Source organism: Sus scrofa, chromosome 6, assembly GCF_000003025.6.
Source record: "Sus scrofa isolate TJ Tabasco breed Duroc chromosome 6, Sscrofa11.1, whole genome shotgun sequence".
NCBI classification, from domain to species: Eukaryota; Metazoa; Chordata; class Mammalia; order Artiodactyla; family Suidae; genus Sus; species Sus scrofa.
The window spans coordinates 62,983,180-63,051,255 of NC_010448.4; the positions used below are offsets into that span (position 1 = coordinate 62,983,180).

Consider the following 68,076-nt stretch of genomic DNA (forward strand, 5'->3'; position numbering starts at 1 on the left):
CGGCTCAGGGAGCCCGCGCGACCAGGTCCTTCTGACTAAAGGCAACTACAAACGGCATCAAAGGAACCACCGCCAGGGCCGCCGGGAGAAGCCCCGCCCAGCCTCCCGCCTAGAAACGCTCACGTCTTGGGCTCTCATTGGCCAGACCCTCATTGCGCGGTGTCTTCTGGGTAACGTAGTTCCCGGCGCAGGGAAGCTGGCGCGCTGGCGTCCTGCCGCGTCTTCGCTGGTGCCTGAGACTCGCGGTCCCGACTGTGGGACCGGCTGCCTCACACCCGGCCTCGGTCCTCCCGGGCCTTGTGGGCATTTTACACAGGAGGGCTTGAGGACTGAGGCCCAGACTGCCCCCGTCAGCCCGTGGCCACCCATCCCTCGGCGGAGATCGCTGCCTTTCAGGGTCCAGTTTTGGCCCGACGGCGGCGGTGATGTTGGGCCGGCGAAGGTGAGTAGAGGGTCCCCGGGGGCCTCCCTCCCTGCTCGGCCTCCATGTGGGGACGTTGGTGTCCGGAGACCCTTCCTTCTTGCCGTCGCATCTGGTCCGAACCCTGAATCGCAGTCGGGTTACGCAGAGGGTTCCCATCTCTCAGTCAAGGGGACATGACGTGGAAGGTGCTGCTGCCGAAACTCAGGGTTTGGGGTGAAGAAGAAACGACCAGTTTTATTGTTTGGTCGAGCAAGGGGGGAACCCGGTGGGCTGAGCCCTCAAAACTGTGTGTCCTGCCCAGGAGGATTTGGTGAGGAGTTTTACGGCAGTGGTTCAAGAGCGGGATTGTTGAGAAGGATTCGACTTTGTGCAGGGTCTGTATTCCTTTAATCTGGCCTCGGGGGGTCTCCTGAGGAGTTTCTGTGGTTCTCCAGGTTATCAAACTGTGAGCTTTTCTCTGCAAGAAAGAGTACTTCATACCTAACATCTTACTTCCTCTGGGGGGCTTGTTAGCGCTGCAGAAGAGTTCAAAGATACTGTTATGTGTTTTCCTCGAGGGGGAACCAGGACCCTGCCCCAAGTGTACATTATTGTTTCTTTTTTATTTTAATTTTTTTCCTTCTTTCCTTCCTTCCTTCCGTCCTTTCTTCTCTGCCACACCCGCGGCATGTGGAAGTTCTCGGGCCTGGGATGGAATCCACCCTGCATTTGCGACCTGCGCCACAGCTGCAGCAATGCCAGATCTTCTGTTCGTTGCGCCGCTTGGGAACCTCCTGTTCTCCCATTTCTTGACTGCTCCACCCTTTTCTCTTCACTCCCTCCCTTCCCATAATTAGCAACTATTCGAACCTGTCCTTTGAAATGCAGGGAAGGTCGTGGAGGCTGAAGCCCAGTCCTTACAAGCAAGAAACTGGAGACCCGAAAGGCTTCCTTGCCCAGGAGCCCCACAGGGTTCTGTTGGTTTTCAGTGTGCAAGTGCTTGGCCGTAAGGCTGAGCTGGGAGTGTTCCGGGAACGTAGGTCTCACTTATGTTTGGTGAGAACAGTGAGCAGGGAGCAGGAGTCAGGCCTGGAATGAATCCAGGCCCCTGTTCTGAGGATGCTGGGAGCCAAGGAGGGTTTCTGGCAGAGGTGGGAGGGGACATGACACCGGAGGGCGACTGCCTGCAGAAGGCCTGTGAGGAGGCTGCTGGTGATGGGTGGTTGCAGTGGGGGAGGCAGAGGTGCCTGGACTCTGGCTGTCTTCTTTCAGTAGGACAGGGCCAGTGTGCTGATGTGAGTCTGAGAGACAGTGAGCTCTCAAGGATGAGCCTGAGTGTTTGAACTCAGTCGCTTGGTGGGTGGAAGTTTCATCCTCTGAGATGAGGAAGTTGGTGGCTGAAGCAGGTTCTAGGGAGACGATCTAGGGTGTGGCTTTGGAGATTTTATGCCTGATATTTTCGGGTGCTCGTGAATGGACGCACTGGGTAGGCACCAGGCCACACGACTCTGGAATTTGGCAGGATCTCAGTTGGAGAGTGGGCTAGGATCAATGTGGGATGGAGGAAGGACGGTGGCCCTGACAGGCTGCAGGAGGCTGGGGCCTGAGGAGGACCAGATGTCCTGACCAGGCAGTTTGGAGGTGGTGGTAGGAGTTTCCTGGTGGCCTAGCAGTTAAGGACCTGCCTTTGTCACTGCTGTGGCACAGATTCCATTCCTGGCCTGGGAACTTGCACATGATACAGGCTCAACAAAAGAGAGAGAAGGTGGTGGTAGGTGTCACTAAGGCTGTCATGAAGACTCGGCCCACGTCAAGAGTAGATGTAGAGGGAATTCCTGTCGCGGCACAGCAGAAACGAAACGTGAGGCTGCTAGTTCGATCCCTGGCCTCACTCAGCTCCGTGGGTTAAGGATCTGAAGGTGCTGTGAGCTGTGGCGTAGGATCCTGCGTGGCTGTGGCTGTGATGTAGGCCAGTGGCTACAGCTATGTTTTGACCCTAGCCTGGGAACCTCCACATGCCGCGGGTGTGGCCCTAAAAAGCAACAACAGCAGCAAAAGGGCTAGCTGAAGAGGGGAGTGACAGGGGGCCAAGGGCCCTGAGGGGAGCGTGGCAGTGGTGGACACAGGGCTCAGTGGGCCTGGGGTTGGGCTGATCCCCCATCTGTGGTCCTGCCAGGTCTTTATATTTGCCCTCTCTGGGGCTGGGGGCTTTACATGCTGGGTTGCAGATTCAGTAGCAGACCTAGGAGACAGGTAGGGACTCAAGCCCAGGGGGCTGGGTTCTGAATGTGCCTCAGGAGGAGAGAGGAAGGTCGCGGCAGGGGAGGGGACAGCTCGTGCAAAGACAGAGTGAAGGAAGGCCGGGGTCTCAGAGATCCACTGCGGTTCGGGGTGGCTGAGTGCTGATGAGGAGCGGGGGCCAGGTGGGCGGGTCTGCAGTGCCGGGCGCCTGGTGTGGGGGCGGCTGACCCTGGCTGTGCGCTTGTGGAGGACTGGCAGGATCGAGCTGTGGTTGCTATGCCAGGCACTCTCTGGGCATCACATGCAGAGTGGCATGTGCAGAGGCCAAGGCATGGCGAAGGGCGTGAAGTGGTGAGCATGTGCTGGGGTGTGGAATTCTGAGCATGCCAGGCACAGAGAACTTTATGTGCCTGACGGGCAGGAGGGCAGACCAAAGGGCCCTGGGAGCAGATACTCGAGCCTAAGGGGCAGTGGTGTGTGAGGGTGAGTTGTGTCTGGGAGGGGCTGGTCCTCGGTGCCTGGACCGGAGGGGGGCACCATCTGGTCATCTGCCTGAGGTTGCTGTGGGCTGGACGCAGAGTCCAAAAATAACGTCTGAGAGAGGCAGCAGTGGCAGTGGGACTCGGCATCCCCCCCAAGGTGGGGATCTGGGGAAGAAGGTGTGTTGGGGGTGCCTGGGGCCTCAGGAGTCTGACATCGGTGGGAGATACGATGGGCCTTTCCAGGTCAAGGGCCTGGATGTGGCCATCTGTCCATGCTTTGGTTGGTTTTTCTGCCCACCCCAAGGATCCGCTGAGCCCATTATGGCAGGTGTGGTGACCTTTAAGGACGTGGCCATGTGCTTCTCCCAAGCGGAGGGGGAGGAATGTAACCAAGTGACGCCTGTACCGTCATGTGATGGTGGGAACTCAGCCCATCGGCTCACTAGTGAGTCCTTGATGCCCTCCCAGCAGCTTGCTGACCACCTCTCTCGTGGGAAGTTCCTTCTATCCCAAACCTGGGCCACAGAGGCTGCTTCAGGACATAGTAGGGTAGAGTTTGGGGGCCAGGTCTTTCACAGTGTGCCCAACTGATCCCACCAGTCTCATCTGGTGCCCAGCTCGATGGCCCTGCTGGTGTCAGGGCTCCTGTGCATTCTGTTTGATGTTGCATTGCTGGCTCTGTGGGTCAGACAGCGCCCATTCATGGTGGGACGCTCAGGCCACATGGTCACCCGGGATCCCATGGTTAGGCATTCAGTCTCTGCCGAAGGCCCTGTAGCAAGCTAAAGGCTGTCTCTCTGAAGCAGAATAGTTATCTGCAGAAGGCAATGTAGAATTGCTCCAAAATCCTGGAGGTCTGTGCTTGGGAGCCCCCTGTCGCTGCCCTCCCCACGGTGTCCTGATTTGGCACAGACGTTTCAAGACTCATGGAATCTGCTGGGTGATAAGGCCCAGGGGGTCAAGCCACCTGCCCTGCAGCCTGAACCTGCTGCAGAGTCTCCTCTCTTTCTGGGGCCCACCCACTTAAAACAGGAAGCCTTTAGATGGTTTGAAGGAGTAGATTCAGATGTGGGGTGGGTTGTCTCCAAAGTCTAAAAAGGCCTGCCGGCCCTTGTGGCTCTTTTCGTGGTGATGGGTAGGGTGAGAGGCAGCATCGGATGGCCTGTCTCCGCCTGCTCAGCCGGCCGCCCGTCTAAGAGCTTCGCTGAGGTCGTAGGCCCTGACCTTTGCAAGGTTTCGCTCTGCACCCTCTTGTTTGCATGGGTCCCGCTAAGGCCTCTAAAGCACTTGCACATTAGATTCCCTCAGCGTGAGCTCATGGCCAGTGCGCTGGTTCCGTGGTGTCAAGATGGGCGAGATCTCTGCAGCCCGTGTCATGGCAGAGGGCAGAATGCGAGGCGTCCTGAGCAACTGCTGGTTCCGTGTAAGCAGGTGAAAGCGAGTGTTTTCTAGTTTTCCTTGTGAACTAAATGGAGGAAAAAGCACCACCTCGTTCGGTAGCTTCAGGCCAAGTGTCAGGGATTCTGATAATTTGTTGCAGTAAAGATACCGTCTCTGGCCAGGATCAGGACCTTTTCTTTTTCCCCGTGGCAGCCCATGGCACCCCATGGCACGTGGAAGTTCCCAGGCTAGGGGTAGCACCCTCGCCACAGCTATAACCAGAGCCACGTCAGTGACAATGGTGAATCCTTAACTTGCTGAGCCACAAGGGAACTCCAAAGAGAAAAAACATTTTAAAAGTCTAGGTCCAGGAGGAGTTCCCACCGTGGCTCAGTGGTCAGCGAATCCAGGTAGGAACCATGAGGTCTCGAGTTCGATCCCTGGCCTTGCTCGGTGGGTTAAGGATCCGGCGTTGCCGTGAGCTGTGGTATAGGTCGCAGACACGGCTTGGATCCTGCATTGCTGTGGCGGTGGTGCAGGGTGCCGGCTACAGCTACAATTAGACCCCTAGCCTGGGAAACTCCATCTACTGTAACTGAGGCCCTAGAAAGGGCAAAAAGACCGAGGGGAAAAAAAAAAGTCTAGGTCCAGGAATTCCCGTTGTGGTGTAGCAGGTTAAGAACTTGACATAGTGTCCATGAGGATACGGGTTCAATCCCTGGCCTCGCTCAGTGGGTTGAGGATCCAGCATTGCCGTGAGCTGTGGTGAAGGTTGCAGATGAGGCTCGGATCCTGCATTGCTGTGGCTGTGAGGTAGGACAGCAGCTGCAGCTCCAATTCGACCCCTAGCCCAGGAGCTTCCATATGCCAGAGGTGTGGCCGAATAAAGAAAAAAAGTCCGGGTCCATTTTCACAGAGCAAGCAAACGGATGCATTGGCAGCTGAGGGACGTTGAAGTGACGAGCAGCACGGCGCCTGTGCAGAGCTGTCCAGCACTGACCTTGTCTACACGTGACATACCCTTCTGTGCCACACCTGCTACTCTGTGCAGCAGACCAGACACACGCCTCTTTGCGAGGCTGCTGTTAGCAGCCAAGGCCCTGCTGAAGCCCTTTGCAGAGGACTGAGTTGGGAACCCGGATTCTCCCTCCCTCTTCTTGTTTTTTTCCCTTTTTAGGCCCAAACCTGCAGCATTTGGAAGCTCCAAGGCTGGGAGGCAAATTGGAGCCGCAGCTGCTGGCCTACACCACAGCCACAGCAACATGGGGTCCGAGCCACATCTGTGACCTACACCACAGCTGAGGACAACACAGGATCCTTAACCCACTAAGCCAGGCCAGGGATCCATCCTGCAACCTCATGGTTCCTAGTCGGATTCGTTTCTGCCGCGCCGCAGTGGGAATCCCCTCCCTCCCCTTCTGCTCCCCATCTTTGTGGTCTCATCTCTGCTGTGGTCTCTCACATGCTGTCATCTGGCTGGGCCCTGGCCTGCATGGGCAGCTCTTCTGTCCAGACCCTTCCTCAGAACCTTCCATCCCTGAAGACCTTCCCGAGTGTTGACGTGCATGGACGACGAGGGTGCCTCCTCCTCGGACCCAGCTCTCCGTGGACAGCATTGCTATGCTTTAGGTGGCCTGTGTGGGGTGCACAGTGCGGAGGACTCTCTTGAGCAGGTCCCTCAGCAGAGCCCTTCGTGTGCAGGGAGGGTGGCGCTGATGTCCAGGCTAGCTCGGGCCTTGTTCAGCAAGGGCCCGTCCCGGACGGGCCCGCGACCGCGGAGCTCCGGGGAGACCTTCCCCCACAGCTCCAGTCTCAGGCAGCACGCAGGGGTCCCCATGGGACAGCACCTGCGGGAACTCTTTCCCAAAGAGCTCTGCCTCTTCAGCTGCCTGAGATCCCATAGGTATCCACCAGGTGGCAGTGCCTTCTGCAAGAAATCAACTCTCATTACTCAGAGAAAACTGCCCCCTGGAGAAACATCCCTCCAGTGTAAGGAGTGCGGGAATGGCTTCCGCCATCACCACATGGACCACGCAGCAGCAAGTACACCGTGGCTCAGGGGTTCACGAATCCCACCAGGAACCATGAGGCGGCAGCTTCGATCCCTGGCCTTGCTCCGTGGGTTGAGGATCCGGCGTTGCTGTGAGCTGGGGTGTAGGTCGCAGAGGCGGCTCGGATCCCGTGTTGCTGTGGCTGTGGTGTAGGCCAGCGGCTACAGCTCCGATTCGACCCTGTAGCCTGGGCACCTCCATAGGCCGTGAGGCCCTCAAAAGACAAAACACACACACAAAAAAGGAAAGAAAGTACACAGTGAAACAAAATGTTTCAAGTGCTTCCAATGCGAGAAAACATTTAGCCACAAATTCACACTTGCTCAGCACCAGAGAATTCATACTGGGGAAAGGCTTTCTGAGGGCAAAGAATGTGGTGCATTCTTTAGCCAAAACTGCAGCCTTACTTGGCACCAGCGAGCTCACACTGGAGTAAGGCCTTACGGATGCTCTGACTGTGGGACGGTCTATAGCAGAAACTCTTATCTCATTTGGCACCAGAAGGTTCATGTGGAAGGAAGGCCATAAGATTGCCACCAGTGTTGGAAAGTCTTTTTTCTTTTTAGGGGTGCCCTGTGGCATATGGAAGTTCTCTGGGTAGGGGTCGAATTGGAGCTGTAGCCGCCCGCCTAGGCCCCAGCCACAGCAATGCCAGATCTGAGCCATGTCTGCGACCTACACCACAGCTCATGCCAGTGCCAGATCCTTAACCCATTGAGCGAGGCCAGGGATTGAATCCACATTCTCATGGATACTAGTCGGGTTCGTAACCCACTGAACTACAACAGGAATTCCCTCTAGGTGACTTTTGAGTTTGGCATTGAGGCAACTTTTCTTTTTTTTTTCTTTTTCTTTTTTTGTCTTTTTGCCATTTCTTGGGCCACTCTCACGGCATATGGAGGTTCCCAGGCTAGGGGTCGAATCGCAGCTGTAGCCGCCCGCCTACGCCACAGTCATAGCAACGCCAGATCCGAGCCGCATCTGTGACCTACACCACAGCTCATGGCAATGCCAGATCCTTAACCCACTGAGCAAGGGCAGGGACCGAACCCGCAACCTCATGGTTCCTAGTCAGATTCGTTCACCACTGCGCCACGACAGGAACTCTGAGGCAACTTTTCGATACAACACAAAAAGCATGATCCATGAAGAAAGATGTACAGTTGGACTTCTCTAAATAGAAATTCTGCTCTGTGAAAGACAACAAGAAACAGTATGAAATGACAAGTCGTAGTCTAGGAGAAATTATCTGCAAAACGCAAGTCTCATAAAGGATTTTTGGAGCTCCTGTCGTGTCACAGTGGTTAACGAATCCAACTAGGAACCATGAGGTTGTGGGTTCAATCCCTGGCCTTGCTCAGTGGGTTAAGGATCCGGCGTTGCTGTGAGCTGTGGTGTAGGTCGCAGAGGCGGCTCGGGTCTGGTGTTGCTGTGGCTCTGGCACTGGCCGGCAGCTACAGCTCTGATTAGACCCTTAGCCTGGGAACCTCCATATTGCCGGGGGTGCGGCCCTAGAAAGACAAAAACAAACCCACAACTCTCCAGAAACAGCTCCAAGAAGGTACATAAAATGTACTTAGGAACCACACTGTTTTAAGGGGAAAGTGTCTAACAATAAATAGGGCACTATTGCAGATAATTAGGGTATTGCTGTGAAAAAAAGGCTGGCATTGAACACGGATTACATTTATCATCAGCAGATAGACACCTGATAAACAGAATGTATGCTTGTTAAATAGTGCACAGGTGCCAACTCAGGCTTGTGTCTTGGTGACTTGGAGGTTTCTGCTCTCTTCCCCACCCTGTCCCATCCTTGGCTTGTGGAAGGTCCCAGTACAACCTAGGTTCCCAGCGATCATAGCTGCTGCAGTGAAAATGCCTGACCTTTAACCTGGGAACTCCACCCCCCGCCCTTTTTTTTTTGCTCTTTAGGGTCGCACCCGTGGCATCAAAGTTCCCAGGCTAGGGGTCAAATTGGAGCTACAGCATACACCACAGCAACAGCGGCCACTGCAACCTGAGATCCTAGCAGAGTCTGCAGCCTACACTACAGCTCATGGCAAGGCCAGATCCCCAACCCATTGAGCAAGGCCAAAGATGGATCCTGCATCCTTATGGATACTAGTTGGCTTCGTAACCTGCTGAACCAGAACAGGAACTCCCATATTTCTTACTTTAAAAGTACATGTACTTACAATTGTACTGTTCAGCCAATAACAAATATACTTGCCAGTAACAGCACAATGGAGGTGGGTGGGATAAAGCTGTATTGGGCTAAGGAGATGACCCCAAAAAGTAACTCGAATCTAATAAATGCCATACATAATATTAATAAATGGCATAAATAATAAATATTTTTCCAACCTCATCGAATTTTGCACTTGAAATCAGTGAATGTCATTGCACCTTTCTACCTTTGGGGCCACGGCAGCTAAGGGAGACCAGACACTCGCCACGGTCCCCGCGCCTACAGGACGTGGCGGGACTCCCCAACTCCCAAGCCCTGCCCGCGCCGCTTTCCGCGAGCTCGGGGAGCCTCCCGGAGGCCACCCCTCACGTAGACGCTCTATTCCTCCGCCTGGTGTGAGGGCAGGGAGCCGTCGAAATTCGACACCGGAAGTTCCCGCCAAGCTGATGCGGGGCCCCTCCCCTGGGCTATCATTGGCTATGTCCGTTCCTCTGCGCTCATGGGAAGTGTAGTCTTTGAGCGCCCGCACGGGGTCAGAGGTGACGAGAGCTCTGCGTTGCGGGAGTCTAAGGGGCACCGCGGGTGGGACTTCCGGCGTTGCCCTGCGGTTCCGGTTTGGCCCCCGCTGGCTGTCGGTGCGAGCGTTTTGAGGGCAGCGTTGGCACCAGAGACCAACCCGGCGGAGGGAAGCGCAGCGACCCTCTCAGCACCTTTGCTCGCTCCCTGACCCGGGACATAAACCCCTCTTTCTGAGACTGGCTGTGCCACCCTGAGAACCTCTTGACTTAGCTCCTAGGCTTTGGGAGTGTTTTCCTTGTCGGCTTTGGGCTCCTGCTGGTACGGATCTCAGCTGCGTCTGCCGCCAGTTTCCGATGGCCGAGGAGGCGCAGGTGAGTGGGAGGTGCCCCCACCAAAATCTCTTCACCTGGCTCGGCACCCGGCGGGGGCAGACTCTGAACGAGCACTGGAGAGGTGAGGAAGGCTGTGACAGGTGAAGGGACAGTCTGTGCGAAGGGTTACCCACCAGGGTTCTTGGCTTACTTAGTCGGTAGAAATTGATAAGAGACTGGATAAGAAATTCAGACCAGGTTTTCTTGGCACTCACGTTGCAGCGTAAGGGAGCGAAAGCAATTAACAGGTTTCCTCGCTCACGCTTTGAGGGTGGGACCAAGTGGTTTCTTTAATGGGGTGAGGGGTGGGTCCAGGTGTTTAGCGCGACGGGTGGCTTAGGTGGTCGGCCCACCCCTTGGTGGTGTTGTGTGAAGGGCGTGTTTTCATAATTTGCACGTGTCGTGTGTGCGTGTGTGTCTTTTCAGGGCCATGCCTGTGACATATGGAAGTTCCGAGGCTAGGGGTCAAATCGGAGCTGCAGCTGCCAGCCTGCCCCATAGCCACAGCCACACCAGATCCGAGCCGCGTCTGCGACCTTCCTCACAGCTCACGGCAACGCCGGATTCTTAACCCACTGAGCGAGGCTTGGGATCCAACAATGTCTTCATGGATACTAGGCGTGTTGGTAACAGTTGAACCACTATGGGAACTCCCTGCAGGCAATTATTTTTAGTCCCTTTCAGTTTCTTTGCATTTTTTTTTTTTTTTTTTTTTTTTTTGCTGGGGGAGAGTTTGTCCAGAGGCAGGCAGTGCATCAAAAGTTCCCAAGTCCCAGCTTGTCTCAAAGGCAGAGAAGGAGGAGGGTTGGGGTCCTGGAGCTCCATGTGTGGTTCCTGGGCTTGTGTTGAAGGCTGAGCAGCCCTCTGTGCAGACCTGGGGGACCCCGTTGGCAGTGGGCCTTTGGAGGTGTGGGGAGGACATGGGACGGAGGGGATTGTGGTTGCTCTCTATGGATGCACTCTGGAGAAGTGCCACTGGAGAGGACTGGTGAGGTTGTGCTGCGGGCGTGGAGTTGTAGCATGCTGCAGTACGGCGTTATGTGTGTGGTGGGCCAGGAGGGCACACTGGAGGGCCCTGGGACCAGGTTCTCAGTACTGAAAGGGCAAGATGAGCCTAAGGTTTGTTACTTTGAATGGTGATCTCTGGGACACAGAGGGAATTGACTGGCCGGAAATAAGGTGGGTCTTGTGTGCTTGGTGGGGTATCTAGGTGGCATCTGTCTGGTCACCACCAGCCTGTTGTGGGCTGGATGCAGAATTTAATGGTACCATGAGGAGTTCCCCTTGTGGCTCGGCAGGTTAAGAACCCAACTAGGAGTTCCCGTCGTGGCGCAGTGGTTAACGAATCCGACTAGGGAACATGAGGTTGTGGGTTCGATCCCTGGCCTTGCTCAGTGGGTCGAGGATCCGGCGTTGCCGTGAGCTGTGGTGTAGGTTGCAAATGCAGCTCGGATCCTGCATGGCTGTGGCTCTAGTGTAGGCCAGCTGCTACGGCTCCGATTAGACCCCTAGTCTGGGAACCTCCATATGCTGCAGGAGTGGCCCTACAAAAGGCAAAAAGACCGGAAAAAAAAATCCATGAGGAATATCATGATAATATCCATGAGGAACTAATATCCATGAGGAAGCCGGTTAGATCCCTGGTCTTGCTCAGCGGCCTAAGGATCTGGCATTGCCAGGAGCTGCAGGTCGCAGATACAGCTCCGGTCTAGCATTGTTGTGGCTGTGGCCTAGGCTGGCAGACCCCTAGCCTGGGAACTTCCATGTGCCCCAGGTGCAGCCCTAAAAAGCAAATAAATAAAGGACAGTTCCATGAAAACAGAGGTGCACCAATGGTACTGGGGCCCTGAGAGTCCCCTGAGATGGGGTGTTAGGAGCAGGGAGGGGTGAGGGTAAGTGGGAGCCAAGGGCTGAAAGGGAGAGATGGCGTCAGTAAGAGAGGCGGCAGGACCCCGAGACGGGTCATGGGCACGGATGTGTTCCTCTCGCTGTCATCTGATTGACTTTCTGTCCATTATCCGCCCTGAGGGTCACTCGAATCCGTCATTACAGGGCCGAGTGACTTTTGACGACGTGGCAGTGTATTTCTCCCGGGAGGAGTGGGGGCTCCTTGATTCGACCCAGAGGGGCCTGTACCATGATGTGATGCTGGAGAACTTCACGCTCGTCGGCTCGCTGGGTAAGTCTCTCCCTCTCCCCCAGCGAATGCCCACCTCTGTCTCTTCTCCGTGGGAGTTCTCTCTGTCCTGAAGCCACAGAGGGGCGCCTCCCTGCCTCTCGCTGAGCTGCCCTATTGGCAGCCTCAGCACCTGTTGCCCCAGGGCTTGGGGTTCAGATTCTCACCGTTTGTCCACCAGGTTCCACCCAGCTCTGTTTCTCTCTGGCTGTGTGACTTCGATGGACCTGTGGCCCCTCTGTGCTCCAGGTTTTGCCTCCTTCCTCCACAGGAAACTGAATCGGCCCTCCCTGGACCAGGCATGAGCCGGGAGTTCCAGTCTGTGGATCAGTTTGGGCATTACTGTCATCTTAGTATCTTTTTTTTTCTTTTTGGCTGAACCCTCGGCACATGGAAATTCCCAGGCTAGGGACTGAATTTGAGCCAAAGCTGTGACCTACTGCCAGGGCGGGGATCAAACCTGTGCCTCAGCAGTGGCCTGAGCTGCTGCGGATACAGCGTTGCATCCTTAACCCACTGTGCCATAGTGTGAACTCCCTCCATATCTTCCAGTCCGCCAACATGATGTCTTTCTATTTATTTAGCTCTAATTTTTTTTTTTTTTTTTGTCTTTTTGCCATTTTTTTGGCCGCTCCCGCAGCATATGGAGGTTCCCAGGCTAGGGGTCCAGTCGGAGCTGTAGCCACCGGCCTACACCAGAGCTACAGCAACTCGGGATCCGAGCTGCGTCTGCAGCCTACACCACAGCTCACGGCAACGTGGGATCCTTAACCCACTGAGCAAGGGCAGGGCCCGAACCCGCAACCTCATGGTCCCTAGTCGGATTCGTTAACCACTGCGCCACGACGAGAACTCCAGCTCTCATTTTTTTTTTCTCACACTCCCAGCATGTGGAGTTTCATGGGATCACACCCATACCACAGCAGTGACCAGGGCTGCTGCAGTGATAACGAAAATCCTTAACCTGCTGTGCCACAGTGAGAACTCCTCTATGCTATTTTAAATGAAGTCATTTTTAAATTTAATTTTTAATTTTTAAAAATATTTTTTGCTTTTTGGGGCCACACCCATGACATATGGAGGTTCCCAGGCTAGGGGTCCAATCGGAGCTGCAGCTGCTGGCCTGTGCCAGAGCCACAGCAATGCCAGATCTGAGCCACATCTGCAGCCTACACCAGAGCTCATGGCAATGCCGGATCCTTAACCCACTGAGCAAGGCCAGGAGTCAAACCCACAACCTCACGGTTCCTGGTTGGCTTTATTTCCTCTGTGCCACAACAGGAACTCCTTAAATTTAATTAATTAATTAATTTTGTCTGTTTTTTTTTTGTTTTTTTAGGACTGTGCCCGAGGCATATGGAGATTCCCAGGCTAGGGGTCTAATGGGAGCTGTAGCCACTGGCCTGTGACACAGCAACATGGGATCCAAGCCGTGTCTGTAACCTACATCACAGGCCAAGGCAGTGCCAGCAAGGCCAGGGATCGAACGCTTGTCCTCATGGATGCCAGTCAGGTTCATTAACTGCTGAGCCATGAGGGGAACCCCTTGAATTTAATTTTAGATGATACATTGTTAGCATATAGAAATAAAATTGATTTTTGTATGTTGATCTTGTATCCTGCAACCTTTCTAAACTCGTTCATTCTAATTTTATTTAATGCGGTCTCTGGTATTTCCATGTATATAATGTCATGTCATCTGTGAGTAGAGATAGTTTCACTTACTCCCTGGCCTGACTTGGCTAGAACCTCCAGTACTTTATCGAATAGAAGTTGCGAGAGTAGAGGTCCTTGTCTTGCTTCCAGATCTTACAGAAAGAGTCTTTCACTCGTACGGATGACGTTAGCCACAGGGTTTCTTGCATATGCCCTTTTCAGGGTAGGAAATTCCCTTCTCTTATTTGTTGACTGGATTTATTGTGAAAAGTAGTGTAGTGCTTTTCTGCATCTTTTGAAATGACCATGTGATTTTTGTCCTCTGTTTTATTAACATGGTATATTACAGTAAATGCATTTCATATGTTCAGCTTTGAATTACTAGGATAAATTCCATTCTATCATAGCTTATAATTTTTTAAAATATATTTCTACATTTGGTTTGCTGGTATTTTGTTGAGGAGTTTTGTATCTCTATTCCTAAGAGCTATCAATGGTGTAGTTTTCTTGTTATTTCTTTTTTGTTTGTTTTTGTTTGTGCTTTTTATGGCCATGTGTGTGGCACAGGAAAGTTCCCAGGCTAGGAATCAAATCAGAACCACAGCTGCTGGCCTCTACCGAAGCCACAGCAATGCAGGATCCGAGCCATGTCTGTGAACTACACAGCAGCACTGGATCTTTAACCTACTGAGCAAGGCCAGGGATCGAACCCACATCCTCATGGATACTAGTCGAGTTAGTTACCGCTGAGCCACAATGGGAACTCCTCTTGTTCTGTCTTTGGATTGAGTAATAGGATAATTTTGGCTTCAATGGATGAATTGGGAAATATTCCTTTTTCTTCTATTTTCTGGAATAGAAATTTTGTGAAATATTGGTGTTAATTCTTTTTTTTTTAAATTTTATTGGAGTATAGTTGACTTAAAAAGTTGTGTTAGAGTTTTTGTTGTAGCTCAGAAGGTTAAGGACGCAACATTGTCTCTGTGAGAATGCGGGCGGGTTCAATCTCTGGCCCCTCTCAGGGGGCCGAGGATCCCACGTTGCCACAAGCTGTGGTGTAGGTCACAGATGCAACTTGGATCAGGTGTTGCCATGGCTTGTGGCATAAGCGTCAGCTGCAGTTCCCTTAGCCTGGGAACATCTGTGTGCCGCAGTTGCCACAGTAAAAAGAAAAAAAAGTTGCCCTAGTTTCAGGTGTACAGCAGGTAACTCTCTTGTTCATGTACATACATCCATTGCTTTTCAGATTCTTTTCTCATAAGGATGTTACACAGTATTGAAAAGATTTCCTTGTACTATATGGTGTTAATTGTTATTTCTGTGTAGATATTAGCCAGTGAAGGCATCTTGGCTTAGGATTTTTGTTTTTTGTTTGTTTTTTTGTTTTTTGTCTTTTCTGTGGCCGCACCCACGGCATATGGAGGTTCCCAGGCTAAGGGTCTAATTGGAGCTGTAGCCGCCAGAGCCACAGCCACACCAGATCCGAGCCTCGTCTGCAACCTACACCACAGCTCATGGCAACGTCGGATCCTTAATCCACTGAGCAAGGCCAGGGATCGGACCTGAAACCTCATGGTTCCTAGTCGGATTCATTAAACACTGAACCATGACGGGAATTCCAGCTTAGGTTTTTTGGTGTAGTTTTTTGTTGTTCCTTTTTTTTTTTTTTAAAGATTATTTATTTTTATTTTTTTTGTCTTTTTGCCTTTTTTAGTGCCACTCCCAAGGCATATGGAGGTTCCCAGGCTAGGAGTCTAATCGGAGCTGTAGCTGCCAGCCTACACCACAGCTCATGGCAATGCCAGATCCTTAACCCACTGAGCAAGGCCAGGGATCGAACCCGCAACCTTATGGTTCTTAGTCGGATTTGTTAACCACTGCGCCATGTTCAGAATTCCTGTTGTTCCTTTTTTTAAAAAAAAAAAATTTAGTTTTAGGCCGTGCCTGGGGCATGTGGAAGTTCCAGGGCCAGTGATCCAACCCAATGCACAGCAGTGACCCAAGCAACAGCAGTGACAATGCCAGATACTTAACCCACTACACCACCAGGGAACTCCTTACAGGTTTTTTTTTTTTTAATTAAAATTTAATTTTTTTGCTTTTTAGGGCCGCACCCCCGGCATATTGAGATTCCCAGGCCAGGGGGCTAATCGGAGCTAGAGCTTCTGGCCTACACCACAGCCACAGCAATGCCAGATCTGAGCTGTGTCTGTGACCTACACCACAGCTAACAGCAGTGCTGAATCCTTAACCTTCTGAGCAAGGCCAGGGATCAAACCCACAACCTTATGGCTCCTAGTCAGGTTCATTTCCGCTGTGCCATGACAGGAACTCCCTTACATGTTTTTTTGAAAAGCCTGTTTATATTTTCCGTTTCTTCTTGGGTCATGTTCTTTTTTTCTTTTATGTCCACACCGGTGGCATATGGAAGTTCCCTGGCAGGAATTTAATCTGAGCCACAGCTGTGATCTATACTACAGCTGCAGTGCCGGATACTTAACCCACTGTGCCAAATCGGGAACTCCTATTTCTGCTTTTTATTGCATTCCTTCTTCTAGCTTTGGGTTGCTTTTTTTTTTGTTTTGTTTTGTTTTTGTTTTTTTACTATTTCTTGGGCTGCTCCCGCGGCATATGGAGGTTCCCAGGCTAGGGGTCCAATCGGAGCTGTAGCCACTGGCCTACGCCAGAGCCACAGCAATGTGGGATCTGAGCTGCATCTGCAACCTACACCACAGCTCACGGCAACGCCGGATCGTTAACCCACTGAGCAAGGTCAGGGATCGAACCCGCAACCTCATGGTTCCTAGTCGGATTGGTTAACCACTGCGCCACGACGGGAACTCCTGGGTTGCTTTTATTTGTTGTTCCTTAAAGTGTGAAGTTAGGGTATTGGTTTGAGAGCCTCTTTTTTTTCCTTCCTTTTTCAAATGAATCCAACGAGTATCCATGAGGATGCAGGTTTGATCCCTGGCCTTGATCACTGGGTAGGATTTGGTGTTGCTGTGAGCTGTGGTGTAGGTCACAGATGTGGCTGGGATCCTGTGTTGCTGTGGCTGTGGTGTAGGCAGGCAGCGGCAACTTCAACTCGACCCCTAGCCTGGGAACTTCCATATGCTGCAGGTGTGGCTCTAAAAAAACAAACAAACAAAACGAAACAAAACAAAAAAGAAGAAAGAAACAACGTAGAGATTTCAGATTTCATACATCACCAAATTGAGGAAACACCTACATCCAGATACGGGCATTGCTGGGACATCCCATGAACAGCAGTCTGCAGTCCCAGTTGGGAAGGGCCCCAGGCACCGTGTTACGCTGCAGGGGAGACTTTAGTTTGCCGTTTGAAGGAGTCTAGCTTTTAGCACCAGGCTGCAGGCTCATAACAGTCAGCCCACCTGCAAGTCTGTAGCCCTGGTTATTGTTAAAAATGCCTTGGTTAACTTGTTAATTTGGTGCCTGGGGGCTGGCCAGGTCGTCTTGGCTCAGTGAAGCTTGGTGACTTACTCCCTATCTGATCTGATCTTGCAGATTTACAGATCATCCATCTAATCTTATAGGTTTACAACATTTGGGGGCCCCACTCCTACTGGCCTGTTTATAGTTCAGCAGTTTGGCATGTAGCTCAGGCAAGGTCGCATTGGTCAGAGGCCTAGCATTTCATCTGAAGCCTGAACAAGACGACGTTACTAGTTTCCCTAGCATTTTGTGAGTTTACCAACTCACAAGCATAGAGAACAGGCTTGTGGTTGCCAATGGGGGAGGGGTGGGGGGAGGGAGTGATTGGGGGTTTGGGATTAGCAGGTGCAAACTAGTATATATGCAGACTATATCAACAACGAGGTTCTTTGAAGCGCACAGGGAACTGTATTCAGTATCTTATAATAAGCCATGATGGAAAAGAATAAAAAGTTTGTTTCACAGATTTCTGTTGTTGATTTCTTTTTTTTTTTTTTTTTTGTCTTTTTTTTTTGTTGTTGTTGTTGTTGTTGTTGCTATTTCTTGGGCCGCTCCCACGGCATATGGAGGTTCCCAGGCTAGGGGTTGAATCGGAGCTGTAGCCACCGGCCTACGCCAGAGCCACAGCAACGCGGGATCCGAGCCGCGTCTGCAACCTACACCACAGCTCACGGCAACACCGGATCGTTAACCCACTGAGCAAGGGCAGGGACTGAACCCGAAACCTCATGGTTCCTAGTCGGATTCGTTAACCACTGCGCCACGACAGGAACTCCTGTTGTTGATTTCTATTTTTCTTTTTTTGTCTTTTTTGGGCTGCACCTGCGGCATATGGGGGTTCCCAGGTGAGGGGTCAAATCAGTTACTGCTGCCAGCCTGTGCCACAGCCACAGCAACATGCGATCTGAGCCATGTCTGTGACCTACAACACAGCTCACAGCAACACCGGATTCTTAACCCACTGGGGGAGGCTAGGGACCGAACCTGTGTCCTCACTGATCGTAGTCAGGTTCATTAACTGCTGAAGTCTACTGAGGCTAGTTTTGTTTGTTTGTTATGTCCTAGCAAGTGGTCTGTTTTCTAGAATGTTCCGTGTGCATGTGAGAATGGAGAATGTTCTCCACTTCTGCTCCTGTTAGGTAGCATGTTCTGTAGATGTCTGTGGCAGTCTAGGTGGTTTTTAGTGTTGTTCAAGTGTTGTATCCTTGTTCATTTTCTGCCCAGTGGTTCTGTCCACTTAATGAAAGTTACACATTGAAGTCTCTAAATACTATTGTGTCTTTTCTTTCTTTAATCATGCCAGTTGTGCTTCGGAGGAGGGTTTTTTGTTTTTTTAATTGTAGCTAAAGGAATTCTCTTGTGCAGAGGATTAAGGATCTGGCATTGTCACTGCAGTGGCTTTGGCTGCTGCTGTGTGGCAGGTTTGATCCCTGGTCTGGGAACTTCTAAAGGCAACCATTGTGACACCCCCCCCCCCCCAATTATGTTTAAAAGAAAAAAACAAATGAGTTTTTGTTGTGGCAAAGTAGGTTAAGAATCTGACTGCAGTGGCTCAGGTCTCTGCGGAGGTGTGGAATTGATCCCTTGCCGGGTGTGGTGGGTTTAAAGGATCTGGCGTTGCTGCAGCCTGGGTCACAGCTGTGGCCTGGATTCAGTCCCTGGCCTGGGATATTACAAGTGTTGTGGGTGTGACCACTGAAAAACAAAAAAATACATGAGATCTACTTTCTTAACAAATTTTTTTTTCTTTTTCTTTTTTCTTTTTTTTTTTTTTGTTTTTTTTTGGTCTTCTAGGGTCTCACCTGCGGCATATGGAGGTTTCCAGGCTAGGGGTCAAGTCAGAGTCACAGATCTCAGCCAACACCACAGCCACAGCAATGCCAGATCTGAGCCATGTCTTCACCCTACACCACAGCTCACAGGAACACTGGATCCTTAACCCATTGAGCGAGGCCAGGGATCGAACCTGCAACCTCATGGTTCCTAGTCAGATTTGTTAACCACTGTGCCACGACAGGAACTCCTCTTAACGAATTTTTAAATATGCAGAAGAGGTTCCACAAGGATCTGCTATGTAGCACAGGGATCTATATTCAACATAATAACCTACAACAGAAAAGAATCTGAAAAAGACTTTACATGTGTGTATATATGTACGTGAATATTTTATATGTACATATATGTATAGTTTGTATGTGCATATATCTGTATCTATATGAATCATTTTGCTGTACACCGGAAACTATGATATGATAAATCAACTCTACTTCAATTAAAACACATGAATATTACATTTGCCTCTCTGAGAAGTAAAAGTACAGAAGAGGTGCATGTTCTAGTACTTGGTTTCCTTCCTGGTTGTCGTGGTGACATGAGCTTCCTGTGGTCTGTGTAGGGAGGGGTAGGTCAGCCTTCATTGGGCTTGGCATCTTATTACCTTCTCCCTCCTAGGCCTTGTACCTTTGAGGTCCCCTGTGGTTGCCCAAATGGAGGGTAAGGAAGGGCCCTGGGTGCCCAACACGGACATGACTGCGATCAGCAGGGCAGAGGCCAGGAGGGGTCACAGTCTTGGTGAATGGCGGTAGCAGATGCCTAGGTTTCAGTGATGGGTATCTGTGTGCACTCTGATTTCGGTGCTGGCACCAGTATCCACACTTGATTCCCTCCTTCCTCCCTTTTCTGGACTGACTGTGTGGCCTTCCCATCTCCATCATGACTCTCAGGCTCTGGATGACCCACCTCTCTGGCCTCTGTGTCATTTCTTCTTCTCCGTGACAGTGCAGAGCTGTCCACTGGGAGCTGCTGTGCATGTCATATATCCCTCAATAATACGTGGACACCAGATACTGTTGCAGTCATCTTTTCGTTGGAGTAGACCCACCCTCTTCCCAATGCTTTCTGTCATTAGCAGCTAGGGCCTCACTGAACCTCTTGCAGAGGAGTGACTGGGAGACCCTGACTCCCCTCCCTGCAGCGCTCCCATCTTTTTGTGTTCATCCTTGTTGAAGTCTTCCCTATTCTGGTGTCTGCCAGAGCCCTAGTCCATTGGGCCAGCCCTTCCTCATCGAGACCTTTCCCTGCAATCTCCTCACAGTTCTGTGGATGCCTTTTTGGGTTCGTTCGACATGCTTTGGTGATGAAGGTGGTTCTTCCCTCTAATCCACCCCACAGTGACTGACTCTTCTGTCTCAGGTTGTCTCTGTAGACTGCAGGATAAGGAAGCCCCTCCCCAGCAGAGGAAGAGCTGCAGAGTCCTCTTACCAGAGAAGCCCGTTCTGTGCAGGGCATCTGGGAAAGCCATTTCTGCCACTTTGAGCTTCCTCCAGCCCCAGACCACCCACAGAGAGGGGAATCCATGCAGGAGCACCAAGTGCAGGGGGACCTTCCCACCCACCTCCTCTTGCCAGCAACAGCAGGGAGGCCATGCCACAGAGAAGCCCTTCAAGTGCAGCAGCTGCGGGCAAGCCTTCCTGAAGGCCTTTGCGCTCCTCGACCACCTGATAACCCACTCTAAAGACAGACCCTTCAGGTGCCCACCAGATGGAAATGCTTCCAAGGAGAGCTCAAGCCTGGTTCATCACCAAAAAATTCACACTGGAGAATCATCCCATGTGTGTAGTGAGTGTGGGAAGGCCTTCACTTACCCATCTAAACTGAGGAAACACCAGAAGGTCCACACTGGCATAAAACCTTTCGAGTGCGGTGAGTGTGGAAAAACCTTCAACCGCAAAGACGCACTTGTTCTGCATCAGAGAATTCACACTGGAGAAAGGCCTTATGAGTGCAGCGAGTGTGGAAAATCCTTCAGCGTTCTGTCTACCCTCATTCGGCACCGGAAAGTTCACATTGGTGAAAGGCCCTATGAGTGCAGGGAATGTGGAAAGTTCTTCAAATACAACCATAGCTTCATGCTTCACCAGAGAGTTCACACTGGAGAAAGGCCTTATGAGTGCAAGCAATGCGCAAAAACGTATGTGACCCGCTCTGGCCTGTATCAGCACTGGAAAGTCCACACTGGCGAACGTCCCTATGCGTGCAGCCTGTGTGGGAAGACCTTCACTACAAGGTCCTACCGTAATAGGCACCAGCAGTTCCACACTGAGGAGAGGTCCTATGAATGTACCGAATGTGGGAAAGTCTTCAAACATAGTTCTACCCTCCTTCAGCACAAGAAAGTCCACATTGGAGAACGGTCATAGGACGGGGATGTGGGAAAGCCTTCAGGCATGCCTGGCACCTTGTTCGGCATGGAAGTTCTCACTGTGGAAAGGAGATTGAGGAGATGAGCAATTTGAAAGCTAAACGTGGCACACCTCAACACCCCCCAGGTATGTGGGAGCTGTCAGGAAGTAGGCTGCACTTTGGCCTGCCCTGGCGGTTGGCAGTAGAGTCAGTGCCAGTTTCTGGGACAGATGCCATCCCACTTTGCCTCAGGCATCCTGGTGTGCTTGGGCAAGTTCACCGCTGTGCTCCCTACATGATACAGGAAGGCATCATTAGTGGTGGAGCCCATGATGGTCTTACTTCTTCCCCTCAACTGGTTTAGGTGTGGACATGACCTAGTTCTGGCCAAGGGTAGTTGAGCAGTGTTTGCTGGGTGCTTCCAGGGAAGGTTAACCGTTTTCATGGACACTGTTGACAATACATATGGTATCTGTCATGCATTTATCCAGCCCTGGAGCTGTCTCATGCTGCTCTGGCATGTCTGGTAATAAAGGCCTTTTTGTTTAAGCCACCCTTAATATTGGGGTTTTCATGCCTTTGTGTGGGAAGTTGGGGAACAAAATCAGGCTCATGAACAGAGGGAATGGTTTCTGGGGAGGTCCCTGACTTGTCTGCCTCCGTGGGCACAGAAGGATGCAGAGGACAGCTCCAGTCCAGGCTGGCCTGATTTGCACTGGTGCCTGCGACCGCCAGGGAAGGATGGAAGGGCTCTGTGGGTGAGTCTGCCAGCCTGAATGCCAGCTTCGTTTTGGATCTGGAGCTCAGTTGAAGAGCATGGTAGTTGGTACAAGATCCCTGTGTGACCAGGGATAGCATAGTGTATGCCCATGGTTGCTTGGGGTGAGGAATCCGGAATTTCTCAGGAATTGCAGAGCTCTTACTTGTGGCTGAGGTCACTGTCAGCAAATAATCTGCAGGGTTTTTTGTATTCCTACCGGCTTTCTGTGCGTGGCCATCACCCTGGGACTGAAAGGAGATCCTAGGGTGTGGCTTTTGTGACCCAGCCAGTGTTGCTGGTTTCTCTGCACCCATGGCCATCAGGGCTTTTGCTCCCACTGTCACAGGGCTCCAGGGAAAGAAGTGATTGAATTGACATATGGCTCCAGATCATCTGGTTTATGAGGGCTTTTGATTTTAAAATTTGGAAACGAGGGGTTCCCGTTGTGGAGGAGAGGAAAAGAATCCAACTAGGAACCATGACACTGTGGGTTTGATCCCTGGCCTCACTCAGTGGGTTCGGGATCTGGCACTGCCATGAACTGTGGTGTAGGCCACAGACGTGGCTTGGATCTGGCGTTGCTGTGACTGTGGTGTAGGTTGGTGGCTACAGCTCCGATTAGACCCCTAACCTGGGAACCTCCATATGCCCATAAGCTGCAGGTAAGGCCTTAAAAAGACAAAAAAAAAAAAAAAAAAAAAAAAAAAGAATAAAATTTGGAAACAATTTTTTCAAGAGGTAAATAAAATGTCAATTCAGCCAGACAGTGTGCTTTCGCAGTTGTGTCCCTGGTCTAGAAATGGTGTTTCCCATCATGAAGAAATGTTAGCTGGGAGGCATGTTTGGAGAGAGAGCCCCCAACCCCAGACGTGAGGGTCTTTGGGCCATGCTGCTCAGCCAGTCCTGCATCTTGGGGTTGGAAATCGCTGCCGCCTCCTTTAAGTGCCATGATCCCTCTCCACCACCCTCTGATGGCAGGAGGGGTGGTGGGTACAGGGGGTAGAACCAAGGCAGGCTGGTAGTCAGGGGAGTTCCTGGCCCGCCTGCTCAGTGTCTCTCTAACACCAGAAGGTGAAGCCCGTGTCAGGCTCTTCTCCCTGTGTCCTGAGTGTCTGCCTCCAACATGGTTGTCTGTGTGGGAGCAGAGGGGAAGGCAGCCGAACCACATCTGGTGCTGATGTGCAAGCAGACTGGGCTGGGGCAGACGAAACCCAAGTCCTCACTGCAGACGGCAGGGCCAGCGTGACCTGTTTCCTGACCTCGGGGCCCTCTGTCTGGCCTGGGCCACTGGGTCTCCTTGTTCCTGCCTGCCTAGTGCCTCTGTGCCACCAGTCCTTCTGGTTGGAATATGCTTCTCCTGGAGGCGCCCCCTCTTCCTGCCCGCCAGTCTGCAGTCGGGGCCGCGGCTGCAGCCATGCTGCAATGACCCTGTTTAGTCTGTTTGTCAGTTAAGGGTTTTTTAAGAATTCCTCAGTGAATTTTATCACATTTATGGTTGTTCAGCAATCATCACAACTACATTTTATAGCATTTCCATCCCAAACCCTCTGTGCATCTCCCACCCCCGTAAGTGACGTGTCTACCACAGGGCTCAGGCAAGAGCCTGGCGCACAGTAGGACCCTAGGGAATGTTTGTTGGGTGAAGGTCTGGCTGTTCTGAAGGACCGTGCTGGGCCCAGGCCACAGCCCCGCCATGACAGCTGACTCTGCGGGGGGGAAAGGAAGGACCTCACGTGGAGAGGGGCGCTCCTCCCCTTGCCGCACGCAGAGGCCTGCTTCCGTCCCATCCGAGGTCGTGTGACTCGCTCTGTGCTCTGGAGAGTGAACTCACCCAGCAGAGACAAAACCCCTGGGGCCCTCCTGCGGGGACCAGACGATCTGGTAAGGTGACACAGACCAAATGTCGTGGCTCCCCAAGTACGTGGCTTCAAGTCAGTGGCCGGCGTGACAGCGTTTGGAGGCGGGGGTTGTGGGAGGTGATGAGGTCATGAGGGAGGAGCTCTCATGAATGGGACGGGTGCTGTTAGAAAAGAGAAGCCCAGAGTTGGTTCTCTTGAGGCGCAGCAGGTTAGCGATCCAGCACTGTCGCTGCTATGGCATCAATGGGTTCAGTCCCTGGCCTGAGAATTTCCACACACCGGGGCGAGATAAAAAAAAAAAGAGACCCCCCCCCCAAGGATTCCTTCTGTCCTTCCACTGTGTGAGGACAGACAGGCTGGCTGCTAACCAAGAAATGGATCCTGACCAGACGCCTAAGCGGCTAGCACCGTGATCTTTGACTTTCCAGCCTCCAGAACTGAGAAATTTCAGTAGTTTATACGCCAACCAGTTTGTGGTATCTCGTTGTTACTTTACATGGCTACACCTGTGGCATACGGAAGGCCCCAGGTTAGGGGTTGGATCAGAACTGTAACTATAGGCTTGCACCACAGCAAGGTAGGATCGGAGCCGCTTCTGTGACCTACACCTCAGCTCATGGTAAGGCTGGATCCTTAACCCACTGAGCGGGGCCAGGGATCGAATCCAGATCCTTACGAACACTATGTTGCGTTCCTAACCCACTGAGCCACAATGGGAACTCCTATGGTATTTTGTTTTATCTGTCAGAATAGACGCAGACATGGGGAGACTTACATCCCTTAAGAAACCACACAGCTGTCAGCCTTGACCAGGGCTGTGAAGGGGCACCCTCTGTGTGTCCGCAAGGCCCCTCTTGAGTCTCTGCATTTCAGGACCTCTGGGTCTGTCCTCATGGCTGTCTCTCGGGGACTCGGGGACCTCTGGAATTCTTTCACCTCTTAGTGACAGGAAGGATTTATCATGGCTTGTAGTCATCATAGCTGCTGCTTTTGTTTTAACTTTTACAAAACCTAGGAATTCTCTGGTAGCTCAGCAGGTTAAGAATCCGGTGGTGTCCCTCCCATGGCTCCGGCTGCTGCTGTGGCACAGGTTCGATCCCTAGTCTGGGAACTTCCACATGCCACAAGCACGCCCCCCACCCCCACAAAATCTATCATTTAATGGCTCTTTTTTACACTCCATAGAGCTTATTCAAATTTCAGCGGTGTGCAGAGACACAGGCTCACACACATTTCTCTCGGTACTGGTTTAGGTACGTTCCACATATTGTCATGTACTCTTCTCATTTTCATGTTTTGTTTTGTTTTGTTCTTTTCAGGGCTGCATGTATGGCATGTGGAAGTCCCCAGGCTAGGGGTCGAATGGGAGCTGCAGCTGCTGACCTGTGCCACAGCAATGGCCACACTGGATCTGAACCACACCTATGACCTACACAGCAGGTCACGGCAATGACAGATCCTTAACCTACTGAGTGAGGCCAGGCTTTGAACCTATATCTTCATAGATACTAGTTGGGTTTGTTTCCACTGAGCCACAACAGAAACTCTCCTGATAACATTTTCACTCTAATACTAATTTTGCCTGATAGTCATATAACCCACTCAAGCATTCTCTGGATTAATGTTAATATAATGTCTTTTTTTCGCCCTTAAATTTAACTTACTTGTTTGTATTTAAGATGACTCTCTTGTAGAGAAGGTAAAAGTGACTTTTTGCTTTTCTTTTTTTGTTTTTGGGTTTTTTGTTTCGTTTTGTTTTGTTTGTCTTTTTGTATTTTCTAGGACCACACCCACGGCATATGGAGGTTCCCAGGCTAGGGGTCTAATCGGAGCTATAGCCACCGGCATACACCAGAGCCACAGCAACGCGGTATCCAAGTCAAGTCTTTGACCTACACCACAGCTGACAGCAACGCCAGATCCTTAACCCACTGAGCAAGGCCAGGGATCAAACCTACAACCTCATGGTTCCTAGTCGGATTCTTTAACCACTGAGCCATGACGGGAACTCCAAGTTTTGCTTTTCTATACAATCTCACAATCTCTTTTAATCAGAAGCATTCAGTCAAGTTAGGTTATTATTGGTTTTAAATCTGTCATCTTGATATTGGTTTTTATATATTCCTTTTCTTTGTGCCCTCTTCCCTCTTTTGCTTTCTTTTGCATTCAGGATGTTTCATGATTCCATTTTGTGGTTTTTTTTGTTTTTGGATCGTTACCTATAAATCTTTTGTTACTACATTAGTGGTTGTTTTGGGGTTTATTGTATATACAACTTTAACTCATCCTTCCTTTAAGTGATACTATACACTTTCTTTTTTTTTTTTTTTTTTTTTTTCTATTTCTTTGGGCCGCTCCCACAGCGTATGGAGATTCCCAGGCTAGGGGTCAAATCGGAGCTGTAGCCACCAGCCTACGCCAGAGCCACAGCAACGCGGGATCCGAGCCGTGTCTGCAACCTACACCACAGCTCACGGCAACGCTGGAGCGTTAACCCACTGAGCAAGGGCAGGGACCGAACCCGCAACCTTATGGTTCCTAGTTGGATTCGTTAACCACTGCGCCACGACGGGAACTCCTACACTTTCATTTTTACTGTAAAAGCCTTACGGTACTGTATCAACATTTTGCCCTTACCACTTTTTGCTATTTATCCATATATTTAACTTGTATATGTTGTAAACCCTTCAATATAGCTTTTTTTTTTACTTTTAATGTTATTTTTGCTTTTAATAGCCAATTATCTTGTAAGAAGATTGACTAAAAAGAAAAAAAGGTATTTAATAATTTACTCATGCAATTATTATTTCCAGTGCTTTTCATTCTTTTGGGTAAATAGAGTTTTTTGTTTTGTTTTGTTTTCTCTTTTTGGGGCAGAACCCATGTCATATGGAGAATCTCAGGCTCTGGGTCAAATAAGAGCTGTAGCTACCACCCTACGCCACAGCCACAGCAACAAGGGATCCTTAACTTAGTGAGGTCAGGGATTGAACCCAAGTCCTCATGGATACTAGTTGAATTTGTTAACAGATGAGCCATGAGAAGAACTCTGATGGTTTTTTTAATGCAATGAATTTTATATTTGTAGTTGTACAATCATCATCACAACCCAGTTTTACATTTCCATTCCAAACCCCTAGCCTATCCCTCCCCCCACAACCTGTCTCCTTTGGTAACCATAAGTTTTTGAAAGTCTGAGTCAGTTTATGTTCTGCAAAGAAGTTCATTGTATCCTTTTTTTTTTTTTTGTCTTTTGTTGTTGTTGTTGCTATCTCTTGGGCCGCTTCCGCGGCATATGGAGGTTCCCAGGCTAGGGGTTGAATCGAAGCTGTAGCCACTGGCCTACACCAGAGCCACAGCAACGCGGGATCCGAGCCGCGTCTGCAACCTATACCACAGCTCACGGCAACGCCAGATCGTTAACCCACTGAGCAAGGGCAGGGACCGAACCCGCGACCTCATGGTTCCTAGTCGGATTCGTTAACCACTGCGCCACGACGGGAACTCCTGAAGAGGGTTTTTTTTTTTTTTTTGTCTTTTGTATCCTTTTTTTTAGATTCCACATATAAATGATAAGACATTTGTGTCTCACTAACTCCACTTAACATAATAATATCTAGGTTCATCCATGTTGCTGCAAATGCCATTATTTCATTCCTTTTTATGGCTGAGTAATATTCCTTTGTGTACATATACCACATCTTCTTTATCCACTCCTCTGTGGAACTTCCATGTTCTGACTATTGTATATATAGAGTGCTGCAGTGAACATTGGGCTACATGTTTGTTTTCAAGGCATGGTTTTCTATGGATAGATTCCCAGGAGTAGGATTGTTGGATCAAATTGTAATTCTGTTTTTAGTTTTTTGAGGAATTGCCATACTGTGTTCCATAGTGGTTGCACCATGAACAGTGTCAGAGGGTTCCTTTTCTCCCGACCATGAACAGCATAAGAGTTTCCCTTTTCTTCAGCATTTATCGGTTGTAGACTTTTTGATGATGGCCATTCTGGCTGGTGTATGGTAGTACCTTGTAATAGTTTTGATTTGCATTTCTCCAGTAATTAGAGATGTTGAACTTTTTTTTTTTTTGCTTTTCAGGGCCACACTCACAGCATAGAGAAGTTCCCAGGCTAGAGGTCAAATTGGTAGCTGTAGTCACAGGCCTACACCACAGCCACAGCAACGCCAGATCTTAGCTGTATCTGTGACCTACACCATAGCTCACAACAACGCCAGACCCTTAACCCACTGAGCAAGGCCAGGGATTGAACCCGCAACCTTGTGGTTAATAGTTGGATTCATTTCTGCTGAGCCACTATGGGAACTCCGGATATTGAACATTTTTTCACGTGTTTTTTTTTTTTTTTTTTTTTTGCATATGTATGTGTTCTCTGGAGAATTGTCTGTTTAGATCTTCTGCCCCCCCCCCTTTTTTTTTTGTCTTTTTGCTATTTCTTTGGCCGCTCCCGCGGCACATGGAGATTCCCAGGCTAGGGGTCCAATCGGAGCTGTAGCCACTGGCCTACGCCAGAGCCACAGCAACTCGGGATCCGAGCTGCATCTGTAACTACACCACAGCTCACGGCAACGCCGGATCTTCAACCCACTGAGCAAGGGCAGGGACTGAACCCGCAACCTCATGGTTTCCAGTCGGATTCGTTAACCACTGCGCCACGACGGGAACTCCTTCTGCCCATTTTTTGATGGGGTTGTTTGTGTTTTTTTGGCATTGAGCTGCACGAGGTGTTTATATATCTTGCAGATTAATCCCTTGTCAGTTGCTTCATTTGCAAATATTTTCTCCCATTCTGTGGGTTGCCTTTTCATTTTGTTTAGGGTTTCCTTTGCTGTACAAAAACTATTAAGTTTAATTAGGTCCCATTGGTTTATTTTTGTTTTTATTTTCATCACTCTAGGAGGTGGATCTGAGAAGATATTGCTGTGGTTTACATTAGAGTGTTTGGCCTCTGTTTTCTTCTAAGAGTTTTAGAGTATCTGCTCTTGTATATATTTAGATCTTTAATCCCTTTTTAATTTTTTTTACATGGAGTTAGGGAGTGTTCTAATTTCATTCTTCTACATGTAGCTGTCCAGTTTTCCCAGCACCACTTTTTGAAGGGACTGTGTAATCTCCCTTGTATAGTCTTGCCTTCTAGTTGGCTGTAGGTGCATGGGTTTAATTCTGGGCTTTCTATCCTGTCCCACTGAACTGTGTTTCTGTTTTTGTGCTGTTACCACACTGTATTGATGACTGTAGCTTTGTATTATGGTCTGAAGTCAGTGCACCTGACTCCTCCAGATCCATTTTTCTTTCTCAGGATGGCTTTAGCTCTTCTGGGTCTTCTGTGCCCCAAAGCAAACTTTAAAATACTTTGCTCTAGTTCTGTGAAAAATGCTGTTGTTAATTTGATAGGGATTGCACTGAATCTGTAGATTGGCTTTGGCAGTATAGTCATTTTGACAATATTGATTCTTCTAACCCAAGACCCTGGTATATCTTTCCACATGTTTGTGTCAACTTTGATTTCTTTCAGCCTATTTAAGAAGGATAGGTGTTAGCTCTTCTCTAAATGTTTGATAGAATTTGCCTGTGAACTCTTCCATTGTGGTCACTGACATGCCCTCCAGACTAAGGAAGACCCACAAACTTTGGGGCCACATGAGCCAAAGCCATGGCCACATTGGCAAACACTGGAAGCCCTCAGGAGGTCAGGGTAATGCGGGTGCCATGCATCACCACAGGATCATCTTTGATAAATACCACCTGGGATATTTTGGGAAAATTGTTCTGAGGCATTACAACTTGAAGAGGAACCAGAACTTCTGCCCAATTGTCAACCTCGATAAACTGTGGATCTTGGTCAGTGAGCAGACGTGGGTAAATGCTGCAAAGAACAAGACTAGAGTTGCTCCTGTCATTGATGTGGTGCAGTCAGGTTACCACAAAGTTCTTGGGAAGGGAAAGCTCCCAGAGCAGCTTCTCATTGTGAAGGCCAAATTTTTCAGCAGATGAGCTGAAAAGAAGATTAAGGAGGTGTGTGGGGCCTGTGTCCTGGTAGCTTGAAACCAAATGGTGGGAAATTCATTAAATGCTGACAAGTGCTTTTCTCGGGGAAAAAAAGAAAAAAAAAAAAAAAAAAAAAAGAATTTCCTGAACTTTATTTTTGAGAAAGTTTTGTTTTTTGTCTTTTTAGGGCCACACCTGTGGTATATGGAGGTTCCCAGGCTAGGGGTCAAATCACAGCTGTAGCTGCTGGCCTACACCACAGCCACAGCAATGCCAGATCTGAGCTGTGCCTGTGATCTACACCAGAGCTCACAGCATCACCAGATCCTTAACTCACTGAGCAAGGCCAGGGATCGAAACTGCATCCTCATGGATACTAGTCAGATTTTTTAGCACTGAGCCACAATTGGAACTCCATGTTGGAAGTTTTGAAATCACAGTTTTAACTTCAGTACTTGTGACTGGTCTGTTCATGTTATCTATTTTGTCTTGGTTTGGTCTTTGAAGATTGTGCGTTTCTAAGAATTTGTCCATTTCTTCTAGTTTTCCCATTTTATTGGTATAGTGTTGCTTGTAGTAATCTCTTATGATCCTTTATATTTCTGTGATGTTCATTGTAACTTTTTCACTTCTATTTCAATTGATTTGAGTCCTCTTTTTTTCCTTGATGAGTCTGGCTAAGGGTATCAATTTTGCCGTTTTTTTTTTTTTTTTTTTTTTTTGCTTTTTAGGGCCACACCTGTGGCATATGGAGGTTCCCAGCCTAGGGGTCTAATCAGAGCTACAGATGCCAGCCACAGCCACAGCAGCACAGAATCCAAGCCGCATCTTTGACCTACACCACAACTCATAGCAATGCTGGATCCTTAACACACTGAACAAGGCCAGGGATCCATCCCACAACCTCATGGTTCCTAGTCAGATTTGTTTCCAGTCTGCCAGCATGGGAACACCTTGTCGATGTTTTCAAAGAGCCTGCTTTTGGTTTCATTTATTTTTTCTATGGATTTTTTTTTGTTTCTATTTCATTTATTTCTCCTCTGATCTTTATGATTTCTTTCTTTCTGCTAACTTTGGGTTTTGTCTGGTCTTTTTCTCTCTAGTTGCTGCAAGTGTAAATGTAGGTTGTTTATTTGACATTTTTCTTGTTTTCTGTGGTAGGAGTGTATTGCTATAAACTTCCCTCTTAGAACTGCTTTTGCTGCATCCCACAGGTTTTGGATGGTTGTGTCTTTGCTGTCATTTACTTCTGGTTACTTTTAAACTTCCTCTGATTTCTTCAGTGACCCATTGATTGTTTAGTAGCACGTTGTTTAGTTTCCACATGTTCGTGTTTTTTGCACTTTTTTTCTTGTTGATTTCCAGTCATAGAGCATTGTGGTCAGAAAAGATGACTGATATGATTTCAATTTTCTTAAATTTACCGAGGCTTTTTGGTCCAGAATGCGATTTATCCTAAAGAATATTTCATGTGCACTTGAGAAGAATGTGTATTCTACTGCCTTTGGATGGAATGTTCTATAATATCTATTGAGTCCATCTGGTCTAATGCATTATTTAAGGCCTGTGTTTCCTTGTTAATTTTTTTGTCTGGATGATCTGCCCATTGCTGTAAGTGGGGTCTTACAGTTCCCTGCTATTATTGTCCTCTTGTCAATTTCTCCTTTTAAGGTTGTTTGCAGTTTCCTCATATATTGAGGTGATCCTATGTTTGGTGCATATGTACTTAGACACTTGTTATATCTTCTTGTTTGTTTGTTTGTTTGTTTGTTTTTAGGGCCGCACCTGTGGCATACAGAGGTTCCCAGGCTAGGGGTCTGTTCGGAGCTGTTGCTGCCGGCCTACGCCAGAGCCACAGCAACACCAGATCTGAGCCGTGTCTGCAAACTACATCACAGCTCAGGGCAACGCCAGATCCTTAACCCACTGAGCAAGGCCAGGGATTGAACCTGAAACCTCACAGTTCCTAGTTGGATTCATTAACCACTGAGCCATGATGGGAACCCCTCCAGATAGAAATTTTTATCTGGCATAATTTTCCTTGTTTGAAGGAGTTTTGTTTTTGGTAACATTTCTTATAGTGCACATCTGCTGGTAATAGACTCCTTTAGCTTTTGAGTATCTGACATAGTCTTCATTTACTGTTTGAAAGGTATTTTCACTGGGCATGAGATTCTCCATTAATAGGGTTTTATCTTTTCAGTACTTTCAGGATGTTGTTCCACTGTCTTGCTTGTATTATTTCTGAGAAGTCTGCTATCATTCTTTTCTTTATTGCTCCATATACATAATGGTTTTTCCTCTCATTGCTTTCAATACTTTGTTATGGGGTTGGCAGTTCCCTGATTATGTTTCAAGGGGCACTAGGTTTCACTTTCTGGACTCTTGATTCTACCCTCTGAGTCTTCCTTCCTTGCTTATGAAAGGTAGCATATGTTTGCAGGTAAGTAGTTAACCAGCCTGCTTCTTGGCAGTAGAATTTTCAGGGCACGTTTTATCTCCCTTTTGATCCAACCTGCTAGTGTCTTGTCTGATACATTTTCTCAGCCACATACATTTTTCTCTACCTTTGCCTTCTGCTGACAGCTGGGGAACAGTGCTCATAATCTAAGGGCTGTGATTTGATCAAGAGGATATGTGTGGCACACCAGTCTCTTGAGGGGCTGCTTGTATGAATTCTCAGAACTTACGAGGTGTTATAAAAAGGTTGCCAGTCATACCCTGGCCTTTTCTGTATAGCCCACATAGCTGACAGCTTGGAAACCATCTTTTAATTTTAGTGTTGTCTGCTGTCTAGAAGACTGAGAGGTTTAACTATCACCATTCGTGCTTACTCTATTGTCTTATAGTTCTTCCCTAACTTATCTTCTCTTATATTTTAGCAGCAAGAAGAAACCAGGGGGCACCTTGGCTTGGCACTGTCCTTGGTGACATAATCACATTTATCATTACAAGTTCTGCTTTCCACATACCAGCAGGAGACAGTTTTGCTCACCTTTCTGCCATTACATAACAAGGTTTCCAGTTTCTTCCCATTGTGGCTCAGCAGTAACAAACTCAACTAGAATACATGAGGATGCAAGTTGGAACCGTGGCCTCACTCAGTGGGTTAAGGTCCTGGCCTTGCTGTGAGCTGCGGCACAGTTCACATACATGGCTTGAGTGCCTTGTTGCTGTGGCATACGCTGGCAGCTGCAGCTCCAATTTGACCCCTAGCCCAGGAAATTCCATATGCTGTAAGCATGGCCCTAAAAAAATAAATAAGTTTCCACTTCCTTCTGAGTTCTCACCTGTAGTTTCCTCCAATCAGATTTTTACCAACAGTTGATTTGTGTAAGTTGGGCACTTTCTACATATTACTCAAAAATCTTTCAGCTTCTTGGAGTTCTCCTTGTGGCTAAGCAGTAACGAACCCAACTAGTATCTATGAGGATGCAGATTTGATCCCTGGCCTCGCTCAGTGGATTAAGGATCTGGCGTCACTGTGAACTGCAGTGTAAGTCTCAGACATGGCTGGGATCCTGAGGTGCTGTGGCTGTAGTGTAGGCCGGCAGCTACCACTCTGATCTGACCCCCAGCCTGGGAACTTCCATATGCCATGGGTATGGCCCTAAGAAGACCAATAAAAAAAAAAATCTTTCAGGAGTTCCCATTGTGGCACAGTGGTTAACGAATCCGACTGGGAACCATGAGGTTGCGGGTTCGATCCCTGCCCTTGCTCAGTGGGTTAACGATCCGGCGTTGCCGTGAGCTGTGGTATAGGTTGCAGACGCGGCTCGGATCCCGCGTTGCTGTGGCCCTGGCGTAGGCCAGTGGCTACAGCTCCGATTGGACCCCTAGCCTGGGAATCTCCATATGCCGTGGGAGCGGCCCAAGAAATAGCAAAAAGACCAAAAAAAAAAAAAAAAGTCTTTCAACTTTTTTTTTTGACCATGTCTATAAGCATGTGGACGTTCTGAAGCTAAGGATCAAACCTGCGCCATAGCTGTAACCAGAGCCTTAGCAGTTACAACACCAGATCTTTAACCAACCCACTGAGCCACGAAGAATGCTTCAGCTTTTAGCTGCTGCTCACAAAGCCTAGACCACATTTAGATATATGTTACATCTACACTCAACTTGCAGGTATTTTTTTTTTTTTTGTCTTTTTGTCTTTTTGTCTTTTGTTGTTGTTGTTGCTATTTCTTGGGCTGCTCCCGCGGCATATGGAGGTTCCCAGGCTAGGGGTCCAATCGGAGCTGTAGCCACCGGCCTACGCCAGAGCCACAGCAACGCAGGATCCGAGCCGCGTCTGCGACCTACACCACAGCTCACGGCAACGCCGGATCGTCAACCCGCTGAGCAAGGGCAGGGACCGAACCCGCAACCTCATGGTTCCTAGTCGGATTCGTTAACCACCGCGCCACGACGGGAACTCCTCAACTTGCAGGTATTAACTAATCACCACAGATTTGAAGACTGCATTTCTCTGTCATTTCTCTGTGTCAGGAATTCAGGCACAGATTAGCTGGTTCCTCTGCTTTAGGTCTTAAGAACCTGAAATCAAGGTCTTGGTGTGAAGGCCCTTCCAGGTTCACCTGGTCATTAGCAGCATTCAGTTCCCTGTGCTTGTAAGACGTGAGCGCTTCAGATTTTTCTTCTTCGAAACCTGCAGGCTGCCAGCAGTTTTTAAAGGCCACCCCTAGTTCCTTGTCATGTGGGTTTCCCCAGTATGATCATCTACTTCATTAAGGAAGCAATGATACTCTATCCCGTACTGAGTCTGCTAGCAAGATGGAGCACATTATTTAATGTAACTGCTGGAGTGAACCCTGCCCCTTTTGCTGTTTTCTATTGATAAACAAATCACTCAAAAGAATAAATTCAAACTCAATCCCCAAATCCCAAAGATTTTGTTTTGCAGAAATAGAAAAATCCAAAGAAAAGTAAATTTAAAAATATTAGAAACCAATAAGTAGAAAATCTATATTCAAATTCATATAAAATTTCAAGAGACTCTGACTTGTCAAAATAATATTGAAGGAGTTCCCGTTGTGACTCAGTGGTTAAGGAACCTGACTAGGAACCATAAGGTGGCAGGTTTGATCCCTGGCCTTGCTTAGTGGGTTAAGGATCCGGTGTTGCTGTGAACTGTGGTATAGATCACAGGCATGGCTGGGATCCCGAGTTGCTGTGGCTGTGGCCTAGGCTGGCGATTACAGCTCCGATTAGACCCCTAGCCTGGGAACCTCCATATGCTGCAGATGCAGCCCTAAAAAAACTAAAAAGACAAACAAATAAACAAATATTGAATAAGAAGAACAAAATTGGAGGACTCACACTTCCTGATTTCAAAATTTACCACAAAGGTACAGTAATCAAAACAGTGTGATACTCGCATGAAGAGAGACATTTGGACCAACTGAGTAAAGAACCCAAGAATAAACCCTCAAATATGGGGACATATGATTTGCAAGAAGAGAGCCAAGATATCTTTGGGGATAGAAGAGTCTTTTCAACAAGTGGTGGTGAGTAAACTGGATATCCACATGCAAAAGAACTATGTTGTAGCCTCATTTTATACTATACACAAAAATTAACTCAAAATGGATCAAACACCTAAAAACTTAAGAGCTAAAACCATAAAGCTCTTAGAAGAAAACAAAGGGGAAGAGCTTCATGATGTTATATCTGGAAATGATTTCTTCAGTATCACCCTGAAGGCATAGGCAACAAAAGAATAAAGAGACAAATTAGACTTCATCAGAATTTAAAGCTTTTGCACATCAAAGAACACAACCAGCAAAGTACAAAAGGGAAACCCTTACTTTCCCCTGGAAATGCTGATTCCACAGACCATTCTTGTGTTGAAGACTAACATCATTCTTCCTCTGGGAGAGTCCTGGGTTCTCAGGTAACTGTGTTCGCCCTTCCTTCGGTTTCTCCAGGTCTTTCAGACAGCAGTTCAAAGTAGGACACAAGAGGACAGTGAGCAACTCTTTCCATTCCTACTCTCCATTATCCAAGGCATATGCTGTTGGGTGCCCCCTGCCAGCCATCCTGCACGCTACCCAGTTCTGTTCTCAACCAGACCCATCACAACTTGCAGAATTAAAGGTGATTTGGCCACTAGTCTTTATTATTACACAGTAAAAGGCAGACCAAGGTGGGTGGTTCCAGGAGTGGATGATTCATGGGCTCATTGGACACATCCCTGGGATTATATGCAGACTTAACTACATCCATGAGGAATGTGCATCTTCCAAAGACCAAATTGGATATCCCTCCAGGTCTCTCAACCAACCTGGGGTCACTTCACTCCCTAACCCTCTCAGAGGCAATGGGAATGAAGCCATGCCAATAAGCCTAGGACAATCCCAGTTCCCTCCAGGAAAGAAGGGAGGCACAGGGAGGTGTTTTCTCCACGTATATGTAGATTACTGATGCTAATATGTGGATCCAGTCAGCTGGAAAGAGGTTTATGCTGTAGAGGGGAGACAGTATGGCTAGGTTCCTATGCTGTTTAGAAAGGGCAGAGTTGCTTCTGAAGGCTCTTCCACAGTACCAACACATGTAAGTAATTACACTTTTTTTTTTTTTTTTTTTTTTTTTTGGCCACCTTGGGGCACATGTGTTTCCCAGGCCAGGGATCAATCTGAGTTGCAGTTGTGACCTACACCAGACCTGTGGCAATACTGTATCCTTAATCCACTAGGCCAGGCTGGGGACCAAACTGGCATCCCAGAATTTCAGAGACTGCCACTGATCTTGTTGCACCACAGTGGGAACTCCAGGTAATTTCCCTGTGGATATGCTGCTGCATTAAGTTTGACGTGGCTGAAGATTTTCTCGCAAATACTATTTTCATAAAGTTTTACTCAGGTATGAATCTTTTTATGCTGAGCAAGCTTGCAGAGGCAGCTGAAGATTTCCCCACAGCTACTGCACTCGTGTAAGTCCTCTCTCTAGTGTGAACTATCTGGTATCAAACAAGTGTGGATCTTTCACTGAAGGCTTTTCCACATTGGCTGCACTCATGAGGCCCTTCTTGTGTGTGAACTCTCTGGTGACTAACTAGGTGAGAGTTATTGCTGAAGGCTCTCCCACATTCACTGCACTCATAAGGCCTTTTCCCAGTGTGAATTCTCCAGTGATAAATGAGGCTGGACTTGTGGCTAAAGAATTTTCCACATTCAGTGCACTTATAAGGCTTTTCTCCAGTGTGAAGTTTCTGATGTTTAATGAGAATGGAGTTTTGGCTGAAGAATTTCCCACATGCATTACACTCATAAGGCCTTTCTCTTGTGTGAACTCTCCAGTGCTGAATGAGAGCAGAGCTGTGGCTGAAGGTTTTACTGCATTCATTGCATGCATAAGGTCTTACTTGGTTGTGAACTTTCTGGTGCCAAAGGAAATTGGAGCTTTGGCTGAAGGCTCTTCCACATTTGCCACACTCAAAAGGTCTTTCTCCAGTGTGAACTTTCTCATGCCAAGTGAGGTGTGACCTGTTATTGAAAGCTTTCCCGCGTTCATTGCACTTGTAAGGCCTTTCTCCTGTGTGAATTCTATGGTGATGAACAAGTATGAGTTTGTGGCTGAAGGTTTTCCCACAGTTGCTGCACTCCTGTTTTACTCCACTGTAAAATTTCTGATGCTTCCTCAGTTTAGATGGGTGACTAAAGGCCTACCCACACTCCTTACATACATGAGATGTTTCTCCAGTGTGAAATTTTTGGTCATTAACTAGGGTTGATTTCTCCTCTAAGGAATTTCCAATTCTTGGGTGTCTAACTATCTCTTCAGAGTTAGTTCTCAGGTGGCTGAGCAAGATGGAACCCTTCTGGAAGGCTTTTCCACAGCCACTGCACTTGAAGGGCTTCTGTGAGCTATGGACTTCTGGGAGCTGTCCATGATTGGAACAGTGTGGTAAGGCCTCCTTGCACTTTGTGCTGCTACGTGGCTTCCCACTGCCATCAGCTTTGGGCTTCTGGAGGAGGTCATTGCTGTCCAAGACATCCTTACCACATAACCCAAAGGTGAACGGCTTCTCTGACAGGCAGACCTTTGAGCTCTCCACAAGTAAGTCCCTGTCCTTGTACCTTCTGAAGGGCTTTTCTCCACTGTGCTCCTTCTGATGTTGGTGAAGGTTTGCACTGAACCAAAGCCGTGTCTGCAACCTACACCACATGCTACACATGTGTAGGGAGTCTCCTCAGCATGTGTTTCCTGATGTTCATGCAAATGCAGAATGTCTTTAAAGAATGGGTCACGCACGTCACAGTTGTTAGCCTTCTGGGTGGAAGGATGCACACTGGGAACCCTGACATGTGCTGCCACTTCTACTGAAGTATTCTGCTTGGAATCTCCCTCCTCATCTTTTTTTTTTTTTTTTTTTTGTCTTTTTGCCATTTCTTGGGCCGCTCCCATGGCATATGGAGGTTCCCAGGCTAGGGGTCCAATCGGAGCTGTAGCCGCCAGCCTACACCAGAGCCACAGCAATGCCAGATCATTAACCCACTGAGCAAGGGCAGGGACCGAACCCGCAACCTCATGGTTCCTAGTCGGATTCGTTAACCACTGCGCCACGACGGGAACTCCTCATCTTTCAATCCATGCCAACAACCTGAAAGCCGAGCAATTTCTGGTTAACTAAGGTTCCACTTAGTGGAAAGGGTGACTTCATTAGAAATGTATGACCAGGAGTTCCCGTCGTGGCGCAGTGGTGAACGAATCTGACTAGGAACCATGAGGTTGCGGGTTTGATCCCTGCCCTTGCTCATTGGGTTAAGGATCTGGCATTGCCATGAGCTGTGGTGTAAGTCACAGACTCGGCTCGGATTCCACGTTGCTGTGGCTCTGGCGTAGGCTGGCAGCTATAGCTCCGAGTAGACCCCTAGCCTGGGAACCTCCATATGCCGAGGGAGCAGCCCAAGAAATGGCAAAAAAAAAAAAAAAAAAAAAAAAAAGGAAAAAAGAAATGTATGACCAGAGCTCCCATCATCGCTCAGCAGAAACGAATCCAACTAGGCACCATGAGGTTGTGGGTTTGATCCCTGGCCTCGCTCAGTGGGTTAAGGATCTGGTGTTGCTGTGAGCTGTAGTGTAGGTCACAGACTCGGCTTGGATCTGGCATTGCTGTGGCTCTGGCTTAGTCTGGCAGCTGCAGCTCCAATTAGACCCTAGCCTGGGAATCTCCAGGTGCCATGGGTGTGGCCCTAGAAAAAGACAAAAAAGACACCCCCCCCCAAAAAAAAAGAAAAATGTATAACCAACAGGAATGGGCCCAAGGGTTTGCTGACAGAACAGAGGGGTCAGAGTAAGAGTGGAAGACCCATTGTGCTGGACAGGGCCCAGCCAAGCCACAGAGTAAAGGAAGCTTCACCAGAGGCAAGGACATATAAGCAACGGGCTTGGAAAGACATTTCTTAAAAAATGGTAGACATACACAAGGCCAATAAGCACATGAAAAGATGCTCAGCAGCATTAGTCATTAAAGAAATTCAAACTCAAACCCTCAGCTATAAAAAAGGCAGTAACAAGTACTATTGAGAGGGTAGAGAAATAAGAATACTCATACACTACAATGAGAATGTAAAATGGTGCTGCCAGTCTGGGAAACAGTTTGGCAGTTCAACTCCTATGTATCCACCCAAAAGAAATGAAAACATATCCACACAAAAACTTGTACAAACATTCCTAACAGCCATAATTTTTTTAACACCCAAAAAGTGGAAATGAGTCAAATGCCCCACCCACTGATGACTGGATAAACAAACTGGCCTGTCTATACAATGGAATATTATTCAGCATAAACATGAACAAAGTACTACTGATATGTGCTAAAGCAAGAATGGACCTTAAAAACATTATGCCAAGTAAAAGCCAGTCAGAGGAAGACATATATTGTATGATTACAATTCTATAATGTCTAAAATAAGCAAATCTATATAATCAGAAAGTAGATTAGTGGTGGCCCATGACTCGGGAGGATGGGCTGAGGGAGGACAGAGTAGCTGCTAATGGGTACAGAGTTTGCCTTAGTTATCAAAATGCCCTAAAATTATAGCGATATTTATGTAATGAAAACAAATGAAAAACCACTACACACTTGAAAAAGGTGAGCTTTATGGCATACATTAATAAAGCTGTTTTTCTAAATGTTTCTGGGGGAAGGGGTAGAACCCAGGCATGGCCCCACACTGTGGGAAGTAACAACTATTAGGATGGCTCATGAGACTGCTCAGGGCGAAACTGCATACAGCCCTGTTCTAGCACTCACAGCACCTAAGCAGCAAAGCTGGGAAGGAAGCAGTGTCCACTGTTGAGCTTTGGGATGACTAGAACTTTCTACAGGGAGAAAGTATGAAGCAGATGCTGGCCACTATACTAAGGCAGGGCCTAAGGGCCTTACCAAGAGAGGTCATGAGCTCTGAGTTCTGCAGCATCACGCTGTGGTATAGCTGCCTCTGGGCCGCATCAAGGAGACCCCACTCCTCCTTGGAGAAGGGCACGGCCACATCCTTGAAGGTCACCAGCCTCTGCAGTGATGAGACAGCTAAGCCACGGGGCCAACAGGTGGCCTGAAAAGTAAACAAAATGGTCAGATGGGCACATCCAGGCCCTGGACTTGTGACTCCAGTTCCGCCACATCTACCGCTGGCATTTCCTCTTCTCACGACGCACTCAGACCATCCCCCCCCCCCAACCTGTGGCTCACCTGCCTCTCAGGCCCTCTCCTCAGAGAAGGTAATAGGGTCCTGGCACCCCTGGTGTCCCTATCTCCTCACAGTCCCCCTAGTCGCTGTATCCAGAACAGTCCAAACCAGGGCAACAAATGGAAGGTGGGCAGATGGATGCTGTCTCAGCTCTGGGCTGGCACACGGCCCCACTTCCCCCACTGGCTGATCTCCCATGTGTCCTCCAGGTGACATCTCCCAAATTTAAGAAAATGTGGGCTTGCTTTTCTTCCTGAAGCTTTTAGTGCCAGGGCTCCTTCCCTTACCGTGTATGCAACACTCTTTGGACCACAACATCCTCACATGTCCATTCCCCACACCCCCCAGTGCCATCACCCCTGTCCCTAGCACTCTCATATACCACGATGCACGTAGCTTGCTGACAAAAGTCAAGCTGCATCCAGTACTGACTTTAGCCTGCCCTTGACTGCCTAACATCCCCGCTGACAGAGATAGCTCTCACCCCTCTAATTAATGCCTCCCTTCCATGCCCTGTCGCTTCAACCTTGCACTCCAGAATCATGAGATCTCAAACACCCCATTCTCTTCCACCTTAACATTGTACATGCCGTCACTTCACCAGTCATAACTGTCCTCACCCTTCCTAATGCACAAATCCCAGACTTACTGGCCCCACCCCTTGGCTCATGGACTCTTAGCTTAGGCTGTCCCTGCTATTTCTGTCCCTGCTATTCCAGCAGTCTGACAAAACCCCAAGGATCCAAGGAAGAGGGTCACAAAAAAACTGTTGAGCTGCAGACAGGTGAAACAGTCTAAACTTGGGCCCCACAATCATCCTACCTCAGTTACTTCTAAGCTTCATTTTTTCATCCTAGGTATACTCTCTATTCAGAGGCTTGGTCACCACCCTGCACCCAGCTCACAGCTGCACACAGTGTCCAAACACAAACCTCCACCCCTTGGGCATCTCCAGCCTGGACCTGGCATAAAGCAAACCAGGCATTTTAATTTGGCAGTCTCTAGGCTATCTTAATACAATATGGCCAAAACCCAATTACTTATCTTCCCTCTGACATCTCCTCACACCAACTCCTACATCTGAAAAGCCTATCAGCATCAACTCTGATACCTCACTGCCCTGCATGAGGAAACCCACCTACTTAAAAAGCAGATCCAGGAGTCAACTACTTCTACCTTCACCGGCACCCCTCTGCTCCAGCCACAAAAAGAACACACCTGGACTACTGCAGTCACCTCCTGGATGACTTTCCTGACTCCAGCCTCACCCCATCTCCCAGGCTCTTCTCCACTCAGCATTCAGAGGGAGCTGTTAAGACCTGAGTCCCGGATTTCGCTGGTGGCCTAAGGATCCAGTGATGTCACTGCTCTGGCACAGGTTTGATTCCTAGTCCAGGAACAGCCACACGCTGTGGGGATGACCAAAAAGAGACAAGGACCCTAGTCCAGTCACCTTCCAGCTCTGCTACAGACTTCCCTTGACTTGCAACACTCTGAAACTAGAGGCTCAGTACCTCAGTTTGCCATTCCAGGCCTGCCTCCAGTTCCCCTGCTCTTTATTTCCACCAGACTAAATGGAGACCTGTGGTTTCCCTAAACACTTCCACCTTATACTCACATCCCAGCAATTGGTACATGCTGATCCCTGTGCCAAGGACGCCTTTCCAAACCTTATCTAATGTGATCCTGCCCATATAATCTATGGCCCAGCTTCAGGATGCTAGACTCATGAGCAGGCGGAGTTCGCGACACCACCATTCCCTAATAGGGGTTACAGGATCATGAGGGCGGGGAAACCAGTGGGTGAGAACCTGGCGCGCCCGCCACTCACCTGCTCTGGGTCCATCAGGGACGCGGCAGGCACGGTCAGAACCTGTGGGCAGGGTGAGGCCGCGCGAAGCTGGGATCGGGAAGAGCCCCTCGGGTCATCCCAACACACACACACGGGCTGATCACAGGCTGATAGTCTCACACACACACACACACACACACACACACACACACACACACGGTGGACTGATCACAGGCTGATGGTCGCACTCAGGCCCTCAGTCTTCCCCGGTGTGAAATGGGGACTGCCTCTCAGAAATGTGAGGCGAAGGCGGGAACAGAGATTCTGCTCCCGTACCACTTCTGGGAAAACAGAGGCTCAGGAAGGAGGGGCCGTCAGCTGGGGTAAAAGCGAGTGACCCGGTGAGGGCCCCAGCACGTCTCTCCAGCCCGGTTCGCCGTGAGTCCCAAAGGCGGTCTGTGGACAACACCATCAGTTACAAAAACGAAGATTGCAATGGAGGCCCCGGAAGTCCCGTCCCATCCTTTGCTGCCCACGCGGAAACGCCCAAACCCTCACCTTATGGGATCAAGGGTCGCAGCCAATAGGACACTTTTTCCTGAGCCAATCATAGTGCCGCCTGGTCGTTGCCTGGGTGATCAGGAAGGGCGCACATCGCGTAAGGGCTCACGTGGCACGAACCACACTACCCAGAAGGGTAGTCGCAGAGCGTCCGCGCCAGTATTGACCAATGAGAGCCCAGGACAAGGGTATTTCCGGTCGGGTTGAGGCTTCTGACCAATGATAGCCTAGGGGAGGGGCGTTTCCGGAGCTGCCGAGCAGGCAGAGGCGGGACCTACCGGGTGGAATTGGTGCTCCAGTGTCCTGCCTTTATATGTGCAGGGGGCGAAGGGACCTAGTTACTGGGCTGCCTACGAGGTTCAGGAGGTTCTCGGGCCCTTGGAGGTCCGAGTGGGGTAGGTACGAGAGCCTGGGAGTCCCCACTTCTGTGCTCCTCCTGCCCTGTGACCGCAGTGAACGTCCCGGCTACTCCACTCCGCTCCTCGAGCTCTTGTGTCCTGGGCTGTCAGGTAGTGGCCCCGCGGGAGGGTGTTTGCCGCGGCCTCCGTCACAGCCCGTCTGTGTCAGCGGCCACTCAGGGGTCGTCGTCTTTAGCTTTGTATCTGCTTTTCGGAACAGGAGACCCTGGTTCGAAAGTCAACCATACCGAGGTGATGACCCAGCATATAGCTGGGCTGGGGACGTGATAAGCCAGCCGATCGACTGAGCACGGATGAGGCAGGGTCTCCTGGCCTCCACCTGGCCGGACTCTGAGCCCCAGTGCCCGAGGTTCCCGACTAAGCCCAGGACTCGGTGTTCAGGTAGAGCGTTCTCAGGTAGGCGGTATTAATTTCAGAATCCAGTATGATATCATGCGAAAGGTGCAGGGGGACGAATGTGCATGTGCAAGACTCGGAGGTGAGACTAACTTGAGAGCACTTAGGAAAGTTCTCATGTCTCCACCGCGAAGGACCAAGAGCGTGAGGAGTCCTATTTCTATAGACAGGCTGAGGGTGCTGGGATCCATAGCAAATTTTCAGAAGATGGATGGCCAATATCTGAGTTAGGTAAGATTTTGAAACTATCCTAGTGGATGGTTTGTGTGTACACACTGATGGGAGAGAGGTTGTGGTGGGGCTGAAAGCATGCGGCTTGGTGAGGCTGCTGCTGCTGCAGATATTTTCCGGGTGGCCTGTTCAGAATAGAAGTAGGAGAAATAATCAGATTCCAGATAGATTTTTCAAGGTGGAATCAATGGGGTTTCCGATTACATATGAAGAGTGATGCCAGAGGCCCGCTCCGGCGGCCAGGGAGCGTCCTCTTTTTCCCGATGGGAGAGGGATGCGGCGTCCGCGAATGAACAATTACGGAGACAGCCTCTTTGTCCCTTCTTTCAGGGCGCTGGACTGCTCAAACTTTATTGGCATAAGTGGTTGATTATATAGACAGTTTTTTGCTACAGATTACATCACAGTGTTAAAAGCACATTGGTCAACTATTACATGGTATAGCAGCCATACATCATGTTTTAAGATCTTTGTTTTAACTAAACTTAGTGGGTACAATTTAGGGGCAATTAGGTACAATACATCATGTTTAAAGATCTCTATCTTAACTAAACTTAGTGAGTACAATTTAAGGGCAATTAGGTACAATACATCATGGAAAGGAGGCGACTACAAATCATCCCATGGCCAGCCAGTCTTTACAATTTGAAGAGTTCACAGACACAAGAATTTGGCATTCTCAAATCTTGTTTTTAGACTGGTGCTTATCTTTAAGCGTTATGGCAGGGAGACAGTGTAAGAAAATATAAACCAACTTAACTAGATATCACTTAAAAGCTTCTATAACTCATAGCTAGGTGTCTTTTGGTCAAGAATGATATATGTCTAACTTCTATGAACCTCATTAAAATCCTAACTCTAAAATTTTACTGTATAACTAATTAATAGATAAACACTATGTTTTAACTAAGTTGGATTAAAATAGGGGAAAGTCTCTCAGGATGAAATTCTTATTATATTATTGTTGTAATTTTGTTAAATCACAAATCACCACAGGACAGTAAGAATGGGAAATAAGAATAATAAGTAAATAATCAGGAAAGACTGAGAAAAATTGAATAACAAATAAAATAGCAGGAAAGACTCACCCGAGAAACAATCCGTGTTCTCCAGTGCAAACATGGAAATTGCTTTCCCAGGAAAGCCTTAATTCTTCCCCATCAACATCAAAGTAAGAGCTGTGTAACCTGAGGCCTGCCCTCGGCTTGTACGGTACAGGCAGGCTTTCATCCTGACCAGAGGCCCACCTTCGGCATGCACCATTCAGGTGAGCTTTTTTCCTGACCAAAAGCCCACCTTCAGCTTGTACCGTTCAGGTGAGCTCCCTTTCTTGGTTAAGAAAGGGAGGTTTTTCTGCCATCAGGCAAGGTCCTTTTTTTGAGTCCCTGCATTTTCTTGGCTCCCGCAGAGTGAATATAAGTGGAGGATAAAGGGCATTTTAAGTGTTCAGATAACAAATGAGATGGAGGAGTTCCCCGTTACGGTGCAGCAGAAACAAATCCGACTAGGGACCAGGAGGTTGCAGGTTTGATCCCTGGCCTTGCTCCGTGGGGTTAAGGATCTGGCGTTGCCATGAGCTGTGGTGTAGGCCGGCAGCTACAGCTCCTATTAGGCCCCTAGCCTGGGAACCTCCATGTGCCACAGGTGCGGCATAAAGACAAAAGACAAAAGCCAAAAAAAACAGAGGTGGAGGTTGGCAGAAGAGTATGTGTGGAGGACGATTAGCGGCTGGACTTTGAGCCATCTGAGTAGAGGTGACACATTTGCCTGTGAACAAACAGGGAGTTCCCATTTGGCCTCCGGATTTCCAGGCTGTGGTGCACTGGTGGCCTGGACCAGGGCGGTCCTGCAAATAGGATTTTGGAAGAAAAGTCTTAGGTTGTGGATACAGGTGGGCCCTGGGGTGAGTGTGGGGTGACCAGTAGCTGGGTGGAGGAAGTCCCTAAGTGGAGAAACAAACTCCAATGGATGTGGGGAGCAGGGCCCTGCTCTCAGATACGGAAGGTGAACAAGTGTGTTAGGGGACAGGGTTTGGGAGGCAGAAGGAGAGGTGGCTGGCAGGACAGAGACTAGGGTTCCAGGTCCAGTGCCCAGAGCTTCAGTCACATTCATGTGCCCCTGTCCTGGTTTTGCAGGGCCCAGTGACCTGCAAGGACAAGGTCATAGGCCTTTTTCAGAAGACGTGGGACTCCTTAGTGAGGCCCAGCGGGGCTTCTGTTGTGATGTGCTGCTGTCTGCCCCAGGCCAGAGGTCTGTTGTTGCTGTGAGAGGTGCCACCAGCCCTCGTGCTGGCCCGAGAGCTGCTCTCTCTCCTCTGGACTCCTGCGTAAACAATCCCAACACCTTTGCCCTGGGACCTAGAGAACCACGGTCCAGGGTCAAAAGTACTACAATCTGAGGAGCAGATCACATCCAGCTCTGCGGTTTTTCTGCTCAGGTGACCTAGTCAGGTCTGTGACGTTTCCATCTCTGGATCACTGTGGCACTTTTCTGCCAGCTGTCTCTTATGAGCCTCTTTATTGGCACCATGGGCACGAACACGGCCGTTGATTCTGGGGTCATTGAGCCCCTGAGGCTTTTCCTGGGTGTTCATTTTGCAAAGTTGATTTGTCCCAGATGCGTAAGTGACCCTCATCTGCCTTGGTCTGACGTAGGGAGTATCACCCTGACCTGAGGCCAGCTGACCTCTCACCGATGCCTGGTGGCCAGGTGGTTAAGGCTCCAGCGTTGTCACTGCTGTGATGCAGGTTCTATCTGTCTTTTCTTTTTTTTCTTTTTTTGTCTTTTGTCTTTTTAGGGCCCCACCCACAGCATATGGAGGTTCCCAGGCTAGGGATCGAATCAGAGCTGCGGCTTCCGGCCTACGCCGGAGCCACAGCAACACCAGATCTGAGCCGTGTCTGCGACCTACACCACATCTTATGGCAACCCTGGATCCTTAACCCACTGATTGAGGCCAGGGGTTGAACCCGCAACCTCATGGTTCCTAGTCGGATTTGTTTCCACTCCCAGGTTCTATCATTTTTTAATTTTCTTAATGGTGTCTTTAAAAATTAATTTTTTTTGGAGTTCCCATTGTGGTGCAACAGAAATTAATCCAACTAGTATCCATGAGGACGCAAGTTTGATTCCTGGCCTTGCTCATTGGTGGGGGATCTGATCTTACCATGAGCTGTGGCATAGGTTGCAGACGCAGCTCGGATCTCACATAACTGTGGCTGTGGCCAGCAGCTCTAGCTCCAATTCAGCTCCTAACCTGGGAACTTCCATATGCCGAGGGTGCAGCTCTAAAAAGCAAAAAGAAAAATAATAATAATTTTTTTTTTTTGGCTGTACCTGTGGCATGTGGAAGTTCCTTGTGCCAGGGACTGAACCCTCGCCACACCAGCAGCCTGAGCCACTGCAGTGACAACACCAGATCCTTAATCTGTTGTTCCACAAGGGAACTCCTTAGTAGTATCTTTATTTTTATTATTATTATTTTTTCTTTTTTGTCTTTTTGCCCTTGCTAGGGCCACTCGCATGGCATCTGGAGGTTCCCAGGCTAGGGGTCGAATCGGAGCTGTAGCCGCCGGCCTACACCACAGCCACAGCAACACGGGATCCGAGCCGCATCTGCGACCTACACCACAGCTCATGGCAATGCCGGATCCTTAACCCACTGAGTGAGGCCAGGGATCGAACCTGCAACCTCATGGTTCCCAGTCGGATTCATTAACCACTGAGCCATGATGGGAACTCCGGGTGTGCACTTTCTTATGACCTGCAGACCTGCACCTCTGCTCCAGCTGTCAGTCAGTTCAATATAGGGGAGTCATTATCAGTCGTCTGCTCCATGTCAAGTTACCTGAGTCATAGAGACTTGGTCACTTTTCCAAAGGCACATAGCTAAGTCTCCGCTGTGGCGTGCAGTCCAGAGTCTGTTCTCTACCGCCTCACTCTCTCTGGAACACACATGGGGGTGTTTTGAGCTATTTGGGGTTTTTTGGCCATGCCCCCAGCATGCAGGATTTCCCAGGCCAGGGATTAAACCTGCACCACAGCAGTGACAACGCCAGATCCTAAACCTGCTAGGCCCCCAGGGAACTCTGTTGTGACCTTTAAATAAATAAAACATGGTTTACATGGAAGCCATGTACTTATTTGCCATCCATATATCTAGTGAAGTGAGTTTTAAAAATTATGCTGTCTTATTGTTACAAGGATTTTTTTTTTTTTTTTTTTTTTTTTTTTTTTTTTTTTTTTACCATGACATCACGGGCAGGTTTATTTGGGTTTGTTTGTTTGCTTGTTGGCTCGATTAAATACTCGTGGAAGGTGAACGTACCCCACACAGGAGAAGTTTGATGTTGACAAACTTCTGGTGGCAGCGAGACTGTGTCAGCACAACTTCCAGGATCAGGATTTTTTATATAGTCTAATAGAGTCAGGGATCTTGTCAGTATTTGTTTAGCAGAGGTTTCCCAGTCTCGCTTACAGTTTCATTTCTTTTTTTTTTTTTTTTCTCTTTAGGGCTGCATCCTTGGCATATGGAAGTTTCCAGACTAGGAGATGAATTGGAGCTGCAGTTGTCAGCCTACGCCACAGCCACAGCAATGCCAGATCCGAGCCTCGTCTGTGACCTACGCTGCAGCTCACAGCAATGCCAGATCCTTAACGCACTGAGAGGGGTCAGGGACTGAACCCATGTCCTCATGGATACTAGTTGGGTTCGTTACTGCTGAGTCACAACAGGAACTCCCATTTTTATATTCTTGAGAGTGACTGTTCAAATAGAAAGTCTAAAATTTTGAGGGGGTTCCTGTTGTGGCACATCAGAAAGGAATCCACCTAGTATCAATGAGGATGCGGGTTCTATCCTTGGCCTCGCTCAGCGGGTTGGGGAGTGTGGCATTGCTGTAAGCTGTGGTGCAGGTCACAGGTGCTGCTCGGATCCCTCATTGCTATGGCTGTGGTGTAGGATAGCAGCTGTAGCTCTGATTCAGCACCTAGCCTGGGAACTCCCATATCCCGCAGGTGCGGCCCCAAAAAGCAAAAAATAAAAATAAAATAAAGTTTTTGATAAAGTCCAGTTGATCCTTTTCTTGTTATACCTTTTATGACTTATTGAAGAAATCCACCAAATCCTAGGTCACTACGTTTACTTCTGGAAGCTTTGTGATTGTAAGTTTGACACCTATGTCTGTGATCAATTTTGTTTTTGTTTTTGTTTTTTTTTTTGTCTTTTTGCTATTTCTTTGGGCCGCTTCTGCGGCATATGGAGGTTCCCAGGCTAGGGGTCGAATCGGAGCTGTAGCCACCGGCCTACTCCAGAGCCACAGCAACTCGGGATCCGAGCTGCGTCTGCAACCTACACCACAGCTCACGGCAACGCCAGATCCTTAACCCACTGAGCAAGGGCAGGGACCGAACCTGCAACCTCATGGTTCCTAGTCGGATTCGTTAACCACTGCGCCACAACGGGAACTCCTGTGATCAATTTTGAGTAAACTCTTGCATGACGTGGGTGTGGGGGAAGTTTGTTGTTACCGGGTGTGGCTCTCTGGTGGTTGCAGCACCAGAGAGTGCAGTGATCCTATGTTCACTGCACTCAGGCAGCTCTTTAAGTGTGGCCCTTCTGGTGCTTAAGTTTGAACTGTAGCAAAAAGCCTTTTCGCATTTGTTATGCTCATAAGGCCTTTCTCCAGTGTGAACTTTCTGGTGCTGGCTGAGAATGGAGCTTTCACTGAAGGCTTTCCCACCGTGGCTACACGCTTAAGGCAGTTTTCCAAATAGCTCAAAACACCCCCATGTGTGTTCCGGAGAGAGTGAGGCGGTAGAGAACAGACTCTGGACTGCACGCCACAGTGGAGACTTAGCTATGTGCCTTTGGAAAAGTGACCCCATGTGTCTGCACCCACTCGCGTTTCTACCTGGCTCCTGTGGATCTTCAATCCAGTGACACCTCCGTATGGGTTCTAGACCTCAAGGGCCTTATATGACCCTGAGCAGGTCTCGGAGACAGTGACCCCTCAGGACTTTTGAGGACCGTGGGACATTCCCAGGAACAAGGGACCCAGTCCCTGCTGCCTGGGAATCACTGAGGATTACCACACCAAACACCCAAACCCCGAAGCTCTGGGCCCAACAGGCAGTCCTGGCATCCAGTATGTGATATGTGACCCGGAGACCTTCGCTCTGTCCCAGGAGGTCCTGGGCCACAACGTGAATGAGGTTAAACTGGGTTCCAGGCTCTTCCTTGTGATCCTCGTGTCAAAGTCAGGGCCCCTCCCGAAAACGCTTCCCTTCCTTTGTACCATTAGAGCCCAGTTCCTTTTCTTTTTTCTTTTTCGGCCAACCCACTGTGCCAGGCCAGGGATCGAACCTGTGTCCTGGTGCTGCAGAGATGATGGCAATCCTGTTGCACCGCAGCAGGAACTCCTAGAGCCCAGTTCCGTCCTCAGTCTTTCCCTGTACACAGTGAATGGAGTCCCAAGGGTTGAAGATGACTTTGACAATGGGAGCTTCATTATCACACTCTGGAGGCAGGCAGTTGCAGGGGTAGGTGATTTGAAGGGTTGACCAGTCTACTGTAGGCATCATCTGTAGACTCACCAGTGCCCACGATGAAGAGCAGTCTGCTCTGGATGCCCTCCGACTCTAGATCCGCCTGGCGAGGTCTCTGTCGGGGCTATGCCCAAACCACTGGGCACAAGGCAGAGGTAGAAAATAAAGCCACCTCAGCGGGTTCCATCACTCATGGCTCCTTCTAGGGAACGAGAGCACAGCTCTGCCTTCCCTGAGTATGTCGAGATGACAGGCACATGTTGTGGACACCTGTCACCTGGTAGACATGTGATGGAATCTGGCAGTGCACCTGCACAGGTTAGAAATTGCAGTGTGGCTCCTGAAAGCTTCCTGCTTGTCTGGCACTATAGCCGATCTCCCAGTAGGTGTGTGGGATGTGCAAGTGACACTTTTTGGCTGATGGCTTCCTCACCAAGCTTCCTTTCATACAAGTTCCTCAGGAGTGAGTCCTTTTGTGGAACAAGGAGAAGGTCCCTACTAGTGTTGTTCCATTCCTATCGCACTCCTAAGGCCTTCCTCTTGTGTGACCTTTTTTTGCTGTTGTCTTTTAGGGCCTTACTCCCTGCATATGGGCATATCCCAGTCTATAGCTGCCAGCCTACACAGCCACAACAATGCCAGATCCAAGCTGCATTTGCGACCTACACCACAGCTCACGGCAATGCTGGATCCTTAACCCACTGAGTGGACCCAGGGATTGAACCTGCATCCTCATGGATGCTATTCAGATTTGTTACTGCTGAGCCACGATAGGAACTCCCTAGTGTGACCTTTTTGAGCTGTATGCCACCAGGCTTTGGCTGAAGGTGATCCTATGTTCACTGCACTCAGGCAGCTCTTTAAGTGTGGCCCTTCTGGTGCTTAGGTTTGAGCTGTAGCAAAAAGCCTTTTCGCATTTGTTATGCTCATAAGGCCTTTCTCCAGTGTGAACTTTCTGGTGCTGGCTGAGAATGGAGCTTTCACTGAAGGCTTTCCCACCGTGGCTACACGCTTAAGGCAGTTTTCCAGTGTGAATTTTCTGGTGCTTAACAAGGTTAGAGCTTTAGCTGAACGCTTTCCGTCATTCACTGCACTCATAAGGTCTTTCTCTGGTGTGAACCTTGTGGTGCTGAATCAGGGCAGAGATTTGACTGGGTGGATTCCTCTTCTCTAGCCTGGTGCTCGAGGCCACTGCTGTGCAGGACATTCTTAGCACGCTCCTTGCATGCGAAGGGTTTCTTTTCACTGTGCTCTTTCTGCTACTGGTGAGAGCTTGCACTGAGCCAGAAGTCTCTCCCACATGCCTCACTTGTGAAAGGCTTCTGCCTGGGTGTTTCGCTTGGTTTTGAACCAGGCGTAGCATGTCTTTTACGTCTGGGCTGCACACGTCACAGGTGTTGGCCTTCTTGGGTGGACGGCCCTGCCTTGGGCGTCTTCGACTGGAGCGCTGCTCCACAGACATTCTGCTTGGAAGGTGCCTCCTCGGTCTCTGCTCCACGGCACCAAGCTACGATCAGAGCAGTGCTGGTGGTGTGTGTGTGTACACTTTGACGGGAGAGGGCAGCCCCCTCACAGATGCGTGTCTGACACGTTCAGGAATGAGTCTGTAGGAGGAAGTCAGGATGAGGTAGAGCCAGTGGTGCGTGACGGGGCCCAGCAACTGTGAGAACACAGGGGTGGCCTTCTGGCTGGGAGGAGAGGCAGAGATTCCATCGCCTGCCTTGCTCTCCTCAGGAGAGGGGAGATCTCTGGCAGGAAAAGAGGACACAGCCATGTGCACAAGCCCAGGAAAACGGAGGGCATCTGGTGCTCCTGGTGCACGTGAGAGACGTGCCTGTCATGATGCTAGGGCTGTGGGTGGACCTGGGACAGCCCTGCAAAGGGAGGAAAGCGGGGAACGGGGAAGGCGTGGAGAGCAGTGCAGTGAGGCTGGCTGCCATCCAGGGCCTGGGGACAGAAAGCAGATGGCAAGGAGGCAGCATGTCTAGAACCAGCGTGGAAGGTCGGAGTACGTTGGGGCTGTGGCCCCAGCAACCGGCTCCAGGAGACACAGGGCAAGTGCCCAGGATGACGTGAGCGCCCAGTGTCATCCCTGCTCCCACTCACCTCCGCCGGGGCCCCTCCTGGCTTCTTTTGCAGGGCCTGGAGGAATGGGCACCCAAGGTCCTTCGCCTTGTTCCTGTGCTTGAGCGACCACGTGGGACTTGGAAAACGCAAGTCCTGGGAACAAGACTGGGTGGGTAAGGGGCTGGCCTAGCTCAGGGCAGCCCATCCTATGACAGACCAAAGGAAGCACGTGGTGTCTTTGCAACTGGGAAGAAGGGGCAGCGTTACAGAATAAGCCTGAGGAGCGTCTCCCAGGAAGAGCCCAGTGGTCTCCACAAGCAGCAACCGTGTCGGGAGGATAGGAGTTACGCTGTGGCACGGGGGATGGGAGGCGTCTCTGCAGCGCTAGGACACAGGTTTGATCCCCAGCCTGGCACAGTGGGTTAAAGGATCCAGTGTTGCTGCAGCGCTGGGTCAAAACCGAGGCCTGCATATGATCCCTGGCCCAGCCCGGTAGCCCCAGATGCCACCGAGGGGCCAAAAAAGGACAAAAAGAAAAAGTAGAGCCTGGGCACAGAGGTGTCACTGGTCTGGACAGATGTAGGCAGCCAGACTGAGACGCCCAGCCCCGAGCCCTTCCCTGGGACGCTTCAGAGTCAGGTGTGGGGGCCCCTTAGGGAGTGGAGCAGGCAGGGGGCCCAGGGGAGGAAGCAGCGCCCTTGCTCAGCTGCGGGAACACAGAACCGCTCCTGGGAGAAGGGGAAGAGCAGAGCCTAGGAGAGGAGGGCGGGAGGGCCTTACAGGAAGGCCGCAGGTGCCTCGGCCTCGTCCAGGCCATCCCACTCCTCCCAGGAGAAACACGTGGCCACGGCCTCCCAGGTCCCCCAGCCCTGCCGTGATGAGGACAACTAAGTCCCCCTGACCAAGGGCAGCAGAAAAGGGAACCAAAAACGCGCAAATCTGGAGTTACTTTCATGGTTCAGTGGTTAATGAACCCAGCTAGCACCCATGAGGATGTGGGTTCGATCCCTAGCCTCGCTCAGTGGCCTGAGGATCTGACGAGCTGTGATGTCAGCTGGCAGCTGTAGCTGCGATTCGACCCCTAGCCTGGGAACTTCCATGTGCTGCGGGTGCAGCCCTAAAAAGCAAAAAATAGAAAATAAAACAAAAAATGTGCCGAAGAACCCACATAGGCCTAGACTTGTGACCCTGCATCACACCACCTCTCTGGTGGCCAGTCTCCGACCCCTAAATCATCCTCCCCAAAACACTCCTAGGTCACCCACTTTCTCTTCCCAAGCTGCAGGGTCAGTGGGTGCCACTGTATTATCCCACTGTTGACTGTCGTCCTTCAAAGAGCAGGCAAGTGGGCAGATAGATGCCCACTAAACCCTGATCCTGGCATGTAGCACCCTGCTGCCTCCTGCCAGGCAATTCCCTGGATCTCCAGATCCTGCCTCCCAGAAACAACAGGCTGGAGCCTCCCTTTCTTCCAAAGGCCCTCCCACCCCCAGACTCCAGTCCACAAATTCTCACCTCCCCTGCACACGCACACCAGGCTGCTTTTTTTCCCCCAGGGCCATACCTGCAGCATATGGAGGTTCCCAGATTCAGGGTCAAATCGGAGCTACAGCTGCTGGCCTACGCCACAGCCACAGCAATGCGGGATCCGAGCCTCGTCTGTGACCTACGCCACAGATCACAGCAACACTGGATCCTTAACCCACTGAGCAAGGCCAGGGCTCAAACCCGCAGCCTCATGGTTATGAGTCGGATTCCTTTCCACTGCGCCACAACGGCAACTCCTGTCAGGCTTCTATCACACATCTCCAGACCCCACCACCGCCACCCTGGCCCACACGAGGGGCATCTGCCAGCCACCCCACATGCTGCTCTGCAGACAGCCTCCAGAGCCTGGCTGATGGTGAGGTCAGCCAGTACCCCTTCTTGACCCAGAGTTCCAAGTGTCCCAGCTGCTGGGGGTGGTGCTCAGACCTTCCTTCTTGGTGTCTCCAGCTGGGCCTGTTCCCACGTTCAGCCTCCGAGGCCAGACGCAGCTCTCTGGGGTGTCCTGGGCTTTGGCTTTGTGCAGGCTGTTCCCTCCCCACCCAAGGTATGCTGTTCTCCTAAGGCACAGAGTCCCCTCCCACCCCCGGCCTGGGACCCTCCCGGCTGAGTATCTGCCACGGAGCTCATCTGCCGCCCTGCCTGAAACGCACAGGCCTCGGAGGGGGCGAGTAAACACCAGCCATGGTCCCGTCCTCATCTTCCTGCATCTGCGTTTCGCCTCAGCCTCCTCCCCGGGGACCTGGGTCACCGGCTTGCCCTCCTCTCCCACACGAACCTTCCCTCGGGCGGCTGCTCCTCCCTTTATCTGACTTCGTGACACCTACCGCTCCTGCCCAGGTGCCCAAGCCAGCCACGTGGTCCTCAGCTGCCCGTGTGCGGCATCTGGGCCGTGACCCGCCAAGGTGCTCCCGCCAAGTCTGACCCTGACTCCGCCTCGCAGGCTGGCCACTGCCAACTGCATGTCCCCCAGCAGACTCCCTCAGCGTGACTCGGACCCGCATTCAGTGCGTCCGGAAGCTGCTGGGACATTTCAGCCTCGATGTGGTGGAAGTCCACCTCCCGAACTTCCCTTAAACCCGCTCCACCCACCAGCTCTCCCATCTCGGCCTAAGCGCTTCCAGCGTCTACATGCTGAGAGCCAGGTCTCCAGGGGGACGTCGCACCTCCCCCCCCCCCTCTTTTCTGTCTTAACTTAAAAGGTCAAAGCTCCAGCCACTTCTCCCAAGTCCAGGCATCACTCTGGCCAAGCCACTGTTCATTCAACTAGTGAGCATGGGTTTTGGTTTTTTGTTTTCTTTTGTTTGGCTTTCTAGGGCTGCATCCAAGGCATATGGAGATTCCCAGGCTAGGGGTCGAATCAGAGCTTTAACTGCTGGCCTACGCCAGAGCCACAGCAGCACCAGATCCTTAGCCCACTCGTTGAGGCCAGGGATCGAACCTGCGTCCTCATGGATGCTAGTCAGCTTTGTTTCCACTGAGCCAGGCCAGGAACTCTTCAGCTGGTATGTTCAGATAGTATCCCGTGTGCCTCCTCTTCCCCCGTGAAGCCCCGGCAGCCTCTGAACAGCTGAGATCGCCTCACTCTTCCGTTCTGCGCCCCCCCCCGCCCCCCCGTGGCTCCTGCCACCCTCAGAGCACAACCACGGGCCCAGCTCCCGTCCACCAGAGCGCCGTCGATTCCCTGAACGCTCCTGGCTGAGCGTCTCCTCCAAGCATTTGCACATCCTGGTCCTTCTGCCTGAAACAGCTTTGCGCACCTCGTCTGGCTGGGTTCCCGAAGTGAGAGCCTTTCCTCAGGACCCCTGGCTGGGGCTCGGGACCTTGGGCTTGGAGGGACCCAAGGGGCGGAGGAGGAGCAGAGTCCAGGGAGCCTCTGCCCGGGGTCCGGGTTCACGTGGGTGGCGCACCAAGGGAGTGCAAGCTGCAGGCACCCACCCTTCACCCGCACCGGGTCCTTCCGCGCCGCCGGCATCGCACCTGCCGATCCCCACGCCCCACCAGCCCGGGGCCGCCTCAGTCCCCACTCCGCGAACGCCGCCTCCCTGGGCCACCTCGTGAGGGGACACTGCAGCTCATCCTCCCGCTGTCCACCCCCCGCCGGGTCCTGAGGAGGCGCCTGGAACGCAGCCCCCACCCCCCCCAGCGCGCGGGTCCCCCCGGGCGGCGGAAACCCGCGACAGCATCACCCAGCTCGGCGACGCCGGCAGCCGCGCCCCCGGCCACACGGCCTGGGGGGCCGCTCTTGTCCGGGAGCCGCCGCCGTCCCCGGGTGCCTTGTGGGCCGTGTGGTATCGCCCGGCACCCGCACGTTCTCCACGGCGTTGCCCACGCCGCCCTCATCTTCAGCGGTGTCTGGCGCTGCCTGAGGCTCCGGCGGACCCGGGAGCCTCTCCCGTGTCCCCACGTGCGTAGCTTCCCGGGGGCCGCCCTGGGGGGCCGCCTGGCGTCTTTCGGAGATGTGTGCAAGGTGTCACGGACTTGGGCTTTCTGGCGTTCAGGGGCTGCCTGGTGGTCCCAGCCTGTGACACCGAAACCCTCGGGTACTACTACGGGCACCCTCTGTCCAGAGGGCACCCGTCTCCTCTCTGGGCCTCAGGGTGGCCCTGGGCCTGGTGGGGACTTTTTCACAAGTGCGTGTCTTACGGCACACCCAGGGATGATCTGATGGGCATCTTCGGTAGGGGGCGTGATTCTGCTGACAGGGGAGAGGAGGCTAAGGTAAGGGGCCTGACAGGGGAGTGGGAGAGGGGGATGTGTCAGAGGTGGAGACTCAAGAGCAGGAGAGAGATGAAGGCCAGGGTTCCTGCAAGAGAGAGTTTGGATGGAGAGAAAGGTAGGAAAGGTAAGAAAGATACAGCCCCTGGCCTTTGGGGGACAGGCTGAGTGGGCTGGGGACCAGTTCCAGGGAAAGCTTACCCCCCCCGTGCGAGGCCAGGGATCCAACCGGCCAGGTCCATTGCCAGCCTAGCCCAGCCCCCAGATCACTCCCACACCCAGTCCACTTTGTGTGGGCTCAGGAACCTGGCGGATGGCTGGGGCTCCTTGCGGTGTTTGAGCCGGGCGACCACTGGAGTCCCGTAGCCCTCATGGAGTTAGTTCCACAGCAGATCAGAGGGCGGCCATCACAGATGCGACTTAGAAGAAAGTGGACGTTTTCTCCCGGGTAAATCAGCCTTGAAAGGTTTTGCTGAAAGAGCATCCTGGGTCTCCTAGACAAGGACCACGGAAGCACAGAGTCCTTGGCAACAGACAGCCTCCCAAACCTTCTGCTGGAGTCAGGTTAGCAAATCCAGATGCAGAAGAGCCTTGGTCCCAATGTGCCCACCAGGCAGACCCACTAGATGGAGTGAAAGACAGAAAGACACCGAGCTCTCACCATGCATGACTAGTTAGTAGTTAAAAGGTGAATCCTGGTGCCCAGCCCCAGGTCCAAAGAATCCCACACAAGGAATCTCAGCTTGTCCTTGGCGACATCGTGGAAGAGGCCCCTCTGGCCGCTCATAGGCCCCCCACTCCTGAGAGAATCACACAGCCATGTCATCAACGTCACAGGCAGGGGGGCAGTTGACGCAGGTCCGTGTTCTAAGTGTGGGGTCCAGGCCCCCAGATCCTGCGTAATAATGGCCAGCTCCCCACTGTTTTCCCTGGAACCGGTCCCCAGTACACTCAGCCAGTCAAATTTTTTTTGTGTGCCACAGGTGCAGCATAAGGAAGTTCCCACGCTAGGGATCGAAGCAGAGCTGCAGCTGCCGGCCTACAGCACAGCCACAGCAATGCCGGATCCAAGCCTCATCTGTAAGCTACACTGCAGCTCACGGCAACATTGGGTCCTTCACCCACTGTGCAAGGCCTGGGATCCAACAGGCCTCCTCATGGCTACCAGCCTGGTGCATTTCTGGAAGCACAACGTGAACTCCCTCCAGTGGTCATTTTAAGTACAACCTTAAGAGCCTCCCTCCTAAATCCACCCTCCAGGCCCTACCTTCTTCCACGCCAACAGCCCTGCACCCCTGGACACTTCCAGCGAGACCTTTCTCAGGAACTCCAGACCTGTGAGTCCCGCCCACATCACCTCTCCACTCACATGTCTCCAGGCGTCTCAGACATGAGCCCAACTTCTGCTCATCCCCTGGGACATGCACCTCGTTCCCCTTCCCCATCTCTGTGGAAAACAGTTGATTCTTTCAGCTGCTCAGGCTAAAAATCTGGAGACCTTCTGGGCTTATCTCTTTGATCCATCAGCCAATTCGGCTGGCTCTGCCTTCAGAAAACATCAGACATCTCAGGTTAATGATTTTAGTGCTTTTCAGAGTTCCCGTCATGGCTCAGTGGTTAACAAATCTGACTAGGAACCATGAGGTTGTGGGTTCAATCCCTGGCTTCACTCAGTTGGTTAAGGATCCAACTGTGGCTGTGGTGTAGGCCAGTGGCTAAGCTCCGATTCGACTCCTAGCCTGGGAACCTCCATATGCCGTGGGAGCGGCCCAAGAAATGGCAAAAAGACAAAAAAAAAAAAAAAAAAAAGATTTTAGTGCCCCTCTATGTGTGGGAGAATGCAAGAGTCTGGGCTCCTTTGAATTATTCCTTAGTTGTGCATCTTAACTTCTTGGGCCGGTATGCCAAGCACAGAGTGCTTTTTGCTTTTCTCCATCCTGAAATTCCCTCCGGGTGACTCTCTGCTGAGGCTGATGGCTTGATCCTTGTATACCTGGAGTGGCCAGCAACACTGTTTACTGGAATGACAGGAAAACATTCTCTACCCACAAATACATTGGGCTTTATTGTTTCAAAGTGATGGAGTTCTTGCTGTGGTGCAGGAGGTTAAGGATCCACTGCAGTGGCTTGGGTCGACAGTGTGGTGCAAGTTCGATCCCTGGCCCAGGAACTTATGCATGCCACGAACACAACGGAGGCGGGGGGCGGGGGGATCATCGACTTGACACAGATTAGTTTCATATTGAGTTACAACAGCTCTATTCGGTGGGTACCACTATTGTACCATTGTATGTATTGTTAGAACAGCGGAGTCAAGAGAAACAGAGGCTGAAGCAGTGAGCTCACAATCAGGTTTATTAACCTAGTGGCAGGGAACATTGAGCGGAGAGAACTCAGGCTCCCCGATTCTGGGGCAAGGGCTTTTTTATAGTTAGGGTTTCATGTGATAGGTGACAGTTTCAAGGAAAAAAGGGAAGGGGGCTTGGGAATCAGGGATGGAGGGTGTAGGTCATTAAATGTGAATTTTAACAGCCCTTTGGTCTCTGTTTATTTTGAGGTTTAACAGCTCCTTAAATTATCTTGGACCTGGGGCCTGCATCCCTGCTGAGTCTGTTTTTCCTGTTTGCTTGGTGTCTGGAGCCCGGGTGGAATCTCGATGGTAGGGTTATGTTACATCCTCCATTTGGTATCCGCCCCCCTCCAGTTTACATATACCACCTAATATGTATGAGGACTAAGCACCCTGCAAAAAAGACCATCAGCGTGAAGTGCAGAGGAAATCTTTTATCCTCTGTCAGCAGTAGTCAGTCTGTATTGAGGCCGCCCTTCCTTCAGATTTTATGTGTCGGAGACAGGGAGGTCGGTCTTCCCCACAAAAGGCACAAGAAATTAACATCGTGACATGCTGGTAAGACCTGGAGGACCTGGGGACAAGCAAGTCAGCTAAGTACTTTTTGCGGGGTCCAGCCGAGCAAGGAAAATAAATGGTTGGAGGAAGTCTCAGAGAAGGATGTCAGAGGCTAGAAAAACTTAGGGCACGGGCTGTTCCCCACCTGCGGGGACGCAGACTCGCAGAGGTCCAACCGCGTCCTAGTCGGGGTCCAAGGAAGGAGGCGCGGGGTGGGAACTGCCGTGGGCTTTTGTCCCAGTCCCGCGCCTCGGCAGGTCTATTTCTGCACCTTCAGTGTTTCTCCGCAGCGCGGGGCCACCAGCTAGGAATCCTTCCCACGCGCAGCCGGGGACTCCACTCCCGGCCCCGCCCCGCCCCCCCGGCGCGCTTTGCCGTTGCCGTGGAAACCGGGAGGGCTCCGCCCACAGTGCCGTAAGGCAGGCGGGAACCACGCCTCCCAGAAGGCTCTGCGCGTGCGTCAACAGCACGACCCCGACCAATGAGGGCTCTCGAGATTGCACTTCCGGCGTCCGGGACTGTCACCTGGCTGCCGGCGTCGGGCCGCTCCGGTGACGGCCGAAGCGCGCCGGGTGGGGGCCGGTTTTGTTGGAGGGTCTGGAGGCCAGTGGTGCCGGCAGCAAGGAAGGCGCGGCCGGGAACCCAAGACGTCGTCAGCGGAGACTGCGGGCTCCCTGCCGGTCCCCGGCCTCAGTTTCCCGAGGTGTGGCGTGGGAATCACTCGAGCCACGTGCTCTCTGGCCCCCGTGCCGCCCCACCGCGGCGCCCTTGGCAGAGGGGAGAGTGAGGCCCGGCACCAGGACGCCCGCATCTTTCTACAGGTTCCGATGGCGGCAGTGACGCAGACAGACTCAGCTCAGGTGAATAACGGGAGCCCCAGGCCCCCAACCGCCCTGATGCCTCCTCCATGGTCCCGAGTCCCGACCGAGGGAGGCACTTTTTCTGGACGTTTTATTTTCCCCTCGCGCTTGGTCCTAGGCACAGGCGTCCCGGCTGCTTGGGCGTGCACGCGTGTGATCCCCACTTCTGGCAGCCAAGGGGGTGAGGTGTGGAGGGAAGTTCTAAGGGAAGCGTCCCCCTTGTGCAAAAGCAGGGAGGGAAGCCTGCGTCTAGGCGCTTCTGGAACTGAGCTACTCGACAGGCAGAGGCATGTGTGCTTGAAAGAGCAGATGGAGGAGTTAAGACTATTCCGAGAGCACCAGGAGAGTGGACTTGTTGCTGTTTTATAAGGTATCTCACGTTTGCTGAGTGAGGAACAGACTTAGAGGGGGTGCTGGTGTGCAGGGAGGAGGCTACCACTACAGTCAGTGGAATTAGGAAAAGCCTTTGAACTCTGGATAGATCTGCTGATGCTTCAAGGGCAGTGTGAGTGTTCTAAGTGAAGAGCCGTTCGCCTGAGCACCCGGAAGAATGGAGCCGCCTAGCACTTTCACAGGTCCTCCCCTGGGCAGTGGGGCCAGGATTTGGTAGCTGGTGCTTAAACTGAAAACCCTTGATTACATCCTTGCCTTGGGCAAGAGATGTATTCTCAGTGGGACAGAGAATAAGAAGAACGGAGCTGTAGACAAAACCAGGCATTTGCAGGGAATGTCGATTTCAGGGGAAACTGGCAAGAGTCTGCGATGTCTCCGAGTGGAGGAGTCACAGGGACCTGGAAGGAGTAGACACCCAAGGACACCCCAGTCCTGTCGTCCTTAGTGAGGCAGGGTCTGGGGATCAGACTTAGCAGGGGGGGATCTCAGGGACTCAGATGGGGACAGCCGTGGGCATCTCGGGCTCGAGGGAGAGGAGGAATGGCTAGCAGTCCCTGGGGCTCTCCGAGGTCGTCTGGCAGGTGGCAGAGGAAAAGGAGAGAGGCAGCCAAGTGAGAAGGAAATAGGGGGGCCTGGCGCTGGAGGGAGAAAGGAACTGGCTTCTTGTCTGCCTGCCAGATTCTTGGGGGCAGCCTTGTGGGAGTTGAGGGGATCAGCCAGTCCTTCAGGTTTGAAGAGCAGCTTTGAAATGTCAGGCGGGTTGAGCACAGGAGGGTGGCCCTCCAGGGATGGGCACGTGCTAATGGGGCTGCTACAGTTACTGACGGCAAGAGCAGCGTGGGTGCCTGTGGAAAAAGTCCTCTTGTATAAAGGCCGGAGGCCCAGCGGAAGCCGGGGGCTTGCTCTGGCTGCCGGGTGGGGTGTGGTCTGGAGGGTGGAGTGGGGTGGTGGCTGAGGAGGCCCAGATGGGCAACGGAGGAGGGCCCCGGACAGGTGAGGGGGTTCCATCTGCAGAGGCTTGGTCAAGGAGGCGGAGCGTCTGAGGGACATCAGGGGCGGTCGCCAGCTGGTCATGGGTCACACAGATGTCTCTTAGATCATGTCCACGTTGCAACTCTCGTAGGGTCTGATGGCTTTTGAAGATGTGGCTGTGTACTTCTCCCGAGAGGAGTGGGGGCTTCTGGACACAGCCCAGAGGGCCTTGTACCGCCGTGTGACGCTGGAGAACTTCGCACTCCTGGCCTCGCTGGGTAAGGCTTGGTCCTGCGTAGGAAGCTCGGTTGCCAGCCTGGGCTGCCAGCATTAACCTCTTATGTCGTGGTGGCCTGGGAGCAGCCGCACGCTGCTGACAGAGTGTCCCTGTTCGCTGTGGCGCCCTCTGCTTAGTCCTTCCTGGTGCTGCCAGCCCAGTTCTTTCGCACCCGCGGCTGTTCCCAGGCTAGGGGTCAAATCAGAGTTGCAGCTGCTGGCCTACACCACAGCGCACAGCAATGCAGGATTCCTAACCCGCTGAGGGAGGCCTGGGATCGAACCTGCATCCTCATGGATACTAGACAGGTTTGTTACCGCTGATCCACAATGGGAATCTCCACCAGCACGGTTCTCCTCCCAGGAGCTGTTGTGCCGCTCTGTGAGTCTGCCCCGGGGGCACTCCAGGTTTTCTTGGCTCTTAGGGGGGCCCTCTCTGTCCCGTGAAGCCCTGACTGCTGCCGGCTCCTGGGGCGCCCCTCACTTGCTTGTCTTCTCACAGGACTCTCTGTGTCCCGACCCCGGGTGGTCACCCAGCTTGAGCGTGGTGAGGAGCCCTGGGTTCTCAGTGGGACAGATGTGACGCTGGCCAGGAATGCCCAAAGCAGGCCTAGCCCTGGTGAGTGGCGGCTCAGGGGTGGGAGCATGGAGCCAGCCTGTGGCTAGGTTTCTGTCCCCTTCCCTTCTGGATGCCTCCTCTCTGGCTTCCCGCCCACTCCCTTCTGTCCTCCTGTAACTGTTAGTTTCTTCTGGAGGCTCCGCCCCCAGGGCATCCCCTGGGGGAGACCTGCCCAGAATCCCCGCTCACCCCATCTCTGTGGCCTCAGGCCCTCCTTGCCTCCCCTCACCACCTTGCCTGGGGGCCCAGCCATTGTTCATCCTTTCTGAACACTTGCAATGGCTGGTCTGTTCCAGGCCCTGGGGGCACAACCTGGGCCAGGTGGCCCCTCGTCCTGCCCCTGGGGGGTTGACCGTGCTGAGAGGCCGACAGTAAGCAGAGCCGGTGAGGGAACGCTGCAGCCGCAGGCAGCCAGCAGTGTGAGGAGAAGGAGCAGCCTGGGGAGCACCCAGGACTGCGCACTCCCTGCCAATAGCGTGTGTGGCCCCTGCTGTGCTCCCACTCGGCCCGCCGGGTCACCCCTGCCCACCCACTCCCGGATCAGCCAGGTGTCCTCCGTGTCTGTGCTTTCAGGTTGTTCTCCTCCAGCAGCGGACAGAGATGTTTCTGGAAAAGCAGCCCTGCCTGGGCCCTTGCAGGAGGGCCGTCCCCCGGCAGCTCCCAGGGCCCTCCCCACCACTGGTGCCTGCCAGCGTGGGAAAAGCCTGGAGGGCCGCGGCAGCATCTCCCCGCATCGGGAGAGGAAACCCACGGGGGTGTCTGTGATCTACTGGGAAAGGCTCCGGCTGGGCCCCGGGGGCAGTGAGGCGGGGGTGGGCCTGCGGCTGACCTCTTCCCTGCGGGCCCCACCTGGGGAGAAGGCCCTGGCCGACCGGCCCCCGCTGGGAAGGCAGCCCCGGGCATCCGAGCGGCAGAAGCCTTGGGCCCACGAGGCCCCCGGCAGAGCCTTCCTGAGCGGCCCGGGTGCTCTGGGCGGCCGAGGAATGGGTGTGGCCTGGCGTGAGCCTCCGAGACTGGCTGCCGGGCCGGATCCCCCGGCCTGGGCCGACCTGGGCGAGGCCCTGCCTGCCGGCCCGGGCCTCCTTCCCGGGGAGAAGCCCTTTGAGTGCAGGGCGTGCAGCAAAGTGTTCGTGAAGAGTTCAGACCTCCTGAAGCACCTGCGCACCCACACCGGCGAGCGGCCCTACGAGTGCGCGCAGTGCGGCAAGGCCTTCAGCCAGACTTCGCACCTGACGCAGCACCAGCGCATCCACAGCGGCGAAACGCCCTACAGCTGCCCCGCCTGCGGCCAGGCCTTCCGGCACAGCTCCTCTCTGGTGCGGCACCAGCGCATCCACACGGCCGAGAAGGCCTTCCGCTGCGCCGAGTGCGGCAAGGCCTTCAGCCACCGCTCCAACCTCAGCCAGCACCGCAAGATCCACGCGGGCGGCCGGCCCTACGCCTGCGCGCGCTGCGGCCGCAGCTTCTGCCGCAACTCGCACCTGATCCAGCACGAGCGCACGCACACGGGCGAGAAGCCCTTCGCCTGCGCGCTCTGCGGCGCCGCCTTCAGCCAGGGCTCGTCGCTCTTCAAGCACCGGCGCGTGCACACGGGCGAGAAGCCCTTCGCCTGTGCGCAGTGCGGCCGCGCCTTCAGCCACAGCTCCAACCTCCGGCAGCACCGGCTGCTGCACACGGGCGAGCGGCCCTTCCGCTGCAGCGACTGCGGCAAGGCCTTCGCCAAGGGCGCCGTGCTGCTCAGCCACAGGCGCATCCACACGGGCGAGAAGCCCTTCGTGTGCGCTCAGTGCGGCCGCGCCTTCCGCGAGCGCCCGGCCCTCTTCCACCACCAGAGGCTGCACACCGGCGAGAAGCCGCCGCGGAGGCCCAGCGCAGGCCCGCGCCCCCAGGCCAGGCCTCCTGCAGGGGCCTCGCCGGAGGGCGCGCTGCGGAGGGAAGCCGGGCCCACCGCCTCCTCAGGCCCAGCCGCTGTTGCAAAGACAGCTGAGGCCTGAGGTAGCAGCCCTGGCCGACCTCGCCTGTGGCGATTCCGTCTGTGGCTTCAGGGCCCCTGGCCTCTGCAGATGCACGCTTTGGAGAAGCCCTGCGTGTGTGCACCACTTCTGCCTGCACGTGGTGTCGAGACTGGCCGCTCGTCAGCAGCAGCTTGCGCCTCTCTCCCCAAGAGGTCATCCTGCAGGAAGGTCGGGGCGGCCAGCATGGTGGTGCCGGATCCTGCATGTTTTGACCGTAAGCTTGAATGGGAAGGGCCAGGGTGGGGTGGAGGCAGTCCTGAGAAATTTCTGAGGTTTACACACAAACTTTGGGGTTTGTATGTAACACCCCAACTCCCAGGATATCCCGCCCACCCCCAAGGCCTCCGTTCTTCCAAGGCTTCCTGGGAGCAGGTGCAGTGCACAGAAGTCATGGGGGGAAGGTGCTGGCTCGGCCAGGTGGCTGGGCCCTGAGCCTTAGGGCCCGGGTCTGGGCAAGAGAAGAGTCGGGCCTGCAGAGGGGGTCTGCGCGCCGGGCAGGCCTGACCTGGGTGAGGGCCAGTAGGTGTCAACTGCCAGTCCCAGTGCTGAGTGCGGCAGGGTTTCTCCTGACAGCTCTTGTGAAGGGGCTGAGGAAACTGAGGCACAGAGGGGCTGGGAGCTGCACACATCAGAGCCGCTGGCCCAGCATCCGGGAAGCTCACCACCTTCCCCACATACTTAGCCTGCCAGCTGTGAGGGCCAGGTGAAGCCTGCGTGTCCCCTGCAGTTGGCAGACCCCAAGGAGCTGGAGGCGGAAGGTCCTCGGGTGGGAGGGGAGGACAAAGACTGAGCGTGATGGTTCCCCAGCTGTGCTTGTTCACTCAGATTGTGGTCCAGGTCTCAGCATCGGCTGTGTCCCATTGCTGCCAAAGTCAGCATTACAGGAGACTTTCCGTCCCCCTACACTATTGAGGGGTGAGCTTAACAACAGGTCAGAGGGGACAGGATGGGGCAGCATGGTTCTGTGTGGTCGAGTGGCCATGTGCCTTCCTGTTGTTCCTCCCGCATTGGAAGGAGGACTTGCCATTACCTAAGGCTCTGTGTGGTGCCCTCCCAGGGTGACTCCCCAGAGTGACATTCCCCACGCGGTGGGGACAATGAGTCAGACAGGTGGGGTGGTGCCCAGTTGGTGTCCTGTGGCCTCGACCTTGGGCTTCATCCCCAGGGGACTTAATGGTCTTTTTACTGGGAGGGAAAGACTGGGAGACGTTAATCTCAGAGTCGATAAACATTGTAAACTTTTGCACAGCACTGCGTAGGTCCACAGCCTCCGCCTCCAGGTTATGGTTCAGAAAGTTTTAACAAGACAAGAGTCCAGAGAGGCTCCCTAATAAAGGTTTCTTTTCAAAAACATGCAAATAAGAGTTCCCTGGTAGCACAGTGGGTTAAGGGTCCAGTGTTGTCACTGCTGTGGCTCAAGTTGCTGCCGAGGCGCAGATTTGTGCTCTGGCCTGGGAACTTCCACGTGCCAGAGGCGTGGTTAAAAAAAAAAAAAGTTTAAAAAATGTGAATAGTAGCAGCCTGAAACTGGTTTAATCCTAGCACAGTGCAGGCGTGTCATCACAGCTGGAGGGATTTGGCTGTAACCCTGGTCCCTTTGGGAGGACACAGGGTGGAGAGGCATCCTGTGTGTGGCCCACCCAGGGCCTGCCCCAAGAGCAGCTGTAATAGGAGGTGACCCAGGCCCTGATTGTGAGGCAGAAGCCATATGCAGGACCCAAAAGGTTAACCCCAGCCCAGTGGGTGCTTCAGTCCCTTCATGTCCAGCTCTCACAGCCATTTGCCACCACCTAAGCAGAGACGTGATGTGTATGACTCCCCACCTGCCAGCAGGGTTTGGTCCCCGAAGCTTCACAGGTTTTTGCAAGGAGGGGAGACACGGGGTAAGGAGAGGAGTAATTCAGGAGCAGGCACTGCAAGACTCAAGTGCAGGGCCTCTGAGCCACTATCCGCCCCTTATGGGCCCATCCTCTCTGCTCTCTTGGGTCCCGGCCTCACCCTCCCCCAGGCTGGCCTCCATGAGGGAGCCGTGAACAGGTCACTTCAGCCTCAGGCTGCACCCCTGTGAAATGCAGACAACCCCACAGAGCAGATGGAGGGCTCTTGTGGGAAGGTCACGGGATTCAGGAACAAAGGAGTCTGTGGAACATCAAGTGAGGACACAGAGTTTCATGCAACCTTTTCTGCATCTTGGACAAAAGCTCCTACAGCCTGGTTGCCATCCTCAGCTCTTCCCCACCGGTCAAGCTGGGCCTGATTAATTGCGCTTTTCCTATCTAAAAACCAAGGTTTTTATGTTTATTCCCATTGTGGCACAGCAGAAATGAGTCCGACTAGTATTCATGAGGACACGGTTTCAATCCCTGGCCTTGCTCAGTGGGTTAAGGATCTGGAAAGCTTTGGTGAGCTGTGGTGTAGGTGGAAGACGCAGCTCAGAAACTCCGTTGCTGTGGCTGTGACTAGGCTAGCAGCCATAGCTTTGGTTCCTGGCCTGGGAACTGCTATATGCTGCGGGTGAGGCCCCAAGAACAAACAAACAAAAGTCACCCTGACTGGTTCTGGTCCGGAAAGTATGTAAAACATGTCCCATAATTCTGGACAAAAACCACCCCTCGCTTTGCAGTACTGATCCAGCTGAAGCCACGTGTGAGGCTATGAAGGTGTAAATCATGGACAGTTTCTTCGTCAGTAGATGGGTGTTCTTCCTGCAGTCCCCGCATGTCCACAGGGCGCTCAGCGGTGGTCGAATGAAGGTCCCCAGCGCCATCCTCGCTGTAGAAATTCCCGAGGATGGCGGAGAAACCCCGTGGGTTAGGCCAGCCTTCCCGGCAGGTTCCGGCCCCCTCCTGGGACCATCTGGAGAGGAGGTTCGGAGGAACTACACCCCACAGGCAGCCACTTCCGGCCCCCGCAGAGAGCAGGGCAGCGCTCTGGACGTTGCCTTGGAAGCAGCTGGAGGCCAGCCGCGGTGCTCCAGGGGTTACCAAGGTGACGGCCGGGCGACTGGAAAGAAGCCTCAAGAAGGACGCTTGGGGAGGAGCCTGGGGCGAGCGCCAGCTCTGATTGGCCGACAGGTCACGCTACTTCCCCACCCATCGCCTCGCTTGCCAATAGGCGCCGGGCCTGTCGTGCACATGCGCAGGATCAGACGGTACCATCCCTCTCGGCCGTCGGTGAGTGCTAGTGCGCGGGTACTAAGGGAAAGTAGCTGCTGGGGAGGGTAGGGAGCCCCCCTCAAAACCCTGCCACTCTTCACATTCCTCTCGAAGGGATGGGGCACCTCTCAATCGTGAGATGCCTCCGAAAAGGAGCATCTGCTGGCGGAGGCCGCGCC

The 68,076-nt window shown here is 51.7% G+C and overlaps 5 protein-coding genes and 1 pseudogene across 23 annotated transcripts in view; 4 read left to right on the forward strand and 2 right to left on the reverse strand.

Moving 5' to 3' along the window:
- On the forward strand, window positions 8,035–21,662 carry ZNF584 (zinc finger protein 584). Of its 3 annotated transcripts, none has more exons than XM_021097413.1 (3): window positions 8,035–9,635; window positions 11,688–11,814; window positions 20,092–21,662. In XM_021097413.1, exons 1-3 carry the CDS (start codon window positions 9,618–9,620, stop codon window positions 21,117–21,119), a joined length of 1,173 nt encoding a protein of 390 aa, XP_020953072.1. In that variant the 5' UTR covers window positions 8,035–9,617; the 3' UTR covers window positions 21,120–21,662. The 3 variants fall into 3 exon arrangements, with proteins under 3 accessions (XP_020953072.1, XP_013854371.1, XP_020953073.1); XM_013998917.2 differs by having other exon boundaries at window positions 8,037–9,635; window positions 20,113–21,662; XM_021097414.1 differs by having other exon boundaries at window positions 9,594–9,717.
- Window positions 28,725–29,916, forward strand: LOC100517479 (annotated as a pseudogene).
- Window positions 34,979–43,400, reverse strand: LOC100738280 (zinc finger protein 132-like). Of its 3 annotated transcripts, none has more exons than XM_013998920.2 (5): window positions 42,775–43,400; window positions 42,256–42,672; window positions 40,121–40,289; window positions 35,538–35,659; window positions 34,979–35,426 (listed from the first exon to the last, which is right to left on the reverse strand). In XM_013998920.2, exons 2-5 carry the CDS (start codon window positions 42,268–42,270, stop codon window positions 35,361–35,363), a joined length of 372 nt encoding a protein of 123 aa, XP_013854374.1. In that variant the 5' UTR covers window positions 42,271–42,672; window positions 42,775–43,400; the 3' UTR covers window positions 34,979–35,360. The 3 variants fall into 3 exon arrangements, with proteins under 3 accessions (XP_013854374.1, XP_013854375.1, XP_020953081.1); XM_013998921.2 differs by lacking the exon at window positions 42,775–43,400 and having other exon boundaries at window positions 42,256–42,297; window positions 42,553–42,762; XM_021097422.1 differs by lacking the exon at window positions 42,775–43,400 and having other exon boundaries at window positions 42,256–42,762.
- ZNF132 (zinc finger protein 132) lies at window positions 35,465–38,133 on the reverse strand. The gene is given in 3 exon segments (XM_013998916.2): window positions 35,465–36,659; window positions 36,662–37,879; window positions 37,882–38,133. Coding segments are annotated over 3 exon segments (1,527 nt in total). The 5' UTR covers window positions 38,119–38,133; the 3' UTR covers window positions 35,465–36,587.
- LOC110261334 (zinc finger protein 324A-like) lies at window positions 60,085–66,094 on the forward strand. Of its 5 annotated transcripts, XM_021097373.1 has the most exons (5): window positions 60,085–60,310; window positions 60,429–60,467; window positions 61,984–62,110; window positions 62,611–62,727; window positions 63,301–66,094. In XM_021097373.1, the coding sequence occupies exons 1-5, from the start codon at window positions 60,089–60,091 to the stop codon at window positions 64,719–64,721; spliced, it is 1,926 nt and encodes a 641-aa protein (XP_020953032.1). In that variant the 5' UTR covers window positions 60,085–60,088; the 3' UTR covers window positions 64,722–66,094. The 5 variants fall into 5 exon arrangements, with proteins under 5 accessions (XP_020953032.1, XP_020953033.1, XP_020953035.1 ...); XM_021097374.1 differs by lacking the exon at window positions 62,611–62,727; XM_021097376.1 differs by having other exon boundaries at window positions 60,158–60,467; window positions 61,984–62,417; window positions 63,024–66,094.
- Window positions 66,222–68,076, forward strand: part of ZNF446 (zinc finger protein 446) — a 16,730-nt gene continuing 14,875 nt past the window's right edge. For 9 of the 11 annotated variants that reach the window (XR_002345402.1, XR_002345403.1, XM_021097395.1 and 6 more), the window contains exon 1: window positions 67,162–67,915. Coding sequence is in view for 5 of the 11 variants with exons in the window: in XM_021097395.1 (XP_020953054.1) it covers window positions 67,412–67,915 (504 nt within the window). In the remaining 6 variants the exon portion in view is untranslated. The other 2 variants (XM_021097391.1, XM_021097393.1) reach the window with 2 other exon arrangements.

What these genes read in the sequence shown, in the direction of transcription:
- ZNF584 (XM_021097413.1), top strand. An exon ending in CACGCTCGTCGGCTCGCTGG is followed by an intron (nt 11,815 to 20,091) that starts GTAAGTCTCTCC and finishes TCCACCCCACAG; the next exon opens with TGACTGACTCTTCTGTCTCA.
- LOC100738280 (XM_013998920.2), bottom strand. An exon ending in AGAGCTCATGACCTCTCTTG is followed by an intron (nt 35,660 to 40,120) that starts GTAAGGCCCTTA and finishes GCTGTCTGAAAG; the next exon opens with ACCTGGAGAAACCGAAGGAA. An exon ending in ATCAGCATTTCCAGGGGAAA is followed by an intron (nt 35,427 to 35,537) that starts GTAAGGGTTTCC and finishes CTATGCCTTCAG; the next exon opens with GGTGATACTGAAGAAATCAT.
- LOC110261334 (XM_021097373.1), top strand. Translation starts at nt 60,089, where the DNA reads ATGAGGGCTCTCGAGATTGCACTTCCGGCGTCCGGGACTGTCACCTGG. An exon ending in CCCGGCCTCAGTTTCCCGAG is followed by an intron (nt 60,311 to 60,428) that starts GTGTGGCGTGGG and finishes ATCTTTCTACAG; the next exon opens with GTTCCGATGGCGGCAGTGAC. An exon ending in CGCAGACAGACTCAGCTCAG is followed by an intron (nt 60,468 to 61,983) that starts GTGAATAACGGG and finishes CAACTCTCGTAG; the next exon opens with GGTCTGATGGCTTTTGAAGA.